Raw genomic sequence first — 56,842 nt, forward strand, 5'->3', positions numbered from 1 at the left:
AACTTTTTTTTAATTCAATATATAATAATGAAAATCGTTTAGATGGATCATATAGTGGTTTTCTTAATAATAATTGTTTGTAGAAAAAAAATCAATTATTATTAAGAAAATTAAGATACTGAATATACCCTAACCTAAAGTGAGTAAAAACTATATAATAAAGCTAATAAACTATAATGTATATAAATTAGGTTAAATAACAAAAATGTAACACGTCGAATTCATACACAAATGATAAGATAAAATATAAAATATAAATTAAGAAAGATAAGATATTAAAAATATTTCCTAAAAAAAAAAAAAAAAAAAAAATGGAAGTGGAATACAGGTGATGCGCCGACAAATGGATGCTGACGTACGAGATTTGTGTACCTCTTGGGTTGCCTCTAGAGCTCAAAAAATCAAATTAATCAAAATAAATAAATAAAATCACATGATCTGATTTTCTCTTTTTTTTTTTTTTCCTTCTTTTAATTCCTAATTCAAATTTTATGTTTATTTTTTAAAAAAATTTAAATAGTCCTGGTCGAAATCATTTCATTATTTCATATATTATTGAAATTAAATTAGTAATTTAATCATTTTATTATACAAAATCCAAAATTTTAAATAAATAAAATTGTGAAGGTTGAAGGTTGGGTTTGTATAATAATAATCACAAAGTATGGGGGTTGAGGGGCAATTATGATAAATTATAGGGGGGAGGGTGCAAACTGCAAATGGAAAAGAAAATTCCATGAGAATTATAAGTGGTGTCAGGATAAGTGGGTCCCACAGGTGCACTTACAAATCAGATCCTTGTTTGTTGGGGAAGAAATTAAAAAATGAAATAAAATAAAATAAAATAAAATATTTGGATTTTCCAAAAATTAAAAAAAATTATTAATTAGTTATAAATAAAAATAATAATAAAAAAAATTGAAAAATGGGATTAGTTAATGTATGGGTGTAATTATAAAGGTCACATGGTGATGTGTATGTGTGAGAGAATATAATAATAATAATTAAAAGAAATATGCGGGTGATAGGTAGGCTGAGTCATGTACACAGCACGCCTTGCCGGCGATGGGAGGAGAAGCCGTATGGGGCGGTGGGTCCATTTGCCTTTCCTCTTCTAATTTTTACTCTAACTACTAAACCTTTCTTTTTACTATTATTTTATAATTTTCTGAAATAAATTAGAGAAGGATCCTGAGTTTATAATCAAGAAATACTCTCTCGATTGGTATGAGGTATTTTGAGAAGTACAAAACACAGTCGCGAGAGTTTATGCTCAAAGTAGACAATATCAATACTATTGCGGAGAGTCATGTTCATCTAACAGTAAACTGTCACCAATCCAACCAACCTAAACTTTTGAGTTTTGGGTTTTAAAAATACAAAGACTAAAATAATTTAGTCGGTATCTAATATAATTTTAAATTTTGAAAATTTTATAATTTAAAATTTAATAGTGAAACACCCGACAGAAATACACAAAACATTCAACAACAGGGCATGACATTTAAATTTGTATTCCCAACGAACCACAAGTTTCTGCAATTCACTGTCAAATTTGTATTCCCCTCAAATTTCACCCACTCTCACACACGCCTATCTCTATTTTATTCCTTTCCTCTTTTTTTTTTTTTTAATATTTTTACTTTTTTTTTTTTTTTTTTTTTTTTTTTTTTTTTACTTTCTACACGCTCATCTTTCATATTCTCGACTTCCTAATTTAACTAACTTACATTTCTCGAGTTTCAACTTTTCCTAATTTTAAACAATATTCAGGTCTATACATTGATGGATTTGGAACTTTGAGATATATACTTCCACCATTCACCCTGCACGTTGCTTACATGTTTTAAGTTTAAACTGTAACATGTTAGCTTACTTTTTGTTTTGAACTTACGATAGTGAGAATTGTCTTTACAAACCGACAAGAAATTTCTTAGAGATCGCTAAACGTATGAGTGTTTTAAGTCAAACATGGTTAACTTTGGAATTATTATGATTGAACTACTGAAAAAAGAGAGCATACCATACCATAGTAATTTCGTTCAATCCACAATTCCTAAGTTTGATGGCCATTATGATCATTGGTATATGCTTATGGAAAATTTTCTTCGCTTGAACGAATATTGGTCTTTGGTGGAGATTGGAATCCTTGCTGCAATAGAAGAAGTAGAGATTACCGAAGCACAACAAAAAAATAATTGTAGATCAAAAGATGAAAGACTTGAAGGTCAAGAATTACCTATTCCAAGTCATTGATCGAACCATTATGGAAACAATCTCAAGAATTACCTATTCCAAGTCGTTGATCGAACCATTATGGAAACAGTCCTTGATAGAGATACTGCCAAACAAATTTGAGACTATGAAGCAGAAGTACTAGGGTTCTATAAGAGTCAAAAGAGCACAACTTCAAGCTCTTAGGAAGAAGTTGAAGGTCCTACAGATGAAAGAAGACGAGAATCTTGATGCATATTTTGTTTGAGCACTCGCCATTGCAAATAAGACGAAAATTCAAGGTGAAAACATGAAACAACTGGTGATTATTGAAAAAATCTTGAGATCAATGACCTCAAGGTTTGACTACGTTATATGTTTGATTGAAGAGTCTAATAACTTAGACACTTTAACTATCGATGAATTGAAAAACAGCCTACTAGTACATGAGCAAAGACAGAATAGACGTGTAAGTAATGAACAAGCACTAAATGTAACATACGATAATAGAATCAGTGGAAGAGGAGGTGATCGAGCTCGTGAAGTTTTTCGAGGAAGAGGTAAACATCCATTCAACAAAGCTACAGTTGAGTGTTACAAGTGTCATCCGTTAGAACATATCTAAAATGATTCCAACCGCAAGGTGTTGATATATTTTTTTGTTGAGAAAGAGAGTAGAGATTATGTTATGTTATCACTCCTATTTGATGTATGCACCTCCGTATACCACACACATGTAAATTGTATTAACACGAACGCCCTAAACCTATGAGACAATTAGAAAATCATGTAGGTTAATCATGAACATTATGACAAGGATCAAATATGTATTTCTCATAGGGACGTTAGGTCAAGGAAAAGAATAGAGGTACGACTAACATCATGAATATATTTCATATTTTAATGTTGTGAGACATCATGCATTTTGTATGACATGTACATCATGATACTTCTCCGTTATGTTTAATACGGATGCGTACTTTACAATATCTATCTTCGCCATGATATTATGTGGCCTTTTCTCCTCCGTGGTGTCTAACAACGTGAGCGTGCGCTAGCTTGACGAGCCAGACTCAGGGGGTACATATACGGACCTACTCGGTGGGTCCATATGTGCATGCGTGGGCCATGTGTGAGGAAGTATTACCCATCCAACCCTATACAGGTTAGAAAGCAGTGCCCAAAGTCATACCATACTGTTTCTAATGAAATGATGGGTCTCATCGTAATTGTTTGTGTATGCATTTTCTGATCTCAACAGTGGGGTACTTACTAAGTGTTTCTTAAAATACTCAAGACACCCTAATACGAATGATGATATCGTATAGAGGTCATGGAACCGAAGCTAAGGTAAATGCATTATGTTTAAATTGTAACCGTTAGGTTAGATCAGAGCGCTTTAGTTAATTTAAACTTATTGTTGTTTAATTTCTGTTGTCCTTTCTTATCGATGTTTACCTTCCTTTTAAATGAATTCTACTAATGTTTAATTTCATAGCATTGTTTATGAAATGTTTTTTTCACGTATATTAGACATGTCATGCATGCAGTAACAACCTTATTTTTGGTGAATAATTAAGTATCTAATTAAAAATGAGGGAAATGTTGGGAAATAAAACAAGAATAAAGAAACCCCTTTTTTGCTCCGAAAGTTAGTTACAAATGTTGGGGATTTTCTGCAAACAAGAAACAGAAAAAGTGGATCAATTTTTTTTTTTCAAAAATAGAAATTTAAAAATAATTTTGTTAATTTTGTGTTGATTTTAAGCTTATAACTTATAGGCCTATAGCTTCTAAGAAATTTGGCTCGGGATTGAAACGAGCATAACACGTTTTGAATGGTTTGAAGTTGGAGCTACTACGAGCTTGGGGACTAAACTCAATGTATAGGACTAATAAAAAAACACGTGTACAAGTGTTTTGTTTGGTTAATTCGAGTATAGCTTAACAAATAAGCCACCATTTATCATTTTAAAAGAGACGGTTTGATTCTATGAAATTGAAATTCTCGAACTAAATAAAATGGTTTGTTTGAATTGCACAAAACAAACGTATCACATAATGCGACAAATGCTTCTAGCATATATACTTGATATGATAAAGCAAAAATGTTTTCTCCAACCACGAACATTTCCATGGGTAGAACTAGAAATTCTATTTCCCGTAGTAACAACGAGCGTAATGGGAGCAGCCCAAATCATGAAAAACGGGGTTGTGGAAAAATAATACAAGTATCGTGCTGCTAGATGAAGCGGTGGAGTGCTGCACCCTAAATGGTGCGAGTCTAATTACAGAAAGTATCACTAGCTTATATTCAGACACGAGTAGCTTGAGACATGGAATCCCACGAGAATTAGTAAAAACCGGCTTGTAAAGCTAAATATTTTGTTATTATTTAAATAATTTTGATAAAAATTAATATATTAATAATAGAGAGTAATTTAAAATTAAAATTGTATTTAAAGTAGAAAGCCTAAATTTAAATATTTAAAATATATGATGGAATAAAATAAAATTATTTAACCAAAATTTATGAAGGAATTATAATAGTTGAGCCAACCAAGTAATTAGGTCCAAGAAATAAACCGAACCGAACGGTCCAACAGAGCCGAATGAAAGGGCCCAAACAAACCAAACCCTCGCGCGGAGCCTGAGAAAAACGCAAGCAGCAGCGTGCAAAGGGGCAGCATCCACATGGTGAGCAAAGGAACGCCTCTTGCGAACCGCAAAACCCCAATTAGCAGCCACAAAAATTAAGGAAAAACCAAAAGAAATTGGGATAATCCGACTCAGAATCCCACGAAAGGCTCACAACAATCCACGCACCCACAAATCTTTTTCCAAAACCCCAAATCTCCAATGGGTCGCACCCATTTCTCTTCTCCGAGAATCACTGCAATCGGAGAAGACACAAGTAGATGCTTCGGCTGAATGTGTACTGCAGCAGTTGCTGCTCTCTGATTCCAGAAGGCAGAGATGTGAGGACTGGCTTTGGATTTGGGCCGTCTCTGGTGATCCGATTGAGACGAAATCGGAGGCTGAATCGAAGCGTTTTAGCCAAAGCCTTGAAGGATGATCAGAAAGACGGCGCCGGCGGCAGATTTCCCGGCCAGAAATGGGACCCTGGTTTGGAAATTGAAGTCCCTTTTGAACAACGGCCGGTATGGATAGTTTTCTATAAAATATTCAGCGTTCATGCCGTTTCTCTGTTTCGAATTTCCATAAGCATATTCATAATTCTCTTCGAATTTCGGAGAGATGAAACATTCTTCTGCTTCATCTTGGGATAAACATTGTCAAAACTCATGAGCATTCTTTTTAAACCAATTGTTATGGGTAAGAGTGAGAATCAAAAAGTAGAGTAGATGGGAATAACAACATTATTCCTACTTTTTCGAAGTGCTTAAAATCATTGGTTTAGAAACACACTGGATTAGTTCTTCGAATTAATAATATTTAAGGCTTAATAAACAACTTTTCATTTTTTTAAACATTTTATATTGTGGGTAGTTGCTAATCTAGCCTAATTGGAATAGAATGCTGCAAAAATAATTGCTACAACTTTTTTGTATTAAAAGTATAACATCTGGCGTGGAGGAATCTCTACCAACCTCTTAGTTAAGCTTGCTAGTTTATGCTTTAATCTATTTAGTTGAGATAACATAACTATTAATTAATGATTAACATAGCTATCAACTAGTGATTAATATAACTGTAGTTCATTACCATCCACTGTGTTATTGATTAAACTAATGGACATCATTAAAGAAGTGATGAATAACTTTTTTAATAACAAACTCTATATATTCAAATATTTTAGCTACACCCATCCATTCTTTTTTATTCTTAAAACCAGGCTAAGATCTCGGAAATTGTTTGTAACAGTTGAAAACCTTAAATAAAAAAAGAAAAGAAAGATAAAAGAGGAGGTGTCTCAACCATGTTACTGAAAAATGATTTAATGTAGTAATGACAAGGACAAGACTATTATTTGAGAAGTTTTATCATTCTTTAGGGATGAAATTGAAACTTTTGAATCATAGAGATCAATATAGAAGATGTAGCCAAATCACAGGAACCAAATTGAGCCTAAATCTTGAAACTTTTAAAATCAAACGGATGAAATTCAATTGAATCCCATTGAATAAGGTGGATGATTTAGAAGCATTATGTGTGGGAGTGCAGGTGAATGAATACTCATCTCTAAAAGACTCTGCATTGTATTCATGGGGAGAGCTGGGAGCTGGGCCATTCTTCCTTCGCCTTGGAGGGCTTTGGTTAGTAAGTTTCACGGTCTTAGGAGTTCCCGTTGCAGCCGCAAGCTTCAATCCTTCAAGGGTACCTAACCAACTAATCATCCAATCTAATAATATTGAATTTGAAGAATGCTTTGAATCTTTCTGTGCTTACTTTTTTGTTTGTTTCAGGAACCTTTGCGATTTGTGCTTGCTGCTGGAATTGGAACCCTTCTCCTCGTCTCCTTGATTGTCCTGAGAATATATCTGGCAAGTTCTTCCATTATTGATTATTGGAGTTCTGGCTTGGGTGAAATAATCATTTCTTTGTCACTTCATTCAATAATTCACTTGCTGTTTTTATGTTAATTTTCAAGGCCACAAATAGAGGAAAGAGTTCAAAAATATCCTTAAAAGAACAAATATTATCATAATTTATGGCCTAAACTTTTAGTCTATTGGTAGTTTAACCGTAGATGGGATTGTGGTTTCAGGGTTGGAGTTACGTGGGAGATAGGCTGTTATCGGCAGTCATACCATACGAAGAGAGTGGATGGTATGACGGCCAAATGTGGGTTAAACCCCCTGAGGTAAGTTACTCTTAACTACAAACTCATTATTTCACTCTTCCTCTCACTTTAGCTACAAAATTTAAAGGACATGCTTTGTTTTTGCCTTTGCTTTTAATAGTAGGCACTCAAACTTTGTATTATTTCGATTGATGAATTCTTTTGTGAAAGAACCTGAAATGTATGGTGATATGAGCATTGAAAAATGTGGATTGGTTATTCATTTACTAAGGCACAAGAAATTTGGTTGAGTTATTTATTTCTTATTCCATGTGGGGCAAGTTTTCATGTGTATCTTAAGCATTCTTTGTGAGTCCGATTGTTGGATCATTACATGCCTTTGTTCAATTTAAATGATAAACCTCAATTTTGATGACGAGTCATACTTTGATTTTCTCTAACTTATCACGTTAAACTTTTGGGTTTCGCTCTAGAGCTGTCATCGCTGCAATGTTATTTGCTCGCCGTTTCAAATAGTAATTCACTTGCTCGGCCTTGTGTGCGTTGTGAGGGGACTGTTAAGAATATGCTAATTCTTTTTAATTTACCACCCTTTCTGTTGCCTTTAGTTTTGAGTGTGGAGTTCATTTAATCTTCTCTTGATTCTTTGGAAGGAAAGAAATCAAAGAATTGATAAGTTTTCGCCTTTTGAGCCTTTCGGTTCGAGTGTGCAGTTTTTTGCTTCTTGGTGGTGTTCTACAACAAAATGTTCTTTGGTTTGTAATTATAGTCTTCTTATGGCTGTTCTAGATGTTCTTTTGTAGCTTGTTTGGATTGGGGATATTTTATTCTCCTCTTGAATGTATTCTCAGTTTCTCATTTTCGTTGTAGGTTCTGGCTCGTGATAGATTGTTAGGATCTTACAAGGTATTATCGAATACCGATATGATAAAATTCAGAGAAAAATTATTCTAATACGAAATACTATCTAAATCTTCATTTAGCTAAAGAAAAAAAATCAATGTCTACAGGTTAAACCAGTGATCAACATGCTGAAACAAACTCTAGTTGGAACAGGGGTTGTTCTTGTCTCAGCTGTATTATTGTTCATATTTTCGACACCAGTGGAGGATTTTGTACAAACCACATTTTCCTCAAAACAAAGCACATCATCCAACGTTAATCCAGATTCAATCATCAACAAAAAATACAACTTAAGGTAATGAATTGAGTTGAGGCCTCTTGTTTCTCCTCTTCCTGTATTCTACTTCACAACTTAGCAATGAGTTTATATGTTTGTAGAAAGGATGAGTTGCTTCGGTTACCAGTCGAGGTCATGGCCGACGACGAGCTTGCAGCAGCAGCAGCAGAGGCAGCCGATGGAAGACCAGTTTACTGTAGAGATCGGTATTACCGAGCATTAGCAGGAGGACAATACTGCAAATGGGAGGACTTGGTCAAGTAAATACAAAGCTAGGTAAGAAATATTCAAAAGCAACTTGGTTTCTGTTTAAGCTGGGGAAGAAATGTTCAAATGATTGTATGATTCTACGTAGTTTGGCAATTAATTGTAAGCCTTATTTTTTATATTTGTTACAATATTCCTAATAAGTTTTAGTTATGAAAGGTTATGGAAAGAGAATTACTAAACCTGTTACTTTTAGGACATATTGTTAACCAATCGAGTTATGCTTAGCTTATTATCAATAACCCGTATTTTAGAGACGGAGAGCCCATAACAACCCTACTTGGCCACTCTTCCCATCTTTATTTGCCTTTCATCAAGAGTAAAGGAAACTCATGATTCAAAGCACTCCACGGGAGGTTAGTTATCTGTTGGTTTTGACTTTTGATCAAAGTGCACCGAAACAAATAACTGAAGCAAAAAGAATGACTTGAGGGGGGAATTTCAAAGATCGTTGAACCCAACTCTTTTGTGGGAATTACTTCCACTCTTTATTAAAACCATTCAAAAAGAGAATAAAAGATATTTGGAAGAATACTACTACACTTTGCTTTGCTTGGAATAAAAACTTATCGGGGGTGGAGGCGTATTGTAGTAGAGGCTAGACAATATGAACCATAGTTCTGTGATCCTCTATCTTATCTTTTATCATTTTCTAGATTTAAAATATTTAGACATTATCTCCTAAATTTGAAACTTACTCCCCAAGATATTATCTCCTAAAACTTCAAATTTATTGGTTTGGTTTGTAATTGATTTAGTTTTTGCTGTACTCTCTTTGTTGATGAAACCTTCAGATTGGGCAACATACACTTCTTGGAGGTCACCATTTAGGAATGTTGATTCGACGTCCAAGTGATGAATCTCCCACCTGTGTTGAGCAACGAGGGCATGAATTAGCCTTACAGTGTCGAGTCTAGCCATCGGTACAAAAACCTCTCCAAAATCAACTTCTTGTCATTGCATGTATCCCTTTGCCATAAGTTTAGCCTTGTGTCTAATAACGTTCCTTTCACTGTTCTTTAGCATAAATACCCACTTCTAATAACGTCCTACCACACTATCTTAATTGTTGCCTTACGATAATTTGTCAACTCTTCGGCAACAAAAACACTAGCTCGTCAAGATCTAATTATTCTTCAAGTGTATCTACACAACCAGCTAATTTCAACTTGAGAACGAAACTTCTTTGGTCTACTATCTGATGTGGATCCTCTTGTGCTCTCGCTTGAGCTCCCTTGTTCTGGAGAATTTGTCATGTCTTTCGGTATCACTGGTGATGACATGTCTGGATTTGTTCGTGTTGGTGTCGGTGCACTTTCTAGGTATGTCGCATCTCCCTAATCTTTCAAAAGAGTGAACTCCGCAATAGTTTATTTGTTATCTCGACGCTGCATCAATCACATTTCTTTTATATTGTATACTTTGTTCGATAAGAGGATTGTTGAAGATTGTTGGAGTGAGGAGGCCTTAGGGAGGCTCTATGGTGTATTTTGTTCGAGAGGAGGTATATTGTATACTTTGTTCGATAAGAGGATTGTTGAAGATTGTTGGAGTGAGGAGGCCTTAGGGAGGCTCTATGGTGTATTTTGTTCGCGAGGAGGATTGTTGGAGTCCCATATTGGGCAAATAAGGGGAAAATCATGTGTATAAGTGAACGACACTATCTCCATTGGTATGAGGCCTTTTGGGGAAGCCAAATTATGAGTGTATAAGTAAACCACACTATCTCCATTGGTATGAGGCCTTTTGGAGAAGTCGAGAGCACTTTCTCCATTGGTATGAATATGTATTCCTTATTTTTAAACCCATGAACATTCCCTAAATTAGCCAATGTGGGACTCCCTCCCAACAATCTTCAACATAGAGGGTTGACCTAATATGCTCAACACCATTTGATTGACTAGCATGCAAATTTCTAAAACACAAGAATTTGGCGAGAGAGATCAAGAGACACTTCTGGGCTCTCAACCATAGAATTAAATGCCCATAGAATTAAACCTTTAAGCATGACATTAGATATTCCTGGGTTTGGATACAAATGATTAAAGCCCGTTGTAGTTTCTTGGTCCCCAACCTTGTAATTAAACCTTTAGGTATGACAATAGATATTCCTCAGCCTTGGCCTTGTTCTTGATACTTGAGCACTATGGTTAGTTTAAGGACCTACAAACATACCGATTATGGTGTATGTTTATACTCATTCATACTACTTTTATTTTACAAACGATAGTTGAGTTGCGGATGGCGAATGCAAGCGGTGAGACTATAGAGTTATATGGATAGATCCATGTACCATTTAAATTATTTAAATTTCTAATTTCAAAAAAATATGACAAACAACTATTCACAGTAAAGCGTCCAAAAACAACTCATGAACTAGAGTTTTGCAAACTTGGATTCTAGGCTGCAATGTCATACCTGATATGCCTAAGAATCACCGGAATCACAACATCAGGGGAGCTCAGCTGGGGCAAGTGGCCATCGGACTGCATGACCTCGACGATGGAGAGCCCGCCGAGGTTGCGGTGGAGGTACTCGGAAACGACGACGGGGACAGCCATGTCCTTCATGCTTTGGATGATATGGCAGGGGACAGTGACGAGGGGGAGAATGCTCCTCATGTCAGCTTGGAAGATGGTTTGAGCCACACTGAGGGCTATGTCGGGGCGCATGTTGAACAGGGTTCGGCTGAACTCTTGAACTGCCACTGAGTCCATGTCTCCACCCACGGCTAGCGGGGCGAACCCCGAGCACCAAGCCTTGTAGTTCGATTGCATTGCTTCGAATAGCTGCTCTAGATCTTCTTCCTCGAATCCTCCGAAGTAGTCCTCATCGTTCAAGTATCTCAATCAAATAAATTAATTCATTTACAACTTTTTTTAAATTCAGATTAACATTACATAATATATGAATATTTTTATGAATTTAACCTAAAATAAAAATAAAAATAATAACATCTGCGATTCTAGGTTTGAGAAAAGGGGGAAAGCAAAAATCGAAGGTACCTAGGGGAGGAGGAGAGCATTATAATCTTGTGGAAGAGGGCCGGGCGAGTGATGGAAGCGATGGCGCCGATCATCGCCGAAACAGAGTGGCCGACGAACACACACGAATCAATTCGAAGCTCCTCGAACATCGCCAGGAGATCGTACGCGAAACCTTCCAGACTTCTGTAGCGCTCGAAGTCGAAATAATCTGGATTGGTAGTCCCGGCGCCCATGTTGTCGTACAGAACCACCTTGTAATCCTCCACCAGATGCGGGATCAGGTGTTTCCAGACCGATTGATCGGTGCCGAATCCGTGGCCGAGAACCACCGTCTGTTCGCCGCTTCCAATGATCTTCACATTTTGAGCCTCCTCTACGATTCCCATGGCAAACTGAAACAGGGATCGAGCAACGGAGGAAGTGTTGCGTTTGGGATTTTTTTTTTTTTTTTTTTTTTGAATTTATTGCCTATTATAGACTTTCTGAAAGATAAGACCGTGCGCCCGGGTTTTCATCAGCTGCTGCCACACTATTATACATACATCATAAAATAGCATACATACATACATCATAAGACTTTCGACATAACATGTCATACATTATAACATACATCATTCAATTTATCCCGACCTATTATATAATATCTAATAGTAAGTTCACTTAATTAGGTTGCACGGAAAGTTTTTTATTATAATCCAGTTCTTGAAGCTACACAAATCTCAAAGTAATGGTCATTTTGCATTTTGTAATACCTAATTGTAGTAAAAACAAAAAATTTCATGGAAGGTCCTTAATTCTTGGTTATTTACGAGAGTTGTTGTAGTAGTATTAGTAGGCCGTAATAGTGAAAAAACTTTTCATAAAAGGTTGTCCTTAGCTCTTATGTAATAGAAAAAGTGTTGCCGTTGGTAAAGGGACATAGAATTAGAGATGTTTTTTTTTTTTTTAAATTTAGGTTTGCCGAGTTTATCAAAAATTTGAAAAGGTATTTTATTGGGTCTTGTCGTGCTTGATTTGAGGTCACAAGGAAAGTCTATCAGCGTGATATTGTGCTCGACAAAGTACTTCAATGCTTTAAATTGAAAAAGTATTGATAAGCTAAATAAGAATAACCATGTTACCCTAACATAACTTGGGTTGATTTCACATCAAAGTGATTAGCCAACCAGGTGAGGTTCACTTGATATATCATTGAAATACTGACTTCTAGAGAAATAAGAAAAAGATAAAGTATCCTAACTCTAATTTATATAGACATTTAAACGAGATACGCAGCCTCTACCATTTGACATGTTATTGAATAAACCATTAATATAACATAATTGTTGTTTGACCCTAATTGTTGTCGGTTGATGGGAGGAAAGGTGTTTGTCACCTTTTTTCCCCCTTGCTTTTACTTTTTGTGGGTGTGAATGGTGTCTGTTTTAGACCTCATGAGATTCTCTAAAGGTATAAAAGAATTCCACTTTCAAAACAAACCCACCAAAATCTCATACCTTCATCATCACATCCACCTCACCCCAACTCAAATTCTCAATCATTCCAACTCCCAAAAATTCAACTAATTCACAAGAATTAAAATAACTCGAGCAATTAAACTAGTCTAGGTTGGAACTCCGTTCAAATAAATAAAAATTGGGTTCATAAATTTTTCTACAACTAAACTGGATTGAACCCACAAGCCCACGAACACTTCTAACGAGAATCAATTTTTGGAACTATTTTTCTTATTAAGGTTTGGATAAAATTCATAAGATCGTTCGTCTAAATCTAAAAACGAAAAATGTTTAAACACGAAAGTGAATTGAAAAGGTGAGTGGGAAGGAATAATTAAAGTGGTACAAGCATGGTGGTGGGGAAGAAGTAAAAAAAAAAAAGAAAAGAAAAAAAAAGGGGTCAAGATGATTGTTGGTCAGCAAAGGTTGTTGCATGCGAGAGCTGCTTTAGCCATTCAAATGTTCGACGATGTGACAGCCTCGTAGCCTTTTCCTTTTCCTTTTCCCTAATTTCAACATTATCATTCAATTCCTTCTCCCTAATCCCAATCCCAATTCCCTTTCCCTTTTCATTCCTTTTCTTCCCAATATTCCCACTCCAATTCCTTATCTTCTTCGCCGCCGGTATTGTCTCCACTGATTTTTTGCAGCTCACCACACCCAAAAACGAGGCGGTTGTTTTCTGCCCCACCGTGGGTGCCGCCTCGAAAGCGCCGGCGTTGGTCGTGCGAGTTTTGAGGTCGTGAAGTTCCATTCCTGGCGTTCGGAGAACACCCACCCGGAAAAAGTCCCAGCGGGAGGAGCTCCGGCTCCGGCTCCGACGCCCGAAATTCGAAAAGGATCTGATTTGGGGCGTGGGACTTGGGTGAGAGTGGAAGACGTTGTTTTGAGTTCTTGGCTTTGAGTTCGTCTGAATTGATATGGAATTGTTACTAATACTTGAACACCTGCAATTCAAAATATTTACTCATACAATATCTATTGTATTAACAGTGGACTTGGATAGTTACAATCCTCTATTCTTAAAATGTAAATCATAATTCTTCTCCGTCTTCAATTTTAAAAATAATATCCAAACAACTCTTCTTTCCGATTCAAAAACATATTTTTTAAAAAATTAAAAATATTAATAGAACTTTTTCAAAATTCAATTTTTATAAAATTAACAGTTTTAAAAGTTAAAACAATTATATCTTTTTTGGGAAAGTTTATTTATTTATTATTATTATTAATTTAACTTTTTTATTTTTTTATTTTGTGTAACGGTAATATATTTTGATGTTTGAATTTGAGTTGGATTTGGTGATTATAGTTTTAAAAATATTCATAATTAATTGAAATGGGGAGAAATTAAAAAAGCATACCTGGAATAATGACTTCTACTGCTATTGCTACTGCTACTGCTTCCATTTCTAAATCTCAACATATTATGATCCATAGACTCCGACCTGGAAAATTAAAAAAAAAAAATTAAAAATTAAAAAAATTTAAATTTAAATCTATGAACAATTGTGGCTGGGTTCGAACCTGGCGGACAGAGGTTTAGAAAAGAATTGATTGTGAGTATTATCAGAGCTAACAGAGAGGCGAAGAGGGAGCAAATGGCCTTGAAAGAAGATGTCGTCGGCAGCGCACATGGGCGGCGGCGACGGCGGCGGTGGCCAGTGGTTGAAATTGAAATCGAAATCCTCCGTGATGGGGTTTTCATTTAGAAGCAAAGGCTGCTGCTTTTCTTTGACGGGAAGGTCGCATAAAGATAATGCTTCTTCTTCTTCTTCTTTGTCTTCGTCTTCGTCTTGTTTATCGTGTTCATCGCCATGGATGGTTGTTGCCATGAGCTCTTCCCAATCTGAGTTCAAATTTTTTGTTGCTATGTATTAATGGAAGAGAAGAAGAAGAGGAAGAGATTGAGATTGAGATTCATATTATATAAAGTGACAAAGCAAAGAATGATGAAAGTGAGAGAAAGAAGGAATAAATATGAATGGTCTAATCAATATCTCTATGGATTATTTTAACATTATTGTTATATATTTTATAAAGTTTAATTTTTTTTTATTTGATTTTACAAATTTGTTTTTTTAGCTTTTAAGATTTTTTTATTACAAAAAAAAAAAAAAAATCTCCTCAATTTTTATATTTTTAAATAAATTTAGTCGATTTTTGTCCGGCTTATTGAGCTTTTACTTTTAAGTTTTTTTAACATGTCTGATAGAGAGAGAGGTTTTTATACCCTTATAATGAAGGTTTAGTTCCACTCTCGAATTTGTGAGATCTCGCATTGATTGGAGAGGAGAACAAGTGCCAGCGAGGACGCCGAGCCCGAAGAGGGTGGATTGTGAGATCCCACGTCGGTTGGAGATGTGTTAAGAATGAGAAACATAAGTGAATCGAAAGTCCAAGAAACAGAAGTGGGATCAAAAGTTCAATTTTTATTAATGTTTGCAACGTTTAAATAGAATAGAACCTACAAACTAAATCCTAAAAAACAAAAAAAATATTCTACTAACGAAATTCTGAAGATAAGATAAAATATATCAAATATAAAATATATTGCAATAAGATGGGAACGAAACATTTATTATAAGAGTATGGAAACCTCTCCTGGCAGACATGTTTTAAAAACATAAAGAGGAAGCTCGAGAGATAAATCTCAAGGATGACAATATTTGCTAACGATGAACTTGGGTTGTCGAATTTGATATGATAATTTATAGTAAAAAGAAAATGAAATTTGACCTTACGAGAAAAAGAAACGGATCGAGATATGCCGGAAGAAAAAAAACCCTAATTTAGAGCAGTTGGAGGGTTTGGAAAAGACAATGATGAGGGAGTAGGCTCTTTAACCGGCGAAAGCCAAATGGTTGGAGAAAAAATGAGGGCTTTTGGTGCTGTGTGTGGCATGATTGATTAAAGGTGTGTTGCTGTGCCAAAAGGGAAAAAAGAATGGCTCTCTTTGCTTATCTTTATAACCTTTGTTCTGTGGCTGTGCTTCGTTTTGTCATTCAATGCTGAGTGAGACAACATAATGCTTATTCGTCTCGTCTCTTTAGACACACAATATACCTACCAATGTATCTAAGACGTTGCTTTCGTTCATCCTTTTCTAATTAATGTCTTACTTATTTGAACGATCATTTAACGACCCATTGGTTAAGGATCGTATAAAGAAGTGAGTTGCTTGAATTTGAAGGTTCGTTCATACTTGTTTTTCCAACTAGATTATGATATTAGGTTACGTTGTACTGTGGAATTATCACTTTTTCCGGTAGAATCAAGATTAATTATAGATACTAGAATTTAATTTTATGGATATATTAATGACCACAATGATATTATTGGATACTTTTTAAAATAAAAATCTACAAAAATGAGTTAATATTTAAGGAGGGGTATATAAATGAACAGATATTGAGTAATTATGAGAGATAGCATGACTAAGAAAAGATTAAAATAATTGAAAGTTGGAAATCACTGTCTATACCAACCAGATACACCTCATCCTTTAGTAGCTCAATTATAATAATTTCATAATTACATGTGCTTTAATGGGAAGAATTCTATATTGGGTGACCATGTGAGTGAGGACAAAATATGTTGGAAGAAATACTTCAGAGTTCTCACTCTTAAAAGTAACCGAAAAGTGGGGACCGCTAAATTTAGATTTTGAATCTAGTAAATAAATATATATATATATATATATATATATATCATTTCAATAGGGCCAATTTTTTTTGTATTTATTTAAAAGAAAAATATCTCCAGGCTTGTTGGGAAGGTCCTATTTGATATATTTTGAGCACATGGATTAGTGGGACCTATTAAAAATGAAATTAAATTATTCAGATATGATATGTTTTTTAAACTTGGCTACAAGCAAATAATGGAAGATATTTCTTTTGTTGTATTATGAAACACATTTTTATATTTACTAAAGTGTTTTTTTTTTCTATTTTATTTTAAATTTATAAAAGTCACTTGGAACTTAAATATATTATAAAGTAAAATATAAAATATATATTTATTAAAGTGTTTTTTAATTAAATTAGTTTTTTTAATGTTACTATGAGCTAGCCGGAAGAACTTATGAACCACTAATTATAAGGTTCAATGATATAAAATTAAGCAATTAAACTTTTAAATTAATCTATTTTTGTTCATTAATCATAGTTGATTTTATTATAAGTTTAGAATGCAATAATTGTATCCATCGATAAGATCAAAAGTAAGTTAATCAATACAAGATGTAAGATTGTACCTTTGAATTGGTGACGACTAGTCAATTCAGCCATGCCCATCGCGAGTTGTATCCATTGAATTTTTACCTGTCTTAGAGAGTGGATCTCAAAGTAGTGTAGAAGGAAAAAGGGGCTTGGAACACATGGGGACGTAGAAAAATAAATTTAAAAATACCAGCAAAATTAAAATTTTGGGTCAAAGTCAACCAGGCAAAATGTCCGAAAAAAAAAAATAAAGAAAATGAAAAAAGAGAGAGAAAAACCTAGAGTTATGATGTAATATGATTGACGATACAATGCATGTTGTGACACGACATACAATATGATATGTGCATAATATGATATGATAGGTTAAAAGACATGATATGACATGTTTGACATGACAGAGATATATGATATGATATGATTGACATGCAATATGATGTATTGGCCTAATGCACAATCCCCGATATATGCATGGAAAATACGATAAAATGATATGATATAAAGGAAGGTGGAAGATGGATTTTTGTACATGATTTAACGAATGAAAAGTGTTGGAACCTCATGCATTATTGTATGCTCATGCATCGGGGGATACCCCTTCTTTTATGATGGTACGGATGCGTACGTTATGAAGGCAGGAAAACAATCATTATGATTATAATAATGTTGCGATGGTCACTATTCCTAACGGGTGTCTGACATCAACAACTCTAGAGAATGCTCGTCGACAAGAAAGGAGCCTAGGAGGTGTGCGAACTGAATGGTGATCCATACTCGCATGTGTGGAACGTGTGTGAAACATTATCTAAGTATCCACTTAGGATAACCACATAAGGAATATATACTAATAGGTCTCACTCATGATTGGATGTACTTGCATCTAACTCCAATAGCAGGGTCAGTTAGTGAGTATTTCTTAAAATACAAGCTATGTGCTACTCTTATTTTCTAGGTAAAGACAAGGCCCCTTATATTCTTGACAGTGACATCGCGACCCAAGAGATCATGATACATACATATGGTAGTTTGTATTTAAATTTCATAAATGGTAGGTTACTATAGATTAACATGCATTTAAATTTGTACTATATAGGTTAATACATGACATTTCTATTTTATTTTATTTCAATTTTTATTATTTTATTTAAAAATCTTCCATGACTATGTTTTATGATAAAGTTTTGAATGAAATATTTTCGTTAGATCAAATAGAAATCTAGAATCGTTACAAGATCACATTTACAGATTATAATATTATTTTTTTAACTCTAAAAAAAAGGAAAAAAGAAAAAAAAAAAGAGAAAAAGACAAAAAAAAGACAAGAGTACTTCACAAAAACTGCTAAATTAAGGATTCAAAATTCGAAATTCAAAATTCATCCGATCATCACTCTTCGGTCTTCTCCCTCCTCTGGAGCTCTTCCATGGCGGGATTCTAGGGTTTTCGATCACTTGATTTCGGTACTCTTTTGCGTTTAAATGCCACAGTGTTAGTATTACCTTCTCTATTTTCATTCTTTGTTCCTCTTCTTATTTACTTCTCTGTTATACTGGTGTGTGTTGTTTGTAAATAGCCGTGCATTATATGTTTATTTTGCGGAGAGGAGTACCTATTTCCGTATGGAGATGATTGCTTCGCATATGAAACTTGCGGACTGGAAGCAGAGTAGTCTCTGCCAAGCGCATGAACAGTTACATTCGGAGGCTTCTAAGTTTTTGTTGTTTAGTCTTCAATGGAAGGACTTGGAAACGCACTTCGATTCGACTCGAGAAATGATTCAGATGCAGTACGAGGAGCTTGAGAGGCGGGAGAAGGCGATTGCGTCGAAGGAAGAGGAGTTCGATGATGTGAAGAAGTCTATTAATGAATGCTCGAAAGAGCTTGAGTTGAAGAAGAACGAACTGATCGAGTTGAATCGTTTGATTGAGAAATGTGATGGTGAGCTTAGATTGAAAGAGGTGGATTTGGATGCAGCGCAGGAGAGACTAGGGATTTTGTTGAAGGATATTAAATTGAAAGAAGACGAGGTTAATAAGGTATGCATCACAGTCTTGGACGCCGAGGAGTGTGAGGAGAAGGACAAGCCATTTGATATGGTTCAAAAGAGGAATGACGATTGTGAGCTGGTTATGGAATTAAATGAACAGACATTAAATGAGATAATACAGTTAATTGAGGAGCGGTCAATGAAATGTGAGTTGAAGGGGACGAGTGTAGAATCGATAAGAGCATTGCTTCAAGAACATGAAGAAGAGCTTGCAACTAAAATGGCAATTAAAGAAACCAACGGAAAATTCAAATTGAAAGAAAAGGATCTTGAAACAATTCATAATATGATTACCACTAAGTGGAAAATGGAGAGATTAGACAAGATAGAGAAGTCTATAAAATTGCGGACTCAAGAACTTGATCTTAAAGAGAAGGAGTTTGGTTTACTGCAGAACAAGTTGAAGGTTCTTTCTGAAGATTTGTTATCGAAGGAATCAGAGTTAGAATCCATCAAAAGGTGTATCAAGGAACATAGTAAAGAACTTGATGTACAGGAAAAGCAACTTGATGGCACTCAACAATCTATTCGAGATTGTCAGAATGCGCTTATATTGCTTACTAAATATGTTTATTCAATAGAAAAGGCAATTGTCGAATGCTCGAAGGAATTGGAGTTCAAGGACAATAACCTTGATTCATTGCAAGCGTCTGTGGATGACTACTCTACCGAGTTGCCATCAATGATGAAACAACAGAACTCCATTTCTTTGATAGTCGATAAATGTCTTGAAGGTCTAAAAACTCGAAAAGAGCATTACAATTTGTTGAGAAAATCAATAGAACAACGCTCAAAGAATCTCAAGAACAAAGAAAATGATTTTCAAAGACGGACAGAAGAACTCAACAAGAAGGATGAGAAAGTAAGCATTTCTCTGAAAGAGATTGAATCCTTAAAAACAGATATGGATTCACAGATGATATTGGTGGAAAAAGGCCGTGAAGAACTAAGATTAAAAGAAATACAATGCAAGTTGTGGGCTGAGAAACTCGAGTCAAAAGAAAAAGATATCAATCTAGCCGGGGCTTCGAAAGATAATTGTAATGAAAAGGTAAAATTGTTGGGTGATCCAAACATTCTTCCTCTGAAAGTAAAAACTGAGGAATTAGGGTGCAGAACTGCTGAAAGTTCTATGACTTTGAATTTTCATTCAGGATCAGCCGTAGATGGAAAGCTTTTGTTAGTTATTTTATGTGAGCATCTGAAACTGCATGATTTGGTACGCACAGAAGTGTTTATGACTCTTCAAGCATCTTCCGATCGTGCAAAGTTAGTTCTAGATGCTATGAAATGGTTCTACCCTCCACATGTGGTGTCCGAAGATGCAAAGGTCGATTTGCATAATGTCAAGAGGGGATGCATTTTGCTATGTGAATTATTATTGAAGTTCTCACCACAAATTACGCCTTCACTGAAAGAAGAAGCTCTAAAGCTGGCAGTCCAGTGGAAGGCCAGGATGTCAGTGGCAGGTGAGAATCATGTGGAAGTGGTGGCATTCTTGCTACTTATAGCTAATTTTCAGCTGGCCTCAGATTTTAATTCAGAGGAATTACACATTCTTCTGAATTCAGTTTCACAATATAAACAAGGATTTGAGCTAACCCGAGCGCTTGGTATTGGAGATAAATCTTCTGGTAAGCAGTACATGTCCTCTTCTCACCATCTTTATACTCATTTATTATAAATTGTTCGGTAAAATAGTTTCCTCTGTTTAATTTATTAGTTAATACCTAGATATGTTTTATATATGCATATCTTTTCAAAAAAACAAAAGATAATAAATTACATATGCATTCATCCCCAAGGAAGTTATTGTTGAGGATTGTTGGGAGTGAGTCCCACATTGGCTAAGTTAGGGAATGATCATGGGTTTATAAGTGAGGAATACTATTTCCATTGGTGTGAGGTCTTTTGGGGAAGCCCAAAGCAAAGCCACGAGAGCTTATGCTCAAAGTGGACAATATCATACCATTGTGGAGAGTCGTGATTCCTAACAGTTATGTTGTGATTGATCCTATTGTCTTCACAGTATATCAATTTATGAATGTTATTTAGTTCTTTGATGTAGTTGATAAATCAAATACCAATTAAGGCTGGCTGGTTTTTAAATATCTATTCTCTCTATTTTTTGTTTCTCATTTTATTCAGAGGGCTGTGCAGCTCCTAGGCTGGTTAAACTGGAGCAACCTGAATCATTGCGAGACAATGAAATGCCGGTCTTTTCCTTAAAAAATAAGCAGCAGAGCATGGATCCAAATGAGAAGAGATTATATTTACTTTTGAACAAGCATTTGACCGAACCGAAATTGATGCCAAGTGCAATCTTATCAATTCTTAAAGAGTCGTCAAATGCTCCAAAACTTGTCTTGGATGTGATTCAAGTTTCTTTTCACCAACAGTTGAAGTTACAGATGGGTTTTGAAGAAAGTTTCTTGAGCTGGTCCACACTTCTTTTAAAGCAATTAAAGCAAATCTCACCAAGTATTGATCCAAAGGTGAGAGAAGATGCATTGAAGCTTGCAGTTGACTGGAAATTGAACATGAAAAGTGATGCAAATGATTATTTGGACGTTGTTGGCTTCTTGCAACTTATAGCGTCATATGGATTGACGACTTCATTCAGCGAGGAAGAGATCTTAAAGCTCTTTGAGAAAATAGTGCTGCATGAACAGGCATCAGAGTTGTGCCTGATGTTCGGGTATAATCAAAAGATACAAGGTTAGTTTTCTGAACTTGTTCTCTATTAATTTCCAATCATTCATTTTAGTTCCGAGCTGATACTTACTAATTTGAATATTGCTCAACTAGTTAGAGACCTATATTTTCGACCAAAATATGAAAGGTTTGAATTTCCACTGAATTCTCACCTTAACCTATTAAACTAGAAAACTACTCTGATACTTTACTTCCCATCCACATTGTGCGAAGGTTTTTCTTGGAACCATACATTTTCTTTTCCTTAAAATAAATCCAGGAAGTATCTCATGCTTCTTGAACTACACATAGAAAAGTTGAAACATATCACTAGTCCGATTGGATCAAACCCAATAATTATATGAACTCATTATATATTTATTTTAGTCAAATGATTTTGATATCTTAGGAATAAATATATCTAGATATTTTAGAAAAATGATTTAGGTAGGTTAAGAATAAAGATACCTAGATATTTTAAGAATAGATTGACCGGTCTCTACTATAAATACCACTCCACCTTACCTAGGTTTTCATCCCAAGAAAGCACAAAGTGTAGTAGTTTCTACAAAGTCTCTTGTAATCTCTTCTTGGTTTGTGTTCATAAAGTGTGCGAGTGTTTCCCACAAAGAGTTGTGTTCAACAATCTGGTATTAGAGTGAGATTAGTGTAGGTTGTTTGATCTCTTGGAATTATTAGCATGCTATGTGGTTGTAACTCTAGTTGATCTACCACATTAGAAACTATTTCTTGAGATTATTAGTGAGTGAGTTTCTTTGTGTCGTGAGTAGTCCATGACTCTGCACGTTTTGTGTAAAAAGAGCTTGTTTGGTATTACTGAGGTATTGCCAACATTGTTTGGTATTACTAAGGTATTGCCAACACGATGGGTGATTTCCAAATCGTTAGAGGAATCAAGAAACTCAATAATAACAACTACAACACGTGGGCAACATGCATGATTTTCTATTTACAAGAATAGGATCTTTGGGAGGTCGTTGGCGGGAGTGAAATTACGGTGCTAGAGGATAATTCTAATGACTAATTGCGCAAGTGGAGAATCAAAGCAGGCAAAACAATGTTTGACTTGAAAACCACGATCGAAGAAAAGATGTTAGAACATACTTGGGATGACAAGACACCGAAAGAAGCATGAGACACGTTCGTGATGCTGTTCTCAAAGGAGAACGATATGAGGCTACAACTTCTGGAGAACGAGTTTATCAATCTCACAACGTAACATGACGATTTCTCAGTGCTTCCACAAAGTGAAGTCGATCTGTCGAGAGATTACTGACTAGACTCGAAGTCTTCCATTGGAGAAGCTCGAATGAAGAGGATCATTATCCATGGATTGTAACTAGAATATAGAAGTTTCGTTATTGTTGTACAAGGATGACCCGCTCAACCATCACCTATAGAGTATGAAAATTTGTTAGCTAATCAAAAAGTCATGACTAAACAAATGAGAGACATCACATTAAAGGGCGAAGAAGAAGCACTCTACACAAGTGAAAGTCGAAGCAACAATAAGTCGTCTACCAAACGTGGATACAAAAATGGTGACAAAGGAAGAAGCCATCAAGGAACTGCACAACCAGGGAGAGCTTAGAAGAACGACAACAAGAGTTCTCAAGAGAAGAGATTTGAAGGTATCTGCTACAATTGCAGGAAGAAGGGCCCACATGTTCGAGGATTGTTGGTCTAAGAAAAAGTCTGTCAAAAGCAATGTGACACCCTTCAACATGGAGATGGAGGAGGAATGGGATGCAAATGTACTATGTCCCATAGAAGAAGATGAGGTAGCACTCATGACGATGATGGGAGAGCATATCGGTTACGAGGATGATTGAATCATTGATTCAGGATGCTTGAACTACATGACTGACGATCAGAGTGGCGCAATGGATGCAGGGTGTCCCTCAGATAAGGAAGCATTGCCAGACTTGGATTTAGATAAGGAAGCATTGTCAAACTTGGATTCAGAGAAGGAAGTATTACTAGACTTGGACTACATTGAAGAAATTTTTCCACAGAAGATGGGGGAGCAAATTGTGCAAATTTGTTGAAGTGTTGTTGTGCTTGAAGATCCAAACGACATTGATATTGGTGAGCTAGAGGTGACTCAACCAAGTAAACCTAGTGGAAAGGAAATGACACCTCGACAAGATCTTGAGATATGTCAAAGGTACAATCAATTATGATCTTTTGTACAGAAGAAGCGAAGATTGCAAGCTATCTAGATACCGTGATGTTGACTATGTAGGATATCACGATACTTGAATATCAAGCACTAGGATTCAAGCTCTGTTCGAGAACAATTTCTTGGTATAGCAAAAGACAATCAACAATAATATTGTCAACTACAGAAGCATAGTACAAGCAACAGTTGGAGCAACTCAAGAAAGTACATGGCTGAAATTCTTAACGTAGGATTTGCACTAGAAAATTGACTATCCAATACCACTTCATTACACCAACCAATTTGTGATTCGCCTAGTAGAAAATTTGGTGTTTCATGCTAGAACAAAGCATATAGAGGTGTACTACCATTTCATTAGAGAGAGTCCTGAAGGAAGAAATCAAGATGCAGCAAATCAAGACATAAAACCAAGTAGCATACTTGTTTACAAAAGGGCTGACATGAGGGCTTTCGCTATCGGCTCAACATGGTGCAGCAAATGAGAACTAGTGCTGGGGGAGTTGAAATATCATCACTAGTCTGATATGGTCAATCCCAATAATTGTATGAGCCAATTATATATTTATTTTAGTAAATTGATTTAGATATTTTAGGAATAAAGATAGATATTTTAAGAAAATGATTTAGGTCGGTTAAGAAATATCTAGATATTTCAATTTTTTTTTTATATATATTTTAAGAATAGATTGATGGGTCTCTACTATAGATATCCCTTCACCTTACCTAGGTTCTCATCCCAAAAAAGCAATAAATGCAGTAGTTTCTACCGAGTTTTTTATAATCCCTTCTTGATTTGTGTTAATTTCCGTAACATTTTTGCACATTTTAAGTCCCTCCTTGAAAGCTAGTGTTGTTTATTGGTTATTTATTTTATTTCTTGTTCCTCTCTCTATTATTTAATTTTTTTTTAAGAACTTTATAATAATGTCTCTCGTAATTTTTTTTTTTTTTTTGTTAGCTCAAATGTTAAATTTTGAAACTAAAAAGTTTTACATTAAACTAATTTTTTAAAATAAAAATAATCAATCGTTTATACAATGTTTATTAGTTGATCGACATCCGTTAAGCATTCTATGGTAAAAATGATAATTTTGTTATTATATTTTTGTTAAATAGGAAACGGAACAAGAGACTACTTAATTTGTACACAATTTTAAGAACAGGTGCTGAAACGCTTCAGATTTCTCATCTTAACATTTGAAATTAGATCTTACAATAATTTTTTTTACCTGTTCTAATCGATGACCTTGTCTCATATTCTTTCATTCTGCAGAAATTGTACAAAATCTGATTGGAACAAAGCAATTTGTTAAGGCCGTCAGGTTTATATGTGGATACAAGTTGGAATGCTTTCGACCTGTACAGATTCTGAATGAATATTTGCGAGATGTAAGGAATGCCACTTTAAAAGTCAGCAAGAAACACGATACTGGACAGGACGATGTACGTGCTGCCATGGTTAGTCATCTGTTCTCATCGAATTCCCAAAATATGAACATTGTAAAGAAATGGTACTTTTTTTTTCTTTTTGCTAAGATATCTACTTTGACTATCACTGCAAGGATGAAGCCATAGACAAAGAGATAGATGCTGTGAAGTCGGTAATTACATGCGCTGCAGATTGTAACCTTAGTTCTGAAATCTCATCTCAAGGGCTTCAAAACCTCATTGTTTCTCTTAAAGATATGAAAAGGAAGAAACGCAACATCCATGGTCAACTGCCAAATTTGACCACGGGTAATATGCAACAGTCACATTCCATCACTGTCCAATCACAACAACGTCCACATCCAACCAAAGGCAAAATGCAAGCGCAACAACCGAACCCAACCCATCAATCGCTGCAGCAACATCATCCTAACCATCAACAGCATATGCCGAAGAAACGTAAGACGAATCAGGGTCAGAGTGGTTCAACGAAATACCCTCAGAAACCTCCACCAACTAGACCAGCGCTTTCGAATTTATCTCCTAGAGTAAATAACCAATAACCAAAGTTCCACTAGTACAATTCAAGATTTTCTGGAATGCATTGGCTGTTTGGTCTCCATGAGGATGGTCACGAATCAACTGAACGTGGAAATCGTTATAGGTGCGCAACCCGACGTAGACTATAATCCTAAGCCTAGGTATGTTTTCCAACTAATCTAATATTATTGGTTTGGTTGGATGGTCATACTGTAGAATGCTTTAGGAGCAGTGTCTAGAATTTGTATCATATATGGGCAATATAATAGTTGCCTCTCTAGAAGAGGGTATATTTCTCTTCTATCCCAAGTGTTCACCTTGCAAAATTGTAAAGTTAGGTTTGTGGATTTTTGCATGGTTGATCAAGATAGAAGGATTAATGTCGACATCCACATGTCATATCTAAAGATATATGGATGTATATTTTTTGAAAAGGAAATAAAGGATAGATATCTTGTAGGAATTTTGTGAAACCATCATTTGTTAAGGTTTGCCATCTCTAAGTAATGCCTACCTAGGGGTGGCCTTGTTGGCTAAGGTGTGCAATCTTTTGGTCGATACTTTGTTGCTACCTTTCACCTTCACCTTGGCATGATCTAGGTTGTTGCTAACCTTTTGGTCAAAGACTAATAGATTGAAGTACTTGTTCTATTCTCTACGTTAGAAACACTCTACAAGCTTGGTGACCAATCAAATTAGGCTGACCTATGGAGAGGACTATATATACACGTACATGTACAAAGTGTAGCAGCCATGACGGTTATGTTATGGAGTATGTTGCTTATTTATAGCTTATTCAATGGTTATATATAGTAGATGGTTATATTTGGTAAAACTATATATAATAAATTGAACTATATATATATATCTCTTAGGCAATGCTTTGAATATGTACTTTTTGCATTCTCAGTATTCTCTATTACTGTACATATCTGAAATCATCAATATAAATTATTAGCCAATATTTCTTATTGCATTTTCTCATCTAGATCGAGTGTGTAAGTTGTTGTGCGATCCTAACTACTGGTATCGGTGCTAGGCAAAATTTACCATGATCTGTGAAGATGAAAAATTCAAAGATTGGAATTGAGAAATGTGATGAATTCGATTCAATTTCTGGAAGATGCAAATTGAAGATTTTATATTAGAAAGATCTTCACGAACCCCTGTTGGGGTGAAGTCGGATGTCATGACCACGGAGCAGCAGAAGCTCAAGGATTGACGTGGCTTAGGGTTGATTCGGTTGACGCTATTAAAAAGTGTGGCATTTAACATCATTAAAGACAAGAAGAAGACAATGTCAGATTTATTGAAGGTGCTATTGAATATGTACAAAAAATCGTCGACTATAAACAAGGTGTATTTGATGCGGGGATTGTTCAATATATAGATGTCTGAAGTTCGATCTATTGTTGATTATATAAATGAATACAATATGATTGCAAGTTAAGTGAGTTTGGTGGAAATTAATTTCGAAGGTGAAATTAAAAGATTGATTTTGATGTCATCTTTACCTGAGTTGTGGATACTGTTATTGCCGCTATCAATAGCTTTTGAGGATCTAAGAAACTGAAGTTTGATGAATTCGAGATGTAGCTTTCATATTCGCAGATGAGAAATTGGGTATTCATTTGGTAGTGCTATTAGTGGTGACCAAAGAGGAATAAGTAAATCAAAAGACCCAAACAAAGGTAGATGAAAATAAAAAAACCATAAATTTTTTTTAAACAGACCAAAAGTAACGTGTTGGAGTTGTGGAGAAAAAGATCACTTTCGAACCGATTGTACAAGACTAAAGAGGAAGTAGAATCATAAATCAGAGGATGCTGATGATTTTATAAATTCAGCAGAAGACATTGGAGATGCTCTAATCCTTAGCGTCGATAGTCCGATTGAATCTTGGATTTTGGATTCAGGTGCATATTTTCATTCATCTCCAAATAAAGAACTATTTCAGAACTTCAAATTTGGAAATTTCGGAAGACAGATCTTGCCGACAACAAAGTCTTGGAGATTAAAGGAAAAAGGGATGTCTGCACAAAAATTTCTACAAAAAATCAATGGACATCAAAAGATGTCAGATACATTCTTGGTCTCAAGAACCTGATCTTTATTTGTTAGTTAGATAACACAGATTATGCAATAGAGTTTGGGAAGAGTTCGTGGAAGATTGTGAAGGGTGTTATGGTGGTAGCATGTGACACAAAATCTGAAACCTTGTATACCACTGCAGGGTGTATAAACATGGCTGTTGTTGTTGATGAGAGTGCTTCAAATTTACGTCTGTGGCACAATAGCCTTGAACATATGAGCGTTAAAGGAATGAAGATGTTGACTGCAAAATGAGTTTTAGAAGACCTAAAATCTGTTGATATGTTCATTGTGAGAGTTGCGTTATGGACAAACAGAAACGAGTTAGCGTCACGAAAGTTGCTAGAGAACTGAAGAAAGTGTGGTTGGAAATGGTCCATCTAGACGGTTGGGGACCATCTCCAGTTCCATCACTTGGCGAATCAAAGTTCTACGTTACCTTTATAGATTATTTCAACAAGAAGGTGTTGATCTATTTCCTAAAACACAAGTCAGATGTGTTTGCCACCTTTAAGAAGTGGGAAGCTGAAGTTGAAAATTAGATCGGCTTTAAGGTCAAATGGCTGAGGTTTGACAATATAGAGGAGAGTACGACAATTCCCAGTAAAAGAATTAGATTAACGAAGACAGTTCCCGATAAAGGAAGAAAAAATGGTGTTGCTGAAAGGATGAATAGAACATTGAATGAGCGAGCAAGAAACATGAGGATGTATTCTGGATTGCCAAAGACATTCTCAGTCAATGCTGTAAATACAGCCGTCTACTTGATCAACAGAGGGTTATGAGTACCCTTGGAGTTCAAGTTGTTAGAAGAAGTATGGACAGGAAAATAACTCAAGTACTTTCACTTTAGAACTTTTACTCTGACTTTAGAACTTTTGGCTGCATTGCATATATTCATGTTGATTCAGAGAAGAGTGACAAGTTTGACGCTAAGGTTGTGAAGTGTTACTTCATAAGCTATGATTCTGACATGTTCGGGTACAGGTTTTGGGAGGTTTTGGGATGGACAAGAACAGAAAAATCCTAAAATATTGTGACGTGACTTTTGATGAAAATATCTTGTACAAGGACTAAAAGAAGAAAGGTTTTGGGAGACCGAAACAAGTGGGAGTTGAGGTTGAGGTACAGAAAATTTATCTAGTGATGTAGCAAATACTCAAGAAACTTTCAAGATTGTTTCTGAAGAACCAGGAGTGGAGTAAGTGACACCTGAGCAGGTGTTGAGAAGAACACCCAAAACTATTAGGGTATCGGTTAGGCATGCACCTTCATTACACTATCTGTTATTGATTGATGAAGAGCCCTTTGGTGATGCTCTACAGTTCGAGGATACGACTAGGTGGGAGCAAGCCATGGATGATCGAATGAGTTGGATATCTAGTTTTCAGAATTGTGTTGCTCCTTCATCTATTGAGGTTGAGTACGTGGTAATAGCTGAGGCTGAGTACGTGCCAATAGCTAAAGCTGGAAAGAAGATGATGTCAATGACAGACTATCTTAGAAGAATTAGGCAAGAAGCAACGCGAGAAGATTTTTCATGTAGATAGTTAGAGTGTCACACAATTGGTGAAGGTCTTGGACTATCAAAGACAAAACACATCAGAAGATGATACCATTTCACTCATAGGTTAGTAGAAGATGATGATATGTTTGGAGAAGATAGAGGGTGCAAAGAATCTAGCAAACATGCTGACAAAATGTGTTGATGTTGGAAAATTGAGGTTGTGCAAAACTCAATTGGTATGGTGCATTAAAGATGTCGATGGTCGTTCGAGAATGAAATTCTTGGTTGACTGAATCAGTCTCCAAATCTCCGAATGAGAGAATTGTTAAGTTATGGAGATGGCTGTTTGTTTATAGTTTATTCTATTGTTATACATAATAAAGCTATATATGAAAAATGGTCATGTACGACTATTTATAGTAAAAAACTGGTAGAACTATATATGATAGATATTTATATATAGTAGATAGTTATATTTGGTAAAACTATATATATAGTATACTAAATCATATACATACCTCTCAGGCCGTGCTTACGTACTTTCTGCATTATCTGTATTCTCTCTTATTGTAAGTACCTGAAGTCATCAATATAAACTTTTAGCCAATATTTCTTTTTGCATTTTCTCTCTTCTATCCTTTGTGTTCATCTAGATCGAGGGTGTGCGTTATGCAATCCTAACAATGATAACTGCTGTCATGGAAAGGAAGTACATGTGGGAGGTCAACATTTTGTTAGGTGTAAGGGGAGGATTTGTTGGCATGATTATCCTTGGATTAAGGCCGAGTTTAAGCTTCGTTTATAGGAGAACGTCAAGGAAGGAGTATATGTAACTCACCCCGAAGAAAATAAGATTGAGGTTGGACCTTCAACAGGATATAAATGAGATTTGTGAAAGGGAAGAGGTTATTAAAGCTCAGGAGCAAGGGCAACATATCTCAAGGGTTGAATCAAATAAAAAAAATTTAGATCGAGATCGGTTGCAGAGAAAACCGAAGATAATCACATGTGGGAACCCATAGCCATGTTTTTTAGAAATTTAAATTGGTCTCAGTAGGTTAGTGGTGAGTAGATCTACCGTTTTCTGAAATTGAGAAGATATAACTATTGTAGTAGGAAAAATCGAGGTTGGGACCTAATGAGTATTTCCAAGAAGTTATGGAAATTCGAAGCAGGTTTGAGGTTGAAGACGCATGAGGTGCGTGGGGTGCGAGTAGCTGAGGGGTTCAACGCGTGGAAGGCCTGCGTGGATGCATGGAAGCTCATACTAGATTTGATTCGTCCTGTTTGACTCATTTTGGTCTTTTTATAAAAAAAAAAAATTGGACCATAATAACCTTAAAATTATTAAATATATGTGTAATTAGAAGGAATTGTGACATCATTGTCGTATTAGGAGAAATTATAGTGGATAAAGGAGTTAGCGATACAAGTAAATAGCATATCGAATCTCCTAAAACAAGTTTAACTTGTTATTGATGCTAAATATGTCGAGCATGTAATTAAGAGCTTAGTTACGATAAGACATGTGAATAACTTGACTTAAATCGATATATTCATGAGGGCATGCATCGAATATGATGAGCATGTTATAAATTCACGATTGGTTGGTATGTTATAGAACTCTAGCTTATGCTTACGAGACTATCATAATGTATTATTGTATGGCATATTATGATAGTACGATATAAGAACCGTTAGGTTTCAAGAAATGAACTCCAATAATGATTAGGCCTCATGTACAACTATAGTTGGATGGATGGATGGTAGGATGGGTAGGCATGTAACTCAATTAGTCTACTAAACCCTGTAGAAACTCTGATGGATACATTGTGTACTAAATTAGGGACAATGAGTATTCATAACCGTTGGGTTGAATATTATTTCTTGTTGCCCGAGTGTTTCATAGACAGTTCATATTTGATTGAGAGTAAGTACATGGCATATCACCAAGTAGTTAGTCTACTAAACCCTGCAGAAATCCTAATCGATGTGGTGAGTGCTATGTTGGGAGCATGAGTATTCTTGATCGTCGGCCTGTGTGTTATTTCATATCGCCAAAATGTTCAGTAGATGGGTCGTATTTGATCAAGAGTGCTAGAATGTTTAGTATTTGATCGAGAGCGCCATAAAATTTTCCATAATGTTTAGCATACGGGTATTACATTCGAAATTCATAATGAGTATAAATAAAACAAATAAGTAAAGAGTAGTTAGAACCCTGAGATCTACGTTCCTAAAACCAAAACTTTATACTCGTGGAAGGATGCAATCACTGGTGGCAATTTAGAATGTGATATGAGTAGAGAACTTGAGCTAGTATCGATAGAGGGCGATTCATACTTATACAACGGATCAAGGACTCGGTCTATATCGAAACCTTTAGACGGAATGTAAATTATAAAACTTTAACATATTTAAAAGATAGTTACTAAGTAAATTAATTACTTACAAAAATTATTTTATATTTTCTTTTCAGACAGATGGAATGCAATGTGATCAAGATGTTGAGATGAACGAGCTGGAGACTTTAATAATCCTATCTAGATTCGAGTTATGTTTTGGTTTTGAAATTGGAGGTTCATAGTTGTTTATAATTGTGTGTGATGTATTATTCTTTACTGTAAATATATAAATTATAATTGATTTTCTTTTGAAATAATATTAAAATATGAAAGGTTTTCAATAAAATCAAGTTAGAGTTAGTAGGAGGACAACAAGCCTGTTGTGAATAAGTCCTTTGAATTCGGTTCTCGACACTTGTTTTAGGTCAACGAAAAAGTCGGTTGTTCAAATTTGGAATTTACGAATAATTTCAACGTAGTCTTTAATCTCAAATCACGTTTGGAGAGAATTGTTTTATAAGACGTGAGAGAGAATAAGAATTGATAAGAAAGCGTTGTGTCAATTAGTTGGGGGAGGTTTGATGACTAATTGTCCCCGTTACTTATTCTGAAGCATTTAATGTGTGGTAGAAGTAGATTAGATTTTGGACCAAATGTCGTCCACTCAAATTTTCATAATAAAATAATATAATATAAAAGTAAGATGAAAGGGTTAAGCATAATATGGGATGTGACCATGGGTAATACGCCTTGAACAAGCATGACTGTGATACCACACATGTATTGATTGTTGGTTGTGGGCTTTGCCTCATCTTGTTTTTGTGAACATGTGGTTTATTGACCATTCATGGTTGACTGCTTGTCTTCCGATGATAATTTATGAGTCATGATTGTCTCTATTGTCACATCAAGAGTTGATATGGTTAAGAATGATATCGTAAGAATAAACATAGATAAAATGATTATTTGAGAAAAGGGTCGAAAGTTCTTCAATAAAAGGGTATATTATACCTTTGAATTCGAGACTTTGGACAAAAAAAAAAAAAAAAAAAAAAAAAAAAAAAAAAAAAAAACCAACTCCGAATTCAACCTTGGTAGGAGATCGAGGCCGAGGCCATCACTTCATACCAAGAAGAACGTGTCTTGCATGTCCCTGATCCAAGAGATACCCTCATTTGGAAAGCAAGAACCTACAAAAATACTATTTGATGGTAAAATAAACTTCTATTTTGAAGATTGGTCAATACTTTGATAGCAATTTTAAGAATAATTTAATTACCACTTTGGAATTATAATATTTTCTACAAAAAACGATCACAAATCCAGAAGAGAGAAGAGAGAATTTTACCTAACAAGAAGACCGAAATCAACCTTATGTGATCATAAGTCTCAAAAGGTTCCTGACAAACTCAATGAAGTCAGTGTAGTAAGCATGGTGTGCAAGTGTAGATCATGTTCTTATTTTCACGCTAAGACCAAATGTATTCTCTTGTTAGAATCCGACAACAACCCATATTACATTTCTTGTTGGAATTTGTATTCAATACAACATTCGTCATAAGCAACTCCAATATGAAGTCCTCGAGATGTCAAAAGTCTAATTGTCCCAATCTAAAAACATATCACACAATACACACTACATAAAGCTCACGACCAAAAATTGTGAACCGATGTTAGAAATGCATCCAACTATCACGTGAGGATCGATTGACGTGAAATATAACCATTTGGAAAAGAGCAAAAAAGAACAAAAACCGCACGAGATTGAACGAAATGCATGTGTATATACATCATATTAACCTTTTTTTCCCCGAGAAAAAGAAGTTCAAGATCAGAGTTACAAATAATAACAAGAAGTTAGGAAGTAGAATAGAATATTTTACAGAATCTAATCCAATCTTAAGTAATAATTTGTTTCTTTTCCTTCCAACTTTTGGGGAACGTACTGTGCAAAAAATCAAGCAACCAGAACAGCTTCACGTTCATTATTTGTACATCAATATCTCAATACATCTGTCTCAAAATCCTTGGATGCCTTTTAAGATTGTAATATGAAAACATTTACCCTCTTCCTGAATTTCCATGTCTCTGGCTTCTGAAATGGCTTAGAAGCGCTTGAGCCTGCGATTACCCGATTACTTGTTTAGATATTACGTTATAAGTTTCGTCCTACAACTTTTAATACGATCACAGTTCTATATATGTTTTCAAGATCAAACCCAAGTTTTGAAAACTGAAATAAGTAATTTAAAAAACTTAGTTTTGTTGTACCTTTTCTTTGGCTCTAGCAGTACCAGATTGGGACAATGCCACTAATGGTGGCACAGCTCCTTCTTGGAGCACCATACTGCAATGCCTACTGCTGGTTGTGCAAAGCTGCAACAATGCTGCTGCTGCATTTTCCTTTCCTCGAGCAGAACCCAACTCCACGACCTCGACGAGAACGGGAATTCCACCTTCCTGACCAATCGCAGACCTTCCCTCGGGAATCGTGGCGAGATTTGCCAACACAGCAACTGCCTTGTCAACCATTCCAGCTGCTGGGTCCATCAACTCCACAAGATGCCTCACGGCTCCAGCTTGAACAATTCTAGCCTTGTTTTCATGGAATATTGATAAGTTAAACAAAGCTGTAGCTGCATCCTTCTTTCCCCTTGGAGTTCCAATACCCAGCAATTCAACCAGAGGTCCTATTGCTCCAGACCTTCCAATTTTCACCTTGTTCTCTTCAATCACTGAGAGGCTAAAAAGTGTTGCTGCTGAGTTCTCCTTTGCCTCCGGACTCCCAGTTTTAAGAACATGAATCAAAGGTTCAATTGCATTTGCCTGAGCAATGGCATTTTTGTTATTATCATTGATGGATAAGTTTAGAAGAGCAGTCACAGCATTCTCCTGGATCTTCGAGTCTGCAGAGAGAAGCAAATTAACCAAATGTTCAATGGCTCCACATTGAGCAATCACTATCCGGTTATCCATATTATGTTTCGCCAGTAGCCGCAATTCAGCCGTAGCACCTCTTAAAGTTTCAAGTGAACTGCTCTTCAATTCCTCGACCACCTTCCGAACTTGTGCTTCGATAGCTGAAATATCTGGCCTTGTCTCGTTAGCAGATGGTGTAGTTATTTTACTGGCAAACCTCTCTGATGGTCGGAGCCACATCATATTACCTCGAGATCTTGAGTCAGCTAATCTGGGTGGAAGCTCTGGTTCTATGTGATTGGGAGTTGAGGAAGCAGCAGCCAAGGGCTCTGATTTACTCTCCCCAGCAGCATCACTGCCATAACCTGTCAGATTTGTTGACACGTTAGGAGATTCATTGGCTTCCCCTGAGGTTCCTCGAGAGAGATTAGCATTTGAGACTGCACTCGAGGTGGAGGCCTTCCTATTATGGCTATGTGACTGTTCATCCTCACTGGAATTTGGAACATTGGTTCTAGATGGTGACATTGATGGTTTAGCAATCAAATCACCACCATTTTCTTCCAATTTGGCCGATTGATCTTCCGTACTTGTAAGCAATAACCTACTAACATCAATCCCTCTTTCATCTCCAGCATCATTGGACAAGGAATCCTCAGAGAAAGAGTGGGAGAGCAAGGAAGAACTTCCATCTCGATGGGTTCCACCAAGTACAGACCGGGCTGACTGAGGGGAATGAGAAAAAAGGGGTTCTCGATGGGTATCAGACTCGAAGCTACCGAGCACCGACCTTGAGGGATCAGATAACTTCACATTGTTTGTCTCACACCAGTTTGCAATCAGAGCCTTAACAGTGTAGTTAGGTATAAGATTCGTGTGAACCAACGTCTGTCTAGTCTTTGGACAAACATTGAGCCCCATATCGATCCAATTTTTTATAAAAACCCGTTCATAGGTCTGCCCTGATGCTACAATAACTGGATCTGTCATTAGTTCGAGAGAAAGAGGGCAGCAGAAATCAGTAGGTATCGATACAGGACCCGAACTTTGGGATTGCTTTATCGTAATAAGTCGTTCATGCATACGGGTTACAAGAGCAACCATTTGATCGATGTCCTCGGCTTCTCCAGTTTGTTCAGCTTGTTCGGCACTCTCTTTCAACTTTTCAAGGGCTACAGCCTCAATTAAGATCTCCTGGTTTGATCTCAAGCTCAGGGAATCGGCAAGTTTCACCAAAACATCTGAGCTGGGGGGTGCAATGCCCTCTGCTTGATTCCTTATGGCATCTTTAATAACAGAAGATATTTCTTCCCTTCCAATATGCTTAATCTTTTGGACGCAGTGCTGCAATAATGCATCATGCAAATTATTCATCATGAATGCTCAAACATTACTCCTAAAAAAGTAATACAAGAGAAAGTGGAAACATGGAAAAGTGGAAACCGTAAATCTTAAATCAGTCATTACCTCAAGAGATGATGAACTTAATTCCTCCGGAAGATTTTCGTTTGAAGACCGAAGAAGCTGGAATATATCCAAGCTAGATTTCCCAATCTTTGTTATTAATGCTTCACTTTGCAGTACCTGGAATCATACACAGAAAAGGGAGGCAGACAGACAGATTAGTAAAGAGATGCTCCTAAAAGTTGAACAAAATATTGTAAGCCTCTCAACAAACTAAGTCAACATTACAAAAGTTTCTTTCGGTAAGATCCCACGTCGGCTGGAGAGGGGAACAAAGCATTTTTTATAATGGTGTGGAAACCTCTCCTTAGTAGACGCGTTTTAAAAACATTGAGGGGAAGCTCAGAAGGGAAAACTCAAAGAGGACAATATCTGCCCGCGGTGGACTTAGACTGTTATAAATGGTATCAGAGCCAGTTTCGGGCGATGTGCTATCGAGAACGCTGGGCTCCGAAGGAGGGTGGATTGTGAGATCCCACATTGATTGGAGAGAGCCCCATATAGGGGTGGATTGTGAGATCCTACATCAGTTGGAAAGGGGGACAAAACATTCTTTATAAGGGTGTGGAAACCTCTCTCTAGCAGACGTGTTTTAAAAATCTTAAGGGGAAGCCCGAAAGTGAAAGCCCAAATAGGACAATATCGGCTAGGAGTGAGTTTGGGCCGTTACACCTTCCTAAATAGAAAAGTACAGCAAAATAAAAGCATGGTGTACAAGAGAAAGAACATCTAATGACAAATTTGTTACATTTGGGGACGGCAAAGATAATAGACTTTTTTAGTTCAAAATAAACAATTCAAAGCATTACATGGAGCCTGTAACTCGCGTTCCTATATCTGAGCATGATGTCAAACCAAATAAAAGTCCAACAAGGTGCAAAACTGAAGAATCATGGCTATGCTAAAAATTGTATTGTCTAAAAACAAAGATTAGCTCAAGTGCACTTGAAAAATGATATTGCTTTCAATTTTTTACATTAGAAAAAATGGGGTGATTTGCTATTGATGTCTCTGTTTTGTATTTTAGTTTTAAAAATCACTTTCTAAATACTGACCAAATTTCAAACGACAAGTTTATGATAAACGATGGGCCTTTTCACCCATTTACCAGGCAAGTTTGTCTAAATGACACCTTAAAAAAAGCATGTGATCTCTGTGTGATGATTCAAGCATTCACCCAATTGAACAAAACCAATCCTATCAAGGAAAATCTTTGCTCATCATATCCAAAAGAACCATGCTTAAACGAAAGAATAGTTCTATAATGAACTCCTTACAAGCAAGGAACTCTTTCCAACAAGTCCCAGCCCAATTCAAAATCCTAATCAGGAGTTCAATCCTAATTGCAAAATACTAATCGATCAAGGATGCATCAGCAGCAAAAACTCTCATCTCTGCCAACTACGAGCCCACGAGCTATTTAAGGTTATACATTTTCTACACTGTTTTCTCTCTCCTTTAGTATCTTCTGGATTAGATCGTTAAGTCACTTTTAAAACATCATACTCTCACTATAAGTGTGTCTCTTGTGAAAAATATAGGCACTATGCAGCGGAGTGCTACAACAAGAAGTGCGATGAGGAGGCGAACTTCACATTCACGCATGACCAAAAACCCGCACTGTTGTTGGCCGAGAAGATGCCCAACCTATTAGTGCTCAATGAAAAGAATAATAGGTAATCCTTCTCATGAACAGACAAGACCGAGTGGAGACAAACATGTGGTACTTAGACAACAGTGCAAGTAGCCACATGACCAGAGATTGAGTGAAGTTCAAGGAGCTTGACGAGAATCTCATTGGGAGCGTGAAGTTTGACAACAAATCCATCTTGTTCCAGTGCAAGAACAGTGATCAACATCTACTGACCAAGGTATATTACATCCCGAGTTTGAAAAGTAATATTATTAACCAAATGAAAGAAGAAGGGAGCAAAGTTGAAAGACAGTGCAAGAACCTAAAGAACTAGTTGGTTTTACTAATAGTTATTTAGTTGCAAACATTGACGATAGAAAAAACACCAAAGGAATAGCGTTTTGTCTCAATGAAAATTTGATCACTTGGCAATCTCAATTTCAGAAGCAGCGAACTATGACACTATTTGTAAGGCCGAGTTCATGACACAACTGCGGCATTGTGGCTAAGAAATTTCTTGAGCAAGGTGACCAAAACAAATCTGCAACTGCATTGACAAAGAATTTGATATTTCATGGATGTAGCAAACACATCAACACTCACTTCCACTTTATCCGTGAGTGTGTCGAGAAGCAACAACCCATTGTGGAGTTTCTTTGCACTCGAGAGTAACGTACAAATATTCTCACTAAGGCCCTAGCAAGGGTTAAATTTGTGGAGATGCAAGAGTTGCTTAGAGTGAAGAATCTCGAGTAAAGTCAAACTTATAGGGAAGATTGTGAGTTCACAAGCTTATGGGGACCAATTATTTAGTAGGTTGTTATGACCACTAAATGGTGGTGTTAGGTTGGACCATTTCCTTAGTGGGTTCTTAGGAGCAATTTCCTTAGTGGGTTCTTAGGACCAATTTCCTTAGTGGGTTGCACATACATGTTTAAATTTAGGGAGGTTTTATTGTATTTTTCAATTTTAGAGTATTATTTTTAAGGTCTTAAGTTACAATTAGTTATTGGTCATTATGGTATTGATGAACATGAGTTACAACCCTTCACTTCATCATATGTTACTTGTTTATTTTCAAGGCTATAAATAGTCATTCATGTTGTTGCTTTAGTATGAAGATTTTGGATATTAAAGTGAAAGTTGCCTATTATGCTTCTTAAGACATGAGCTTGTTCTTTTGCATTTCTTGTGTTTAGATTTGCATGCTAGAATCATTCAAATAGTCTTGGTCAAGCTATCTTGAGGAGTGATTTGAATCACGAGTTTAGAAGCGCGTTTTCTTTTACTCTTGATCTTGATCATCATGGAAATTCGTTCCTAAACTTTCCCTTGATTCTTAATTGTTTTGGGGGGTCTTGGATAATTTAGATTTAAATGTCTTATTCTTCGATAAGGTTGTTAGATCGAATACCAAAAGTTTCAGATAAGGAATCAACCCAGAGGAAAGTTCTGGTACCAAATGATAAGGAATCGCTACAAGGGAAGTAAGATTCGGATTACCTTGTTGATCGAATATCTCAAGGCAAGAACACTTGTTTGGATCGAATATCTCAAGGCAAGAACACTTGTTTGAGATTCGAATCACTCTACAAGCAAGATCAATCATATCAAGCTTGAATGATTCTAAACATGTAATCTAAACTACATAGAATTGCAAAGAAACTTAATCATTGGCTAAATAAAGCACAACACAAATGTTCTTTTTACTACATGTTCCAAGTCCCCTTTACAAATACAACATACATGGCTTTATATAGCCTTAAAATGAAACCCTTGACCTTCCATTAGGCATTTCAAAAGTTATAACATTCATATTTTATGACCATAATTAACCACTTTGTAAATATAACCTAAGGTAAATAAAAAGTCCTAAAATGCTTTAATGAAACATCATAGCTCTATACTATGATCCACCCAAAATTTATAACAATAAAGATCGATTCTTCTTCAATGTGCCATGAATTGAAATATCTTTCGATAATTTTAACAACATTTTTCATCACATCTTCTTTAAAGTTATATTACATGATTGATGTCTTGGTTCATATCAGAAACCCTCTCCTCTAGTTTCGCGATATTTATTTCATTTCTTTCTGCTTCGGTTATTCATTTCGATATGTTTAGATCGAGGGTCAAAATCAGCAAAAGCTACTACTTTCTTCCAAAGAAAATCATGAACCAATCTCCAACCTTGCAATCAAGAAAACCATACAAAACAATTGCAATGCTCATAGAAATCAAGATTGCAACAACACAACAGACCAAAAAGCTCAGCCTCCAAGAAAGAAAAGGCCAAACTACTCCTATTCCAAGTTTAAAGCCGAGAGATTTTGATATAAGACGATAGAGAAAATCTGGGTCCTAAAATTTCCACATGAGAATTTCTATTCTTAAATTGCTTCCAGTCAGTAGAGTGCACTTAGTTGATGAAAGAGATAAACTTAATCTTTGCAAAAATAATGATAAAAATAATAAGGGTAAGGTAGAACTTACCAAGTATACTTTACTCGACAATGGTTGCCAATTTTCAAACAGCACCCTTAGTTCATCAACTGAATGATCAAGTTCTTCAAATGCCTTAATAAGTTCTTCATCAGAAGCTATATCTGAATCAACAACTGCATCCAGTATTGGCTTCAAAAGTTTGAAAACCCCTTCTATTTTATGGTAGTACTTCAGAGTCGGTTGTAAATTTATGTAGTCAGAAGACGAAAGTTGAAAAAATGATGAAATATGTCTAAGAAGCAATTTAAGTAATGAGACCCCCATTGCACCTGCGCCAATATCATACTCAATCAAGATGAAAAGAAATGAATATAAATATAATGAACAAAGATTAAGTATATTGACAGATGAATAAAAATCATTTCTGCTTCAAAAAAAAAAAAAAAAAAAAAAAAATCATTTCTAGCACTTTTCAAGTTGATATTCCTTTAAAAGAGAGCTATAACAAACATTTTTCTTCCTAGGTTACTGTCAAGTTAGTGATAAAGAAAAGACAAAGTTCATCACAAGAAGCAAAGCATAGCAAGAGAGTCTGTAGGCAACACATGCATTAATTTCCGTTTACTTACAGGGTTAATAGGATGTACAGAGAAATGGACTACCAAGTTAAGTGGGAGCTCCATATTACAAGAATTTCATATGGCATTTATGTACATAATGAAGTAAAAATCTTGATGATACAACACAAAGCAATATTATTGAGGTTATTTTAATGGGTAAATTGACTTATAATAATAGCAAACCTAGCATAAGCTAAAAAGATTGGTAAATATAGCACAATTTTAAGCCTAGCCTAGATAAAAACGTGTAAAAAGACAATAACTTGGCAACATATCTCAATGCCACACGTTTATTGGTGACTAAAATATAAATATGAATAATAACTTAAACAAACATATAGTAGGGTTCTTGGAAACTAACTCGCTCACAAAGTCGGAAGCTAGCATCACCACTTTTCTTATAATTTCTGGGACGTTCGGACTTTTGGTTTTTAAATTTTAGCAGAAAATGCATTCTTATTGAACTATAATTTATTTTTCACATTCAAAATTAAAACAGATTGGGCAATTTTCTAATGTATCAAAACATACAAACGCATCTTTCAAAATGTGTACATATTTGAAAAAGTGTCTGCACAAGATTGTAGATGTGCTCGGTTATATTTGCGACAAGTAATTAAACAAATAATATCAAGAATAACCCGCATGAGGTCAAGGCACACTACCGTTATATATATTCACGGGATAGGAGAGAGTTGATTTCAGATCATGTAGTTGTTTTGATAGACGGAATTGTTATGGCTCACGAGTTGAGAGACAACTAAGCAAGATTGTCTATGCATGCTAAGTTTGCAAGTCTAAGAAAGAGGATCCAATGGATGCAGCATAAGATCATAGGCTAGTCTTTGTAAAGGTCAGAATATCTAAGAGAAGGTCAAGGTTGATGAAGAATCTAAGGCTGCCTGCCTACTGCCCATCCAGAAGAAAAATAATTGGTAATCTTATGCAAGACCAAATACTGAGAGAATTTTGCATTATGGACAACAAGGCCAACTTCCAAATTTCTGTTGGTTCTGAGAGGACAAGTGCATTTGTACTGGTAGACAAATCATTGTTCTAATCCACTTGTTGAGAAGTTGCACTTTCAAAGAACCCTAACATTCCAAAAACAAATCATACAATATCTTATGACCCGCCAGCCAGGTGAGGTGGGGACGTTAGTCACCGAAAAATTACATAAACGGCTTCCTTGGTTATCTATTTGCCCTGGGAAATTTTTGACAACCCATACTATTGTGAGATCTCACATCGGTTGTAGAGGGGAACAAAACATTTCTTATAAGGGTGTGGAAACCTCTCCCTAACAGACGCGTTTTAAAAACCTTGAGAGGAAGCCCGAAAGGGAAAGCCCAAAGAGGACCATATCGGCTAATGGTGAGTTTGGGTTATTACAACTATCTACCGTTAATTGGATTTGATGCTCCCCATGAGAAAATTTAACTAAAATGAAAACAAACAATGGGAAAGTTTTAGCTAAATAAGCAGACCAGACCCAAAAGATAATTAGTTAACTCATTTTAACATAAAATGTTTATAAATAAAAAGAAAATAAAAAATGTTCCAACATTATTAAGGTTTTAAACGATAAGCATTAAGCAAAAATGAAAAAATATATATATATTTACAAAGCCTTATTACTCAATAATTGAAACCAATTTACAGATGAAGAGTGGGCCTAAAAATGAATATTCAAGAATTCAACTAGGTATAAAACTTTGTGTCAATGGAAACCACGAAGTTCCTCAGCATCAATAGTTACAATTTGAGGAGGAGAATACCTATGCTTCAAGACTACATAGCAAAAAATGGAGGAGGAGAATACCTTGTTCTTAATATGAAGTTACAATTTCAATAAGTAGATCAAACTTCCTTGCATAACTAATCCTCGAGAAGCAATACGAATCACAAGTATACACTGACCTGCCACACAAGAACATATAGATCAAAAACAATAAGAATCCTCGGTCGTAAAACAACAGCTACAGACCAAAGCATGAAAGAGCCATAATGCCAATAAGCTCAAATTAACTATAAACAAATCGTTTTAGAAGTATATATGTGTGCAGTCATTCAAACTGTTGCTTTATTTTTGGATCTTTACAAATTGGTAAAACCCTATGCCCTAGGTTTAGAGAAATGAAGCAGCTGGAAGATAAAAAATGGCATTTCCAAGTTCACTCATACCAGAACAGTTTCCCCAGTACATAGCCACATTCTAGAGAAAGAAAACTGCACAAGTACCAAAAGTAAAGCTCTTAGTTCGGAACCTACTGGGACCAAAACTAATCACTCTGTAAATCCCAAAACGGAAGAAATCATACAATAAACCATAAGTATCAAAGGGAAATTAGGAATTCTCCGCTGAAAATGGATGAAGATATTTGAGAGATGCGAAGAACTAATTCTAGTTGCAGCGGAAGATCCTATGAATGCTGATTCAAAATTGTAATTAGAAACCAAAATCCAAAGAGAAGCAGCACAAAAACGAAATCAGTTGATCATTGCATGAAATTCCGATTACAGAATTCGATAGAAAGAACAAAGGGTCAAAAACCACAACAAAGAAATCGAAGAGAATCCAAACCAAACCTAAACAGAAGAGAACGAAATGAAGACGACTTTTGAAACTTACGGATCAAAGCCAGAAATAAGCGATGGAATGGCAGCAGAAACACAACAAAAAAAAAAAAAAAAAAATGGAGAAGGAAGATCAGCGAATGGTGCTTAAGGCGCCTGTTTCTATATCAATCGAAGAGTATGCGTGAAACCCACCACCCAGATTTCAGCTATTCCTCTTCCGTTTCCGTTGCCGTTCCATTCACCATCACCGCAGACTTGTTCTACTTCGATTAGTTTATTCATTTGAGTTGATGAATTAAGCTTCTATTATTCGTTTTGGTCCTTTTAAATGGCCTACTTGGAATGTGGGGTCGATTTTATTCTCCTTCTTTACCAATTTATTCAAACTTCTTCATCTTTCTTTCTTCAATTTTCTCGGCGTTCTTACAAGAATCGAATAATTCAAAGGAAATAGCATCAACTGATTCCAAGTGTTTGAATTAACTTGAGTTTAAGCTGGTTTTAAAGTTTTAATCTTTTAGACCGCTGTTTATCATCGTCATCCTTGCTATATAAGTTGTTACCTTTAAGTATTAGGCAACAAACACGACATTATTAACTAAGGACTATGTATTTTATCACTGGAATACGTTGGCATGTTGACGGAAAAAAACAACATATTATCGATGCAAACACAGGTAAAGAAAAGACGGATCTAAATTACTATACATTTAATCTTTAATTTTTTTTATTTTTTAAAATTTCACGTAGCTAATTATCGTGGGAATTCAAGCCTACGACCTCTAAGAAGGCAATTTGTTACTGTCGTTAATCATTTAAATTGTGTTTAAGGATTGTATTCTAATCTCCCTCAAAATGTATGAGTATTGATACATATTTAGTCTGAGAGTTAGGGTTGACTTTTAGTATACCGAGAATTTGCCAAGAAACATACAAAGAAAGGAAAATATTGACCTAGTTTATTAATTAATCAATAAGTCAAACTTAAAATTTAGTCAATTTGTCGTAAAACATGTACCATCAATCGAGAGATTAGAAATTTAAATCTGAAATTTTAAATTATTTGTTAAATGAAAAATATTATTTCAATGTAAACCTATTTAATTAAATTCCATTTTTGGTACCTAATTTCAAATTAGGTAGGTTAGTTTAAAAGGGTTTGATTTTTAAATAAAATTTATATTATATTTATAAAAAAAATATTTATAGCTAAAATTCTTTATTACTCCGGGAACAACTTGTCACTTTGTGATAAGATAATGATATTGTAACAACCCAAGCACACCGCTAACAAATATTGCTCGAGCCTTTCATTTCAAGCTTTCCCTCAAAGTTTTTCAAAACGCGTATACTAGTGAGAGATTTTCAAATAGTTGTGAAAAAAAAATTATTCGTTCTCCTCCCCAACCGACGTGAGATATCATGGATATGTGAAGGCGTACAACTGTTGTCTTCCTCCTTCAATTGATACCCTCGATATAGATAGGTTCGAAACACTCCTTCCATGCTATAACTATGACTCCAGTGAAAATTTATTTTGACATGAATTTTTTCAAATCCTTATATGCCTAGAAGTTAGAATTTAAACCAGCTACAATTTTCAATAATGTCTGCACATTTAATGTTCCATCCATAAAGGGTTTTCCTTTGACTTTAAATGTAGTAAAGATGCAGCTTGACCGAGTACAAACGCTATCAATATAATTACACATCTTGCAACGAACTTATATATCAACCCATAACACAAGATTTCAACATTCTAACGATTAACAAATTCGATTTGTTCAACACGCCTATGTTGTAGAAATGTCCATTTTACCAGCAAAGACCCGTCTTAAACAGGGAACGGGGAGGGAGTGGTTCCCCATTAAATAAATGGGGTCCCCATCCCCGTCCCCGTCCCCGTCCCCACTCCCGCCCAATTTTCTGCCCTGCTCCATTTAATATAAATATATTTTCAACACACATCATAGGAAATTTTGTAAGGATGGAGCGGGGAAGGCTTCCCCGTCTGGTTTGTTTAATGTTAGAGCCTTTCAGAATAAAATGAATACAAAGGCTAAAGAATAATAATTCTGAAGATTTGAAGCTATGAAAAGAAAAAGATGCAAAGAGTGAGAAGAAAACAAAAATGTGTTGGGGAGGGTTGTTTACAGGGGCTGGAGTTCGTGCTCTGGAATTGCTGCATTCACAGGCTTATATGCAATGAACCCTGGCTGTCTGCTTCTCCAAATAAGACACACTCCCAATGCTGACAACCCAAGAATAAGGGTCACTATAACAGCTAAAACCACCACAGCATAAACTCGCTTCCACAATGACCTAAAACCAAATACAAGAGTTTGGACTACATTAATGCCATTCAACATTTACCTACTCAACAAGACTTCACTAAGGATATAGTACGAAAAATTTCAACCCTTTTGAGCTTTCGATTTTAGTTCTAATAAGTTCCTACTATATTTGACATGGTAAGACAACGAGTGGCGCATAAAGGAGTGGTCCAGATGATCAAAAAAAGGGCAAACGGGTAAGACAAATTTAAAGCATTTTTGGAAGTAGTTGTAAGAGCCCAAGCCTATTCCTAGCAGATATTGTCGTCTTTGGGCTTTCCCTCAAGGTTTATAAAATGCATCTGCTAGAGAGAGGTTTCCATACCCTTATAAAAAATATTTCGTTCTCCTCCCCAACCGATATGGGATCTCACAATCTATCCCCTTTAGGGCTCAGCGTCCTCGTTGGCACTTGTTTCTCTCTTGAATCAATATCTATGTACTTACCTTTTCGTTAGAGGTTCGACATTCCATTGAACTACCTGGTAACTTCCAAATGTGGGAGGTAGCTTCATGTGATGCTCATTGATGAGGGTAATAATCGTCTGCGGAGAAGAACAAGATTTGACAAGTCATGCTTGTGAATTTTCGGTTGTTATGCAGTTTACCATAGCAGGTATAATCATTTATTACCGTGGCAGTCGCATTGGAAAAAAATTCTGAAGATCCATTAGGGAGTATGGCCAGTTGAATAGCTGAAACATTTCCTCTCGCAGTAATATTCAATAAATGGACCTGAAAAATGGTTCAAACAACATGCTATACAGAGTTAGATATGATCTCAAACTCAAAGATTAAACAATATTGTCCTCTTTGGACTTTTCCTTTCGGGCTTTCCCTCAAAGTTTTTAAAACGCGTCTGCTAGGGAGAGGTTTTCACACCCTTATAAAGAATGCATCGATCTCCTCCCTAACCGATGTGGGATCTCACAATCCACTCTCCTTCAGGGCCCAGTGTAATCGCTGGCACTCGTTCCCTTCTCCAATTGATGTGGAACCTCCCAATCCACCCCCCTCCAGGGCCCTGTGTCCTTGCTAGCACATTGTGTCCACCCCCTCCGGAGTGGGCTCAGCCTCCTCGCTGGCACATCACCCTGTGTCTAGCTCTAATACTATTTGTAACAGCTCAAGTCCACCGCTAGTAGATATCGTCCTCTTTGGGCTGTCTCTTTCAGACTTCCCTCAAGGTTTTTAAAACGCATCTGCTAGGGAGAGGTTTCCACACCTTATAAAGAATGTTTCGTTCTCCTCCCCAACTGATGTGAGATCTCGAAAATCAATCGACGTTAGTATGTAACGTCATTATTTAGTTTACGCTTAACTAACTATGGGAACAGAAGGACTATTAGAGCTTAATTTTTAATATAACCCAGTTGTTAATCTAAACTTTTATAAGTGCAAGTTTTACAGATTATACCAAAATGATCATTAAATACTGCTAAAAGAGTTTTCAATCTATCCTCGATGTGTCGTGTGCACTAACCTGTGACTGGCTAACATTTAACTCGTGAGCAATATGATCCGACAGCTCCGTAAGATGAGGCTCCAGATCTGGGTAGCTTATGTTCAACAAGATCTCAAATCTGACACGTCCAATCTGGAGCTCTTCTGCACGGCAAACAAAAGAAAACACTTCACAAACAGGCAATTTAAGGTAGAAATTGCAACAGGCATAAATTTATTAAATAATCATGAAAATTTGCATTTCAAAATGTTCTACACTGTTTATGATAGAATCTCGAGTGTCATAATGACAGTAACATAAAAGGAAAATCACTACAGAACCAACTGATATGATGTCAAGCTACCATACAAACATAAAAGCATAACAAAAATAAAAATATCTGGAATCATATAACGTGGAGACTCGCTTGGAGCAGATGCAGGGGCGATATCAGTATCGAGCGATGTAGCTGGAGCATGGGCATTATCATCTGAAATGTGTAGCCTTTCCCATAACTCAGAACAGTTTGTTTTCCAAAATCCAACTTTTGAATGCTTTCTGTCATACATCACTAAAGTGTTGCGGACAACGATTCCTATCACAAGAAATAATCATGCCAAAATGTAGCATGTGATTATAAAAAATAGATATGTTCATCTCAACCATGAAAAGAGTGTACCTCCTAGAAGAGTAGTTTGATCATTTGCATTCCCAAAAATTCCCAGACAATATGCACCATGTATCTTTGAGTGCTGAAGTAATGATTTGGAGAATTCATAGTAAAGAAGAATCCATTAACTTAGCAACTACACAAACTATTCTAACAACCAAACCAGTTGAAATGAATAATCAAGAGTAATTCCTCACCGGAAACAAGTAATTTTCCGGTGCTAGAGACAACTTTTGCTCATGATCAAATATCATGTCAACTGTGGGAAATATGTCTGATAAATCAGCAGCATCACTGACATAAGGTAACGAATTAATTACTCGATGATGTAACTCGCTTTTAAAACGGACAATTATTAGATAACCATACCTTCCAGCACTAGAAAAACATGTATCTTTGAAATTTGGGTCGGGACCATCAATCTTCTTCAAAGAATGAAGCTCGTTCATGATCTGAAGAAATTGCTCTTTTTTTAATTCATTATGCATTCTGACCAACAATAAAAGAGGACTCCAAATAATAAAGAATTCAAGATTCATGTGTAACTTTGAAATTGTAGACTCTTGCAAAAGAAGAAAATCTATTGCACTTGATCAAGAGATTACGTGCACGGCAAATGGAAAAGATGACATACAAGGCAACTGCATTAGAGAGAACAAGAGTGTAACCGCCCAAGCTCATTTTCCTCTTTAGGATTTTCCTTCTGGGCTTCCTCTCAAGGTTTTAAAATGCGTATACTAGGGAGAGGTTTCCACACCCTTACAAGGAATGTTTCGTATCCCTCTCCAATCGATGTGGGATCTCACAATCCACCCTCCCCTTGGGGGCCTAGTGTCCTCGCTGACACACCGTTCGGTGTCTAGCTCTAATACCGTTTGTAACAGCCCAAGCCCACCACTAACAGATATTGTCATCTTTAGGCTTTCCGTTCCGGGCTTCCCCTCAAGGTTTTAAAACGCGTCTACTAGGGAGAGGTTTCCACACCCTTATAAGGAATGTTTCGTTCCCCTCTCTAACCGAGGTGGGATCTCACAGTCCACTCCCCTTGGGAGCCCAGCATCCTCGCTGGCATGTGGTTTGGTGTCTAGCTCTGATACCATTTGTAACAGCCCAAGCCCACCGCTAGCAGATATTGTCCTCTTTGGGCTTTCCCTTCCGGGCTTCCCCTCAAGATTTTAAAACGCGTCTACTAGAGAGAGGTTTCCACATCCTTATAAGGAATGTTTTGTTCCCCTCTCCAACCAAGGTGAGATCTCACAATCCACTCCCCTTGGGGATTCAGCATCCTCGCTGGCACGCCGTTCGGTGTCTGACTCTGATACCATTTGTAACAGCCCAAGCCCACCGTTAGCAGATATTGTCCTCTTTGGGCTTTCCCTTCCGAGCTTTCCCTTCCGAGCTTTCCCTCAAGGTTTTAAAACGCATCTACTAAGGAGAGGTTTCCACACCCTTATAAGGAATGTTTCGTTTCTCTCTCCAACCGACATGGGATCTTACAAAGAGAAAGGTTAGATCATCTTATGATGTTCTTGGAAAGCATGCAACAATCTTCAAATTCAGAATTAGTAAAGATACTCCTGGCAGTGAAGAATAGTAAATTCAAAGAATAGAAGCTTACAGCATCCTTGAAAGCTCCAAACGCTTCCTCTGGTAGGTAAGCATAAGTTGTACCACTATCCAAGACAGTTCCATATCTTCCATCAAAGACACTAGGACTCAAACCCAACTTTTTACCCGCAACATGTATCCCCTTCAAATCAACATTGTAATATGGACTGTTGCCATCCCAAAAGAAAAGTAAACGCGCGATGATCAATTGTAATTGTTATGAATGAACATGAAGTACAATTCTTTAGGATAAACGACTTTAGAACACACCTTCTCACAGGATCTGAGTAGCTAAAAATCATATCTGATGGAGGAGAGATTCCCCCAAGAACCATAGCACCACCACCAATATCCATACCACCATAGCATAGTGAGAAAGAATCATTAATCACACCTTTGTCAACAAGTTGGTCGACAATACTAAGATCACCACGGCCCAAACCCATAATTCCATCAGCACGTTGACTGTAAAGATCCCCCGTTTCCTCATTCTCACACCCAAACACAGCACGCTGTGGTATGAGTTCACTCTGATTGCCAAAGGATATAACATCCTCACCAAGGACACCACTGCTAGTACTCATTTCAGCATACTTCCTTTCATAGATACACTGCAATCCATCATTGTCACAATTGCAATCACTGTTGCATTCGACAGCTTGGTAAGTGCTCGACGATTCTGGATCAAACTTCGGGTCCTGATAGAAATAAAAGTTTAAGTACCAACTACCGCACATTGCAAGGTACCTATGAAAGAAAGAACTAGAAATGTTTTAATACAAATATAATAAATCACAGGACAAACTTTATCCATAAAACTAACACATCTACAAACTTCAAGACCCATATAGAATACCAATGATACAATTTAGTCTCATGCATTAAATGGATAATGTTTATGTAACGACCCAAGCCCACCGCTAGCAGATATTGTCCTCTTTGGACTTTCCCTTTTGGGCTTCCCCTCAAGGCTTTAAAACGCATCTGCTAGGGAAAGGTTTCCACACCCTTATAAAGGGTGTTTCGTTCTCCTCTCCAACCCATGTGGGATTATGTCCCCAACTAATGTGGGTTCTCACAATCCACCCCCCTTTGGGGCCAGTGTCCTTGCTGACACTCATTCTTTCCTCCAATCGATGTGCGATCACCACCAAATCCACCCCGCTTCGGGGCCCAGCGTCCTTACTGACACACCGCCTTGTGTCTACACCCCTTCGGGGAACAACCTCCTCCCTAGCACATCGCCCGGTGTCTGACTCTGATACCATCTGTAATAGTCCAAGCCCACCGCTAGCACATATTGTCCTCTTTGGGTTTTCCCTCAAGGATTTAAAACGTGTCTGCTAGGGAAAGGTTTCCACACCCTCATAAAGGGCATTTCGTTGTCCTCCCCAACCAATGTGGGATTGTGTCCCAACCAATGTGGGATTCTCACACCCTTTGGAGCAAAAAACACAACTAGGATCCATATCATTCGATCTATTTCCCTACCAAAATTGTATTGGTTTACCAAGTTCCATACGAATGTTCATAAAAGAAAACAGAGCAGATGGTTGAATATGAATATGAAGCCCTTATAAACGCTCTAATAATGATCAATTTGTAAACATTTTAACCTGGTGCTTCCCACACTCTACGCAAGTGGAGCAAGGAACATAAGTAACCGTACTCCCCGTATCAACAATAAGCGCGAATTGCTGCGGTGGAGTTCCGATCCAAAGCTTGGTCGTATAATACCTTAACCAAAAACCACATTGCATCAAACAAAAGTGAAAATCATGGGAAATTTGAAGGAGATAGAACATACCCATTTAGAAGTAGGTCATCGTAGAGGCGCATTCGAGCATTGGAGCGATTGTTGGAATTGGGGAAATCGCGGAGATGACGGCGAGGGTTCGAGATAAATCTGGAGGAATTAGGCGAAGAGAGGTAGAGAGGCAACACCATGGCTCGATGCGAAGGGGTAAGGAGACGATTGGAGGAAATGGGATCGGTGGAGAGGCAGAGATGCGTGAGGTGCAAGAAATGGAGTAGAATGAGTGTTCGTACCATTGGCAAGAATGGGAGACGGATCGAAGAGGGAAAATGGGAGCTGATTGATTCAGCTAAACAATTTACAGTTGAAGTTTCAGTTGGGCGAATGCTTCATTTTAAAGAGACAAAAAAAAGTCAAAACTTTATTCAGAACGATCCAAACGTTACATTAATAAAAAATATTTATACATTCAAATTTAAAAATACCTACACAATCTTAAATTATGCTTTAGATTTGGATGAACCAATTTCCTTTTAATTTTTCTTTTTTTTTTTTTTAGATTTGGATGAACGATCCAAACAATGTACTGATTTAACTTAAGGGATACAATCAACATAAAAATATATCTACCACAGCTTTAGATCACGATGTCGTGATCCCTACAAATGTGTCTTATCTTTCCTTGAAAAGTAAGAGTAACACAATTTTTAATAGTCCGAACAAGACTGGATGTGTAATACTTCTCTACACACGGCCCACGACATGCACATAGATCCTAGGTGAGTTGGTATAGAAACTTCCTTTTTTAAGTTCTAAAAATTTCATAGGTTTTTTTTTATTAATTTTCTATCGAGATGGGTAGCAACACTGTTTGATAGGAGGATTGTGTTTGTTGTTTGGAGTTGTGTTGTCGTAAAACATAGCAGAACACTAGTGGACAAGTCACCGTCAAGTCTCGAATACCGCTGGCTCATGAGAGAGGTTGAAGAAGCAATCGATCTCGATCCATCTTGGGTCGATCGGGTTCATGTAGCTTGGTTCGGTTCAATTCAATACTAGTCCAAACCTAGATCCAGTAGCTTCATCCTTCATCCCAAAGCCTAGAAACCACACTAGCCAAGTAATTAGCCAAGCCCAGTTTCTCTCTCGACCCAACAAGCTTTATACACACACGACCCAACCCCAAAGCCCAGCCGTCTATCATACCATTTGCAGCTTGACTCAGAAGTACAAGTTGGCTCGACTTGGCTTGGTCAACAATAAACTCAGTCAACGACCAGCTCCTCAGTCAATAATCAATGGTTTTGGTCAACTGGACTTGTTTGTCTTCATTATGATTTCGAGGTCTATTGTCTAGGTTTTCCTAGTTTTAAATGAATTTTCATTTAAAGATACTAATTTAGGACAATTTTAATAGGGAATTTCTCGGGTTTACTTCAAATGTTATGCATACTTGAAATTTATCTTTACCAAACTTTGTAGGACGTTTTGAATGCCTATGAATTTTATGTGTGCATGAAAACGAAATAATTACCTATATGTGTGTATGAGAACTAAAGAGGACGTGACACAATTACCTATCAATATAAATGGTGTTAAGAATATTTAGTAATAAATTGTAGTTTATCATATTTGCCTTCTTGCCATAGGTATCTTTTCATTGTTATTTCAGTTTATTACTCTTTCCACATCCTGGTAATTTATTTGATTATAAATAAGATAACTTTCACACCATTTAGATGTGGTGGATTAAGCAAACATTCTCATGGTATCAGAGTCTTTTCGATTTAACTACCCTGATCCCTTATTTTCAATGGTTTTTGAATCCCCGTTCTCATGCTATTTTATGAAAAGATAGCATTCTCCATAAAATAGGAGATCTATCTTTTGAATTCCCATTCTCATCCCTTATTTTCCACCACCTCTGCTGGCTTTGACGCCGCACGGGCAGTCTCCATGACTGCCACATGCGGAGCTGATTGATTACTCTTTGGCTCCACCCTTTTGACCTCCAAATCACCCTTCGCCATACTTTGTACATACAACCTCACCTTTTCCAACACAATCGATTTTCCCTCGACCAACATAGTCACTTTCATTTTTTTCCCAATCTTCTCTTCATCCTTCACAGAAACCCTAACCTAAACCTATCAACCTTCTGCAGAGATTTACCTTTGGAATTTGGGCGCCACACTGGCCTCTTAGCCAACCAAGTCACCGCCGCCCTTCTAGCCAAAATTGGCTCCTTCGCCCACTGTGGCGACTCTTCCAGCTTCAACATTGTCTTTGTCCCCTTGCTCTAGGTTTCCCCTTCTACTTCTTGAGTTGACATATTCTCACCAGAGTCAAGGCAGCATCGTCGGAAAGTGACGATCCCTCTTCGTGGGTTAGACATATTTTCGCCGAAGCCAAGGCAGCATCGCCACTGAGCGATGATCCCTCTGCAGTTTTCGGTGACCAAGAAAGTGTTTCTCTACACCTCCTCTGAACCAGGTTGTTGTCATCGACACGAAAAGTGTTTCTCAACCTCTCTTTGAATTTTTCAGATCCAAGCTTCACATTCGTTCAAATCCGACGCCCAGCTTGCGGTGGGGTATTAAGGATATTTAGTAATAAATTGTAGTTTATCATATATATCATATTTGATATTTTATTATGAGGTTCTTTCCATAAGTATATTTCCATTTATTGTTATTTCCGTTCATTATTCTTTCCATATCCTTGTAATTTATTTGATTATAAATAAGATAACTTTCAGACCATTTAAGTGTGGTGGATTAAGCAAACATTCTCAAATGAGAATTATTTTAAATATCATATTAGGGTCTTGAGATAAATTGTATATCGGTGTTGAGAATGTTTGTTTAATCCACCACACCTAAATGACGTGAAAGTTATTTATTTATAATCAAATAAATTATAAGAATACGAAAAGAGTAATAAATGGAAATAACAATAAATGAAAAGATATCTATGGTAAGAAGGCAAATATATGATATTTACCTTATAATAAAATATCAAATATGATATATATGGTAAACTATAATTTAATACTAAATATTCTTAACACCCCTAGCGTTGGATTTGAACGAACGTGAAACTTAGATCTAAAAAATTCAAAGAGAGATCGAGAAACACTTTACGTGAAGATGTCAACAACCTGGTTTGGAAGAGGCGTAGAGACACTTTCTTGGCCATCGAAAACTGCAGAGGCATCGCCGCTTAGCAGCGATGCTGCCTTGGCTTCGGCGAGAATATGTCTAACCCATAAAGAGGAATCGTCACTTTCCGACGATGCTGCCTTGACTCTAGTGAGAATATGTCAACCCAAGAAGTAGAAGGGGAAACCTAGAGCAAGGGGACAAAGACAATGTTGAAGCTGGAAGAGTCGCCACAGTAGACGAAGGAGCCAATTTTGGCGAGAAGGGTGGCGGCGACTTGGTTGGCGAAAAGGCCAATGCGACGCCCAGATTCCAAAAGTAAATTTTTGCAAAAGGTCAATAGATTTAGGTTAGGGTTTCTGTGAAGGATGAAGGGAAGATTGGGAAGAAAATAAGAGAGGCTATGTTGACTAAAGGAAAACCGATTTGGAAAAGGTGAGGTTGTATATACAGAGGATGACGAATGGTGATTTGGAGGTCAAAAGGGTGGAGCCGAAGAGTAATCAATCGGCTCCGCATGTGGCAGCCATGGAAACTGCCCCTGCGGCGTCAAAGCCGCCAGTGGTGGTGGGGAAGACTAATAGAGGATTCAAGAACCATTGAAAAGAAAGGATCATGGTTGTTAAACCGAAAGAGCTCTGATACCATGAGAATGTTTGCTTAATCCACCACACCTAAATGACGTGAAAGTTATTTATTTATAATCAAATAAATTATAAGAATATGGAAAGAGTAATAAATGGAAAGATATCTATGGTGAGAAGGCAAATATATGATAGTTACCTTATAATAAAATATCAAATATGATATATATGGTAAACTATAATTTAATATTAAATATCATTTATGTACATGAGAATTGTACACTGTATTGTAAATTTACTTGTGACATCTCTTTAAATGTGTGCATGAGAGTTGATCGGCTTTGTACGATCGATAAATCCCTTAATTTTCGTTATTTGACGTGGCTATATGCATATTTAACTCTAGTAAGATGCGACTTAATATTTTTAATACTCAATCTTTTTCAAATATTTTCAGATAACGTATGGGCATGCAAAGTTGTAACATCAGGGTGCGAGATTCATTCAAAGTCTGATTTTTTTTTTTCTATGAAAATATATGTATTTTAATTTTTATATCCATGATAAACAATTTTGCTTGAGCGACAAGTTATTTTATTACAATTAATTAAACAAAATATCTTAGTCAAACTAGATAATAAAAATATTTTATTACAATTTTAGTCAACGTTTTTTCAATTTTTTCTTTTTTTTTTAATATTTAACCTAAACTTCCGCTAATCAAATACTTAAATGTTAAGTACCAAATAAATTTATCGTCATTTAAAAAATGGATAGTTCGATTCTTCATTCTACCGTTTATAAAAGAATATAAATTTAATGCTGGTTGAAGAAATCAAAGTTGACATAAAGAAACTTAGAAAACATTGAGAAACGAGCTTCTAAACTATCAGAAAGACGTACACTTATTTCGCTCTATTCTATAAGTTTAAAGCCTTTGTGCAATGTAAAATTCTTTACCACTAGCTGATGCATTAAATCTTAACGGTGGTAATTGAAATGTGCTTATTAACTTCAGATTCGAGGTTCAAAAAATTATCGTCTGCTTCAAAAGAAATCTTCGCTTAATTTGTTTCCTCTATGATGTATGGTTTGGTTCCATTCAAGTTCAAATAATCTCGGAGAGATGATAAAAGTATGGCTAAAGAGATAAGAACAAAGGTTTAGAAAGGAATATATTTTAAATAATTTTGAATGTCGTTCATATAAATTGAAGTTTAAAATTAAAAAATAAATGGGATATAATGGGAAATCGATATGTTAGGCATAAATTTAGACAATTAGATAAAATTCAAAACCGATTATACACGACGTGAGGATAGATTATGTTAAAATAAAGAGAGATTGATTCAAAAGATTCAAAAGTCCATCTCGGGTCGAGTCGAGCCAAGGTGGGTCGAGAACACATAGGCATGCACCTTGCACACCCACAGCTCAATGAATCTCCGTGTAATGTTTTTGTAAAAGGATTGGTACTTCCATATCACATGTGTTTGCATTCCTAACCCCAACAGTGACACTAATTCTTGAGTATTTCTTAAAATACTCAAAGTACATGTTTTTTTTTTTTTTTCCAGGTAAATGCAAGACACCTCTCTACGAAAGTCGACGATATTGTAGAAGTCATAGGATCAA

At 36.3% G+C, this 56,842-nt stretch overlaps 6 protein-coding genes across 16 annotated transcripts; 2 read left to right on the forward strand and 4 right to left on the reverse strand.

The window, feature by feature from the left end:
* Positions 1–4,880: 4,880 nt before the first annotated feature.
* Positions 4,881–9,623, forward strand: CGLD27 (DUF1230 family protein (DUF1230)). Its single transcript, XM_023678454.2, has 8 exons — positions 4,881–5,375; positions 6,400–6,552; positions 6,642–6,719; positions 6,944–7,039; positions 7,850–7,885; positions 7,990–8,177; positions 8,261–8,435; positions 9,221–9,623. Exons 1-7 carry the CDS (start codon positions 5,133–5,135, stop codon positions 8,421–8,423), a joined length of 957 nt encoding a protein of 318 aa, XP_023534222.2. The 5' UTR covers positions 4,881–5,132; the 3' UTR covers positions 8,424–8,435; positions 9,221–9,623.
* A 1,093-nt stretch (positions 9,624–10,716) lies between these two features.
* Positions 10,717–11,872, reverse strand: LOC111795103 (karrikin insensitive 2 receptor CA-like). Its single transcript, XM_087124160.1, has 2 exons — positions 11,432–11,872; positions 10,717–11,270 (listed from the first exon to the last, which is right to left on the reverse strand). Exons 1-2 carry the CDS (start codon positions 11,797–11,799, stop codon positions 10,826–10,828), a joined length of 813 nt encoding a protein of 270 aa, XP_086980286.1. The 5' UTR covers positions 11,800–11,872; the 3' UTR covers positions 10,717–10,825.
* Positions 11,873–13,197: 1,325 nt separating this feature from the next.
* Positions 13,198–14,854, reverse strand: LOC111795757 (uncharacterized). Its single transcript, XM_023678323.2, has 3 exons — positions 14,437–14,854; positions 14,274–14,357; positions 13,198–13,856 (listed from the first exon to the last, which is right to left on the reverse strand). Exons 1-3 carry the CDS (start codon positions 14,742–14,744, stop codon positions 13,310–13,312), a joined length of 939 nt encoding a protein of 312 aa, XP_023534091.2. The 5' UTR covers positions 14,745–14,854; the 3' UTR covers positions 13,198–13,309.
* Positions 14,855–18,494: 3,640 nt separating this feature from the next.
* LOC111794365 (uncharacterized) lies at positions 18,495–27,453 on the forward strand. 4 transcript variants are annotated; one of them, XR_015420983.1, is made up of 5 exons: positions 18,496–20,813; positions 21,328–21,897; positions 25,350–25,534; positions 25,639–26,205; positions 27,034–27,453. XR_015420983.1 is itself a non-coding variant. In XM_087123624.1 (4 exons), the coding sequence occupies exons 1-3, from the start codon at positions 18,752–18,754 to the stop codon at positions 25,231–25,233; spliced, it is 2,673 nt and encodes an 890-aa protein (XP_086979750.1). In that variant the 5' UTR covers positions 18,495–18,751; the 3' UTR covers positions 25,234–25,239; positions 25,350–25,479. The 4 variants fall into 4 exon arrangements, 2 of the variants coding, with proteins under 2 accessions (XP_086979750.1, XP_086979749.1); XR_015420984.1 differs by lacking the exon at positions 27,034–27,453 and adding an exon at positions 26,709–26,987; XM_087123624.1 differs by lacking the exons at positions 25,639–26,205; positions 27,034–27,453 and adding an exon at positions 25,193–25,239 and having other exon boundaries at positions 18,495–20,813; positions 25,350–25,479.
* A 6,298-nt stretch (positions 27,454–33,751) lies between these two features.
* LOC111795433 (U-box domain-containing protein 4) lies at positions 33,752–44,002 on the reverse strand. 3 transcript variants are annotated; one of them, XM_023677864.2, is made up of 7 exons: positions 43,844–43,945; positions 43,256–43,300; positions 42,894–42,991; positions 40,500–40,780; positions 36,374–36,490; positions 34,259–36,250; positions 33,752–34,108 (listed from the first exon to the last, which is right to left on the reverse strand). In XM_023677864.2, the coding sequence occupies exons 4-7, from the start codon at positions 40,773–40,775 to the stop codon at positions 34,049–34,051; spliced, it is 2,445 nt and encodes an 814-aa protein (XP_023533632.1). In that variant the 5' UTR covers positions 40,776–40,780; positions 42,894–42,991; positions 43,256–43,300; positions 43,844–43,945; the 3' UTR covers positions 33,752–34,048. The 3 variants fall into 3 exon arrangements, with proteins under 3 accessions (XP_023533632.1, XP_023533630.1, XP_086980307.1); XM_023677862.2 differs by lacking the exon at positions 43,256–43,300 and having other exon boundaries at positions 43,844–44,002; XM_087124181.1 differs by lacking the exons at positions 43,256–43,300; positions 43,844–43,945 and adding an exon at positions 43,704–43,769.
* Positions 44,003–45,621: 1,619 nt separating this feature from the next.
* LOC111794356 (aspartic proteinase nepenthesin-2) lies at positions 45,622–51,874 on the reverse strand. 6 transcript variants are annotated; one of them, XM_023676316.2, is made up of 12 exons: positions 51,514–51,874; positions 51,323–51,443; positions 49,977–50,404; positions 49,717–49,873; positions 48,468–48,550; positions 48,296–48,392; positions 48,108–48,180; positions 47,856–48,023; positions 47,468–47,592; positions 46,618–46,719; positions 46,467–46,529; positions 45,622–45,973 (listed from the first exon to the last, which is right to left on the reverse strand). In XM_023676316.2, exons 1-12 carry the CDS (start codon positions 51,756–51,758, stop codon positions 45,848–45,850), a joined length of 1,788 nt encoding a protein of 595 aa, XP_023532084.2. In that variant the 5' UTR covers positions 51,759–51,874; the 3' UTR covers positions 45,622–45,847. The 6 variants fall into 6 exon arrangements, 5 of the variants coding, with proteins under 5 accessions (XP_023532084.2, XP_023532083.2, XP_086979768.1 ...); XM_023676315.2 differs by having other exon boundaries at positions 46,432–46,529; positions 51,514–51,873; XM_087123642.1 differs by having other exon boundaries at positions 46,432–46,529; positions 47,468–47,616; positions 47,844–48,023; positions 51,514–51,873.
* Between the last annotated feature and the right edge of the window lie 4,968 nt (positions 51,875–56,842).

This window comes from Cucurbita pepo, chromosome 5 (genome assembly GCF_057944985.1).
Source record: "Cucurbita pepo subsp. pepo isolate OVF chromosome 5, ASM5794498v1, whole genome shotgun sequence".
Taxonomy (NCBI): Eukaryota; Viridiplantae; Streptophyta; class Magnoliopsida; order Cucurbitales; family Cucurbitaceae; genus Cucurbita; species Cucurbita pepo.

Coding starts and splice junctions, on each gene's coding strand:
- CGLD27 (XM_023678454.2), top strand. CDS start 5,133: ATGCTTCGGCTGAATGTGTACTGCAGCAGTTGCTGCTCTCTGATTCCA. Junction 6,553..6,641: donor CAAGCTTCAATCCTTCAAGG/GTACCTAACCAA, acceptor TGTTTGTTTCAG/GAACCTTTGCGATTTGTGCT. Junction 8,178..8,260: donor AACAAAAAATACAACTTAAG/GTAATGAATTGA, acceptor ATATGTTTGTAG/AAAGGATGAGTTGCTTCGGT.
- LOC111795103 (XM_087124160.1), bottom strand. CDS start 11,799: ATGGGAATCGTAGAGGAGGCTCAAAATGTGAAGATCATTGGAAGCGGC. Junction 11,271..11,431: donor ATGCTCTCCTCCTCCCCTAG/GTACCTTCGATT, acceptor TATTTGATTGAG/ATACTTGAACGATGAGGACT.
- LOC111795757 (XM_023678323.2), bottom strand. CDS start 14,744: ATGGCAACAACCATCCATGGCGATGAACACGATAAACAAGACGAAGAC. Junction 14,358..14,436: donor TCTAAACCTCTGTCCGCCAG/GTTCGAACCCAG, acceptor TTAATTTTCCAG/GTCGGAGTCTATGGATCATA. Junction 13,857..14,273: donor AGTAGAAGTCATTATTCCAG/GTATGCTTTTTT, acceptor TTTGAATTGCAG/GTGTTCAAGTATTAGTAACA.
- LOC111794365 (XM_087123623.1), top strand. CDS start 18,752: ATGGAGATGATTGCTTCGCATATGAAACTTGCGGACTGGAAGCAGAGT. Junction 21,898..25,349: donor GTATAATCAAAAGATACAAG/GTTAGTTTTCTG, acceptor TTCATTCTGCAG/AAATTGTACAAAATCTGATT. Junction 25,535..25,638: donor ACGATGTACGTGCTGCCATG/GTTAGTCATCTG, acceptor TATCACTGCAAG/GATGAAGCCATAGACAAAGA.
- LOC111795433 (XM_023677862.2), bottom strand. CDS start 40,775: ATGGGGGTCTCATTACTTAAATTGCTTCTTAGACATATTTCATCATTT. Junction 36,491..40,499: donor TGTCGAGTAAAGTATACTTG/GTAAGTTCTACC, acceptor GTATGATTCCAG/GTACTGCAAAGTGAAGCATT. Junction 34,109..34,258: donor CTGCTAGAGCCAAAGAAAAG/GTACAACAAAAC, acceptor GGGTAATCGCAG/GCTCAAGCGCTTCTAAGCCA.
- LOC111794356 (XM_087123642.1), bottom strand. CDS start 51,758: ATGGTACGAACACTCATTCTACTCCATTTCTTGCACCTCACGCATCTC. Junction 51,444..51,513: donor GATGACCTACTTCTAAATGG/GTATGTTCTATC, acceptor TTTTTGGTTAAG/GTATTATACGACCAAGCTTT. Junction 47,617..47,843: donor TGCTCCAAGCGAGTCTCCAC/GTTATATGATTC, acceptor CTGTTTGTGAAG/TGTTTTCTTTTGTTTGCCGT.